This window comes from Nuphar pumila, chromosome 5 (genome assembly GCF_984573655.1).
Source record: "Nuphar pumila chromosome 5, dmNupPumi1.hap1.1, whole genome shotgun sequence".
Lineage (NCBI taxonomy): Eukaryota > Viridiplantae > Streptophyta > Magnoliopsida > Nymphaeales > Nymphaeaceae > Nuphar > Nuphar pumila.
This window is the reverse complement of record NC_143253.1, coordinates 36094888-36166976: the sequence shown is the minus strand read 5'-3', so window position 1 is coordinate 36166976 and position 72089 is coordinate 36094888. Positions and strand designations below refer to the sequence as shown.

The following is a 72089-nucleotide window of genomic DNA, read 5'->3' as shown; positions in this document are numbered from 1 at the left end:
TCTTTCTTCCTCTCCTTTCCTTCTTCTTCTTTCTTTTCTTTCCTTTCTTTTTTTTTCTTCTTTCTTCCTTTTCTTCCTTTCTTTCTTTCCTTTCTTCTTTTCTTTTCTTTTTTTTTCTTTCTTTTTTCTTTTTTCTCTTCTTCTTTTCTTCCTTCTCCCCTTGGTCGACCAGCTCCCCCTCTCCTTTCTCTTCTTTCGCCTTTCTCTTCTCCTTCTTCTTTCCTTTTTCCTTTTACTTTCCTTTCTTCTCTTCCTTTTCTTTCCTTCTTTCTTTCCCTCCTTTCTTTCTTTCCCCTTTCTTTGTTCCAGCCACCATAAGGCCTATTCCACTTACCTATTCCCCCATCTATCTCACGCCAGCCCCCCTTTGAGCCTCTCTCTCCCTCTCTTTTCTCTATCTCACTTCCCTCTACACCAAATCCTTGGCAACCCCTTGGTCCAGCTACTCTCACATTGGTGGCAACATAGAGTCTTCAACTATCCCTTGCAACCCTCCATTGCAGCCACATCTTCAGCCTCTTGGATGTTGAAGGCATCTTCCTCTTCTAAGGCATCTCATTCCCCAGCTGAAAGCCTCCAATACCACCCTCTCCACTACCCCAGCCGGTTCACAAGGTGCAGCCGCCAACCTCCTTGCTACCGCCATCTCCAGCCGCTCCTTCGAAGCAGCAAGCTTACCTCCAATTCCAGCAAGAGCATCACTCCAACATCCCCAAGGCAGCCTTGATTCTCCGTTGTTGGTACAATCCAACTGGTGGCAGCCGAACTCCCAAGGTGAGCCCCTATCTTTCTCATTTCACGATTTTCACAGAATCGTTGTTAAAACCCCTATGATATTTATCCTTGTCATCCATTGACTAGGGGTTTTAAGCTTCGTTTTCATAGGGCTGATATGAGATCAACTCAAGATCTGGGTCTACGGTTGCATGGATGTCATTTTGTGGGTTTTAAATCAAGACAATATGATAAAACGTGCATTTTATTCATTAAAGCTATATGGAATACGGGATTCATCCACCAGTTGGATTGGATTTTCTGTTTCGTAAGCTAACAACAAGAATAGGTTGTACCCCCATTGATTTGCATTTTGATTTTATACTTCATGATATTTTCTGTTAGAAATGCGTTTAGATTAGTTCATTTTTTTATTTTCATTCATCTTATGTAAGATTCATTGCTATTTAATCTAGAACCTATAAAATCTTTGTTTTAGGCAAAGTCGAGTTATCATTTTATGAACATGTCTTCGTTCAAAAATCCAAAAAAAAATTATGATATCTTTAGTTGCATGTCTTTATTTTTCTGTCAAAAATTTGATTCAATTTAGGTTTTGAAACCCTCTCAAACAAATCAAATCCCAAACTGGGATTTCACATTTCTAGAAATTCCAATTTCTATTTTAGCAGACAAGAGCATCAGAGATATCCCAGATGGACTATCCAAATTTCTTTCAAAAAAATACAGTGAGTCCCTATTAGAGTCTATTGTTTCCTAGTAAATTTTTATATTTTTTCAGTAAGATTTAGGTTCTGCTAAACATTGATTTTCCCAAACCTCTAAGAAAATCTCACTTTTTCCTTGTCAGGGTCTAGACCGACCCTAACCAGCTATGATGCCTCAACCTGTAGTCCTAATGCCAAAACTTTCAACATAGAAGTTGTTCATAATCTTTTTCTCTCTCGTTTCCCAAAATTTAAGAATTTTTAGAACAGACCAACTATTTTTCCCGAATTTAAATTATTTGTCTGACAGATTCCCATGTCTGAGAGTTTCAGAGATCCAAGTCTCTGATAACCCTCTGCTCTCTCCCAAACCATAACCCAAATCCCAATGATGTTAAAAGAAGAAATCTTCTGTTTGTCAGAAACATTTTCCCAGAATTTAAGCCATTTTCTCATCTTTCTTTTATTTTCCCCAAAAAAAATTCTGAAACTTGTTTGTCTGCTCTAAGTCCTAGAGTCACTGGATTTTGATTCAACTTGCCGGAGCTGTCCAGCTCCGGCCATAGATCAAAACCAGAACTTGTAAAAGTTTTTCTAACCGTCCTCTGTCACCCCATAAAATTTGAGAAATTTTTATGGAAGTTTAGTACCCTAAATCCATAATTTAGAACTAGCATTTTATGCAAAATCTAGATTTTTTAGGATTTTTAGTTATTTTCTACATTAAAAAAATAACAAAAAAATAGATTTTCAATCTTCATTATGTTTTTTGGGTTAGTCTAGGTGTTCATGCCAAATTTGGTTTAATTCTAAGTTCATTTGCTTTGTATGTTATTTTATTTTTAAATTCAGAAGCGAAAAGCAGACGAAAATCAAATTAAATTCGATAATTTGTGATATTTTTGCCATTTTAAGGTTTTTATCATGTAAATAAGCATGTCATGTCATATTAGGGTTAATTTCAATGTCATTTGCATTTCAATTTCCCATTTTTGCAAAATTTATTTCAGAAAACCCTGGTTTCAAGGCCATAGTCTTGTTATCACTGGCATTTTGGTCATTTTGACCTCAATTTTGAAATTCCAAACTTCAATTTTCCAAATTTTCATGCATATCATCATATTGCATCATCTTATGTTTAATCTTATTTCATTTGATTTTCAAATTTCCAAATTTTATTAAAGTTCTTTCAGAAAACCTTGATTTCAAGGTCATTAGGGGTATTTTGGTCATTTTTACTCTAATTTCGAATTTCCAAGCTTATTTTTGAATTTCATTACTTATTTCTCATGTTTATATCAAAGGGGGTATGAATTTGGGTTTATATCTGAATAATATTTGATAATTTTTAATATTTTCAGATAAATTCAGATAAACCTACATTTCTATGCTAACATATTTTCTAGTTTTGCAGGAATATCCAGGAAGAAGACTTTTATTTTCTTTTACTTCAATTCAATGTAATATCAGATATAATAATTTGGAATAAGAGTTACATTTCCTGCATAGAATAGGATTGCATTGCATATAGTTTAATTTCTACAATTTTCAATATCTGATGTATGATGCATATGCACATTTTCCAAAATCACTATGGTTGACACGAATGGCACGTGCACAAGTTCTTAGGGAGTTCACAAATTTGGTGAGATTCGTATTTATGGCCATAGTCAGAATACAAAGAAAACCAAGATTTGTGATCTTCGTATTAGCCGCATTTAACCTACACTTAGGCTAACTTCAAAGATGCACTGCATTTCTCAAAATTCAAAAAGATTTTCTCAATTCCTCAATGAAATATCTTTTAAATCCATGTTTATTCATTTAGTTTACATCATTTTCAAACTCATTTCCCAATCCCATTTCAGAAAAACCGATTTTCTCAAAAATTTCCAAGTCTTTCTCAGGATTTGATTTTCTCAAAACTCTGAATTTTCAAATGAGATTTCAAAGTATTTTCCAAGTTCAAAATCATGATTTTCCAAGATTTTCACATTCTCAATTTCATTTTCAAATCCCAAAATCGATTTTATCAAAAAATTTGAATTACTTCTAAAATTGATTTTCCCAAAGTTCTCAAATCCTATTCAGAAATCGATTTTCTTAGAAAAAGCAATTCTAATCTCAAAAATCAATTTTCTCAGAGTTCCCATTTTCCTGAGAATCCATTTTCTATTTCAAAAATTATTTTTCAATGAACTTCTTGATTTCCTTAGAATTCTCAAGTCTATTTCCTCAGAAAAGCAATCCAAGTCTCAAAATCGATTTTCTCAAAGTTCAAGTTTTCCCTAAGAAATCATTTTCCAATACAATTTCTGATTTCCAATGAAAATTCAATGATTTTCCCAGGAATTTCATTTTCAAGCACTTTTCCAATCATTTTTTAAACATATCTCAACTTTCCAAGGCAAACATCATATTTCTCAAACTTGCATCTTTTTAGAATTCCATACCACATGCCTAATTCTCTGTGCATTCTAGGAAAATAGAGCATAATTTAGATAATTTAACTTATTCAAAGCACGCATTTGATCCTTGGTTCAATTACCCCTGGTAAAGGCACCAGGAATGGTTGAACCTCGTACCGACAGACGGATCCCATTCCACAGAATTTTTTCACAAATTTTTAAAACGGAGGCGAGTAATTTTCAAATCTTTGGTCGAGTTTGACTCACATAATCGTTTCTCTCACTCTCGCAGAGGAAGGGGGGAAATTTTTCGATGATAACATGTCGACTTCTCCATCTTCGCAAAAGTTGCATTGTTCTGATATCAACGTAGTTCTGTCTATCTTGGAAGAAGGGTAGTCCTACTGTGCACAAAATCATGGCATATTGGATCCTTTCTTGCACTGTTGGGGATAAGGAGTCGACTTCTTCAAAAGTTCCATACTTTCGGTATAGCTTAAACAAGTCGACACACTGAGTCTCATATACTTCTATCAATGGTCAAGATCTGCGTTCAGTCATTCAGGCTAAAGCGTCTCGGGGGTCGAGTCTCTTGACATTGATAAAAAACTACTGCTCTAATGGATCTTCTGATTGGCCAGCTGGCTCAGGTAAACTCATAATCTCTGAAAATTTGTCCAATAGTAGAGCCATCTCTACCCATGGGAACCATAAGGTGCAAGTGCGCGGATTTCACTGCTCTGCCATTGCTTGAATCAAATTTCCATTGACGATTTGCTTTCCCACTAATGAAGGCAGCTCCAATTTGTAGTTGCTCAGATGGTCCAGAAACATGCGAGAAAAGTTCTTGAGCCAAGAATAGCATCGGAGAATGAAAGGTCCAGTGTTTTAGATCTAATGATCAGAGAGACCTTGTTGTACCTCATAAGAGATATGGCCTTCAGGAAAGACGGGATCAAGCTGACTGGATGCCATTAGGATAGACTGAAAAAATAGAAAAGGCATCAAGGCAAAACTTGGAAAACCACACGATTTTTTAAAGCTACAGGCAGGATTAAAACAAGGCTAGAAATTCGAGATCGAGATGAAAGGAAGGATGGAAATTGCCTGGAGTATTGAAAAAAATAGACGATTTGCAAAAATCGTCGAGGCTTTTGTGAAATCCTTGTAAAGAGAATGTAAGAAAATACATGGAAAATAAGGGTTTTAAAAATCATCCAAGATTTTCCAAAAAAAAATATGGAAAAATATAAGAAAACAAAAGGAATAAAGGAAAATAACTTAAGTACATTCAATCACATCTTGTACAAACAAGTGTGCACATACAACATTCCCTAAAAGGCTGACTCTAAATGCACAAGTTTGAAATAGCTGTAGGACCCTAACCCTAACTCTAAAGCTTAGATCAACTGTGTCCAATCATGTTATGCCGATATACTCGAGCCAAGGCTCAAAGTACGTGGCATAAAAAGAATTTTCTTTGGTTCTAGGCTCATGTTTGTTACGACAATGAAGCCATACATGATACTTCAAGTACAAGGTTTTGATGATGAACAAGTGAATCAACTGCATTTCAGCTAAGGCAATGAAGAAAGATGACAAGAATTAAAGAATTCGATGAAGAATCTTTGAAGACTAGTGTGCAAATGTTAAATTCATTAAAAGTCTTAGATTCTTGTAAGAGCCTTACTTAGAATGCATATTTTGGTTGCATTTCACCTAAAAAGTCTTTAGAAAAACTTTTCTAAAAGAACTTTTCATGAAAATCTTTTAGAAAACTCTTTATTTAATTTTTTGTGTTTATTAGTCAACCAATAGACTCACCAGTCGACTAATCCTTTCACGCTAAATTTTCTAAACAAAATTTCATTTTTGACAAATTAGTCGACCGAAGGTTTTATTAGTCGACCGGACAAAATGTCTGTTTTCTGGAAATTTAGCAGCAGTCGACTAATGATTTTAGTAGTCGAACGGACAGAACATGTATTTTCAGAAAAATTTAGCAGCAGTCGACTTAAAGATTTTTCAGTCTACTGATGATATTATCAATCGACTAATTTTTTCTCTAGTCGACTAAGTTTCAAAAGTTCAGATTTTCAAACGGCTTGATAAACACATTAGTCGACCGACGATAATTGTCAGTCTACTAATAGTTAACTATCAATCGACTAACTATTGTTCCAGTCGACTAATTTTGTCGTTTTTCCTAAAAACTTTTAAAAGGCGTGTCTTTTCATTTTTTAAATGTTTTGATCTTTCAAAATGGACTGTTTTGATACTCTTTCATACTCTCAACATATGGAATCTTTCAACTATAAATATGAGTGCATTCCACACTCAAAAGCAATGCAATCCAATCGAATTACATTGAATTACTCTTTGCTTTTCACTCGTATTCATTTTTTTACTCACTTGATATTTTTCACTCAAACTCATTTGAGAGATAGTGAATTCGTGAGTTGAGTATTTCAACAACCTCAAAAGCCAATTGCATCTCATTTGCATTTATAAGAAGGGCTCGTAGGTTGTTTGTAAGTTGTTACTTATTTCAATTTTCTGTAAAAGGAAAGGACTCCTTGGTTTAAAGGAGTTGTTTGCTTTCAGTAGGTGTGTTACTAAAAGTGGGACCGGATTTGGTCTGTATGATCTTGTAGTTACACAAGGTTGATAGTGGAAATCTCAAGTGGGTTTTGCTTGGGGACTGGATGTAGGTCGGAAAAGACCGAACCAGGATAAATTCTTGTGTTTTTTGTGTGATTGCTTTGTGAATTTCAAAATCCGTCAAAATTCCAAAGACGCTATTTAAAAGCACTATTCACCCCCCCCCCCTCCAGTGCTCGTTGCCTCGATCCTATAGCACTTTCATTTGGTATCAGAGTAGGTTAGCTATATTTTTGATCTTACTATCATCTAGCATGGCAACAACATCATCTCAGCACAAAGAAGGATGCTCCTATGTTCGTCCTCCTCTCTTTGACGAAACAAACTATGGATATTGGAAAGTGAGAACGACAATATTCTTTCAATCCATGGATCTCGAAATTTGGAGAGTTGTTTCAGAAAAGTACTAAATGTCATCAACTGATTTCAGTCAATTGACCGATGAAGAAAAGAAGACTGCTTCACTTAATGCCAAAACTATAAATGCATTATATTGTGTTGTTGACAAGGTAGAGTTCAATCGCATCTCTCAATGCTCTACAGCAAATGAAATCTGGCATACTCTTCTCGTGACTCACGAAAGTACGTCAAAGGTAAAGGAATCTAAAATTGCTTCTTTAGTTCATAAATTTGAATTGTTTAAAATGAAACAAAATGAATCTATATCGAACATGGTAACTAGAATGACTGATATTACTAACACTCTAAAATCCCATGGAAAAGAATATTCACAAGTGGATTTAGTCAGAAAAATCCTAAGGTGTTTAACTTCTGAATGGGAAAAAAAAACCACAGCTATTGAGGAAGCAAATGATTTAAACACTCTCACTCTTGAAGATTTGGTTGGTAACTTAATGGCATATGAAGTCCAACTTCAAGACAGACAAGAAGAAGAACCCAAGAAGAAATCTCTTACTTTTAAGGCTACTTCTGACTCTGAAAATTCAAAAGAAGATGAAGATATTGCTCTCATTACAAGGCAATTCAACAAATTCATCAAAAATGGAAGATTTCAAAGAAAGGTAAAGAAAGTGGATTCTTCCAATCCTAATGAAGTCAAGTGCTTTAACTGCAAAAAGGTAGGACACATCAAGAAAGATTGTCCTCTTCTCAAAATCAAGACCAAGGACCAATTCAAGAAGAAAAAGGCATTTCAAGCATGTTGGGATGATAGCGACTCCTCTTCCGATGAAGAATCAAATGAAGAAGTCGCCAACATGTGCTTTGTATCACAAGAAGACTCGGTAAGTCAATTTGAGTATGATGATTTATTAGAAGCATTTAATGATTTATATGCTAAATTTAAGAGTCTAAGTTATAAAAACAAAGAGTTAAAAACTGAAAATTCAACTCTTGACTCTCAAAACAAAGTGTTACTTCAAGAGATAGAAGATCTCAAGAAGGAAAACTCTTGTCAAGCATTTGAGATAAAAGAAATTGGAATTAAAACCAATCTCTTACAAAAAGAAATAAGTAGTCTAAAAGAAAAATCAGATGATCTTCTTTCTATAGTGACGAAATTCACAAATGGACAAGAGAATCTAGAAAGACTTCTTGGTTCTCAAAGATGCTTAGTTAATAAAACCGGATTGGGATATAACTTCTTTGATACTCAAAATAGACCAAACTATGTGGTGAAGAATCAAAGACAATATTCTCAATCATTTATTCAAAGAACTAAATTTTCTAGTTATAATAGAAATGCATTTAATCATAGAACTTATAATGCTTATAAGCCTAGACATGATTACTCTAGAAATGCTAAATCTTTTTATCAAAGAAAACCAAAATCCAAATGGATATGGGTTCCTAAGACTAACTCTCATGGACCCAAAAATAGAAAGGGGTCAAATGCTTTGTCTTCTAATTTTGTTGTAGGTACACAAAATAAGGAGCAAATGGATATTGGACAATGGTTGTTCCAAACATATGACTAGAAGGCCGAAGTTATTTTTCACCCTTCAAAGTAAGGATGGAGGAACTGTCACCTTTGGTGACAATAACAAGGGAAAAGTAATCGGTATCGGTAACATTGGTAATCCAAAATTTTCCTTGATAGAAAATGTTCTTTTAGTAGATGGTTTAATGCATAATTTATTATCCATTAGTCAATTATGTGATAAAGGTTTTCTTGTTTCTTTTGAACATGATTTATGCTTAATTTCTGATTTTCAATCTAAAAAGATCATTTTTAAAGGTAAAAGAAGGAACAATGTGTTTGAACTTTATCTAGATGAGTTACCCACTTTTAATGAAAAATGTCTTATTGTTTCAAATGAAATTCAATGGTTATGGCAGAAGAGACTTGGACATGTTAACTTTAAAATTATTTCCAAGTTATCCAAGAATGATCTTGTTAGAGGCCTACCTAGAATACCATATAAGAAGGATCACTTATGTGATGCTTGCCAAATGGGTAAACAAATCAAGAGTTCTTTTAAAGAAAAAGATATAGTTTCAACAAAACGTCCTCTTGAACTTTTACATTTAGATTTATTTGGACCATCTAGAATTCAAAGTTTGAATGGTAGCAAGTATGCTTTTGTTATAGTAGATGATTATTCTCGATTTACATGGGTGATTTTTCTAAAAAACAAAATGATGTTTTTTCTGAATTTTTCAAACTTTGTAGAAGAATTACAAATAAAAAATCTACATCTATTATTAAAATTCGTAGTGATCATGGTAGTGAATTTGAAAATGAATCTTTTCTAAAGTATTGTGATTTACATGGTATATCTCACAACTTTGTTTTTCCTAGAGTGGCTCCACAAAATGGAGTTGTTGAAAGAAAGAATAGAACTTTGCAAGAATGTGCTAGAACCATGCTTCAAGATAAAAATTTACCAAAATACTTTTGGGCTAAAGCAATAAATACAGCATGTTATATTTTAAACCGTGTTCTTATTCGACCAATCTTACATAAAACATGTTTTGAATTGTATTATAATTGTATACGAAAGATCTCATATTTCAAAAAATTTGGTAGTAAATGCTTCTTGTTAAATACCAAAGATAATCTTGATAAGTTTGATTCAAAATCAGATGAATCAATATTTCTTGGATATTCTTCTAGAAGTAAAGCTTATCGTGTATTTAATAAAAGAATATCTTGCATTGAAGAATCTTTACATGTTGCATTTGATGAGAATTGTGAGCAGGTTATACCGCTAAGCGAAGGAGAAGAAATCATACTTCAAGAAGAACCTTTGATAGAAAGTACTTCTCGAGAAAATGTTCCTCTTCAACCGGTTTGAAAAGAAGTTCTCAATCATCCACATGAATAAGTTATTGGAGAAATAAAGAGTGGTGTCCAAACTAGAAGGCAATTGCAATATATTGCAATATTGCTTTCATATCTAAAATAGAATCAAGGAATATCAATGAGGCTTGTGATGATGAATTTTAGCTTTTGGCCATGTCTGAAGAACTTAACCAATTTACTAGGAATGATGTATGGGATCTAGTTGATAGACCAAAGGATCATCCAGTAATTGGAACAAGATGGGTCTTTCGAAATAAGCTGGACGAAAATGGTGAAGTCATTCGAAACAAAGCAAGACTAGTAGCACAAGGCTATAATCAAGAAGAAGGCATAGATTTTGATGAAACCTATGCACCAGTGGCTCGATTGGAGTCAATTCAAATGATGCTTGCTTTTGCTAATTACATGAATTTTAAGTTATACCAAATTGATGTTAAGAGTGCATTCTTAAATGGACACATCAATGAAGAAATTTATGTAGAGCAACCTCCAGGCTTTGAAAATGAGAAATATCCAGAAAAAGTCTACAAATTGAAAAGAGCTTTGTATGGACTCAAACAAGCACCAAGAGCGTGGTATGAAAGACTACGAAATTTTCTAGAACAATCTGGTTTTTCCATTGGTCGGGTAGACTCTACTTTATTTATTAAAAATCTTAATTCAGATATTCTTATTGTATAAATTTATGTTGATGACATAATATTTGGTTCTACTAATGATTCTCTCTGTAAAGAATTTGCTAAGGCTATGCAGGAAGAGTTTGAAATGAGCTTGATGGGCGAATTAAACTACTTCCTTGGACTTCAAATAAAGCAAACTGAAGAAGGAATCTTCATCAATCAGGCTAAGTATACAAAAGAACTTCTCAAGAGATTTGGGATGGACTCATCGAAATCAAGAAGAAATCCTATGAGTACAACTACTTCTCTTGATAAAGATGAAAATGGTAAAAATGTAGATATTAAGCCCTATAGAGGTATGATCGGATCTCTATTATACTTAACTGCTAGTCGACCTGATATAATGTTTAGTGTTTATATGTGTGCTAGATTTCAAGCTAATCCAAAGGAATCTCATTTAACTGCAGTAAAACAAATTCTTCGTTACTTGAAAGATACTTCAAATTTTGGTTTAATTTACCCAAAATCATCTTCCTTTTTTTTAGTTTCATATAGTGATGCAGATTTTGCTGGAAGCAAATCTGATCACAAGAGTACTAGCGGAACGTATCATTTCTTAGGGCATTCCTTAGTCTCTTGGTTTAGTAAAAAAACAAAATTCAGTCTCACTCTCAACAAGTAAAGCAGAATACATAGCGGCTAGTTTAGCGTGTTCACAAGTACTATGGATGAAACAGACCTTAAAAGATTTTAGTTTGAATTACTCCATAACAACTATTTATTGTGATAACACTAGTGTTATAAATCTTTCGAAAAATCTTGTTCAGCACTCAAGAACTAAGCATATTGAAGTTAAACATCATTTCTTAAGAGATCATGTGTTAAAAGGAGATATTTCGTTAAATTTTATATCCACTAATGAACAACATGCCGATATCTTCACTAAACCACTTAAAAATGAAGATTTTATGAGAATTAGGAGAGAACTAGGCATTTGCTCATTTTTAGATTTATAAAATTTGTTTTTAAAATGCTAATTTTTGAACAAAATCTCAAAATCGCACCTTATTAGTCGACCGATAAACTTCTAGTCGACTGATGTTTTAAAAAAAATTACTGAAGGAATCACACCTTATTAGTCGATCGATAAAATTCTAGTCGATTGATATTTTTTTTTAAATTTCAACTGAAGGGACCCGATACCCCTTGGATTTTTTTATCATTTTTTAACACCCATTTTTTTTACAAACCTTTTCATTTTTATGCCCGTATATTTTTCCCTTTTCATAAAAAAAACCCTCTCGCTCTCTCCTCTGTCTCTTCCGAAAACCCCTCGGAGTGTCGGATGAACTCCTCCTCGTCGGAATCCTCTTGCCGTGACAGGGTGCCTCTTCAGCCAACGACGTTTACGTCAGCCTCTTCTCACATGCCGACATTCACCGCATTATCTCCTGTTTTTGTAGCAGACAAACTCCTTCTCACTGAAACCCTCCTGTCATAACTAAGGAGTTTCTACTGCAACGCCTAACGACACCCATGGCAGCGTTGAAAAGCCAAACGACATCTATTGTGTCTCAGCCTGCTCTTCTCTGAGACTCATCATTTTCTGTAGCAGCCAACTCCTCTATAGCATCTCCACTTGTTCCTCTCAAAGATTTTGTTGATCAATCACTCCCACCAGATGTCATTTGAAAGCCGACATCAATTGCGATTCTTCTTTGACAGGTGAATTTGTTTTGTTCCTTATCAACCATGCCTTGTCAGAAGACTGCATCCGCACAAGGTTCTCCTCCAACTACACCACAAGCACGTCATGGATTTTCTCTCAGACTACTCAGAAATCCTCTTTTATATGATACTTTTGGATCAATTTCTGCACTTCCTATTTTACCAGACCGAAATATCCTGTTTCATTTATTTTCTCGTTACAAAATCAGAGAATTATTCCCAGGCATTTCTCACCTTTTTGATGCTGGTGCAGACCCCCTTCGTTATCCTTTACTGATCCACTTGTTTTACATAAATTTATAAATTGATCATGAAACTGGATTTCTTTCCTCTCTTGTTCGCGATGTTGAAATTGAGTTTGATTCTAAACTGCTTGGACAAATCCTAGATATTCCTCCTTCAGAAACTCTTTTCAATACTATTGAACTTAATGATGAAGAATTTTTGAACAAATTCTTCTTCCCGGTGCACCTCATTGTCCTCCTTTCAAAAATACCAATCTTCAAACCCGCGCACGCATTGCTGGATGAATTCTTGCCCACAATGTTCTACCTAAAACTGGATCTTTTGATTACTATTCCACAGATCTCTCTACGGCTCTTTATGTCTTATTTGGAAATATTTGGGTAAATTGGGCCAACATGTATTTTACTAATTTGTGGAAACAAAAACCTTTTCTTCCGTATGGATGTCTTCTTACTCGTATTTTCAGATATTTCAAAGTACCCTTAATGAATGAAAAATATATTGAACAAAAGGAGTTCTTTAATTAAACTATTTTTAAATGTATGAAAATCAAATATCTACCTCCTTTAAACTTTGATCAAACTGAACCATCACTCTTTGAACCCTCACCATCTTCTGTGACACCTTCATCTCAAGCAAAACAAAAGAAATTCTCTACTAGTCAAGACAATGATGAAATTTTGCAGCGAATGGAAGCTTTAGAGCTGCATCAACACACTTTTTGTAAAGATGTGACTCAACAACTTTCTTTAATTCAGAAAGATATTGCTGAACTCAAGGAGATGATCAAGCAACACTTCTCTTGATCTTTGTTTATTGTCCTTACTGAACTTTGATACTTTATGGGTTGTAATATTTTGAACTTGAATTTGCATTTTGCTTATGCTATGTCTGCCCTTACTCTTTTTGCTTATGACAAAAGGGGGAGAAAAAGATAGAACCTGCATGAGACAAAGACACATGCATGGAAATTTGGAGAAAATGACAAACATGGAAATTGCATTATGTGAAAGCATTAAAAATTGCATTCATGAAAAAGTTTTAAAAACGCATGAAGTAATGATGGAAATGCAAACCAATCAATATGTGATATATATGCTTTAAATGTACTAACTTTTAATGTTTTGCGGCATATTGATAGGGGGAGTAAAATCTCCATCTATGCATCTAAATGCTCCATCTTTGATTAGTTTGTCATCATCAAAAAGGGGGAGATTGTTACGACAATGAAGCCATACACGATACTTCGAGTACAAGGTTTTGATGATGAACAAGTGAATCAACTGCATTTCAGCTAAGGCAATGAAGAAAGATGACAAGAATTGAAGAATTCGATGAAGAATCTTTGAAGACTAGTGTGCAAATGTTAAATTCATTAAAAGCCTTAGATTCTTGTAAGAGCCTTACTTAGAGTGCATATTTCGGTTGCATTTCACCTAAAAAGTCTTTAGAAAAACTTTTCTAAAAGAACCCTTCATGAAAATCGTTTTAGAAAACTCTTTATTTAATTTTTCGTGTTTATTAGTCAATCAATAGACTCACCAGTCGACTAACTCTTTCGCGCCAAATTTTCTAAACAAAATATCATTTTTGTCAAATTAGTCAACCGAAGGTTTTATCAGTCGACCGGAAAAAATGTCTGTTTTTTGAAAATTTAGCAGCAGTTGACTAATGATTTTATCAGTCAACCGGACAGAACATGTATTTTCAGAAAAATTTAGCAGCAGTCGACTTAAAGATTTTTCAGTCTACTGATGATATTATCAGTCGACTAATTTTTTCTCTAGTCGACTAAGTTTCAAAACTTCAGATTTTCAAACGGCTTGCTAAACACATTAGTCGGCTGACGATAACTGTCAGTCTACTAATAGTTAACTATCAATCGACTAACTATTGTTCCAGTCGACTAATTTTGTCGTTTTTCCTGAAAACTTTTAAAAGGCGTGTTTTTTCATTTTTCAAACGTTTTGATCATTCAAAATGAACTGTTTTGACACCCTTTCATACTCTCAACGTATGGAATCTTTCAACTATAAATATGAGTGCATTCCACACTCAAAAACAATGCAATCCAATCAAATTACATTGAATTACTCTTTGCTTTTCACTCATATTCATTTTCTCACTCACTTGATATTTTTCACTTCAGGTTTTCACTCAAATTCCTTTGAGAGACAGTGAATTCGTGAGTTGAGTATTTCAACAACCTCAAAAGCCAATTGCATCTCATTTGCATTTATAAGAAGGGCTCGTAGGTTGTTTGTAAGTTGTTACTTATTTCAATTTTCTATAAAAGGAAAGGACTCCTTGGTTTAAAGGAGTTGTTTGCTATCAGTAGGTGTGTTACTGAAAGTGGGACCGTATTTGGTTTGTATGATCTTGTAGTTACATAAGGTTGATAGTGGAAATCTCAAGCGGGTTTTGCTTGGGGACTGGATATAGGTCGGGAAAGACCGAACCAAGATAAATTCTTGTGTTCTTTGTGTGATTGCTTTGTGAATTTCAAAATCCGTCAAAATTCCAAAGACGTTATTTAGAAGCACTATTCACCCCCTCTAGTGCTCGTTGCCTTGATCCTATAGCACTTTCAATGTTTTCCAACATTCTTGAGTGCTTGCCGATATACTTTAGATTATGTTCCTCGGTACGTGATAGGGGGGATCAACCCAAATAGGTGGCTCAGTTGTGAGGCTTTGTCCTGAACTATGGTTCTGGAAGAAAGCCCAGCAATGTGGTGGCCAGGTAAATGTAGGTGAGGTTATTTTTGAAATATGATCAACATGCAAGAAAACAGAAGGCTCTAATGACCTAAAGAAGTATAATTTTGAAAATTTTTAAGAAGCAAACAATGTTTTCAATCAGATCCTATATTGAGGAGGATTGTATTTGACCTAGGTCTAAGTGATCATGAATAATGCCCCCTCAATCGGTCCTACCAAACCATGCCTAAGTCTACATGCTTTCCACGTCAGCTGAGTTTGATTCTAGGCTCCTAGGTTCGCATGAAATAGAGCTGACATTATAGAACACGATTTTGACAAACTGAATAGAGTAAAGCACAAGATTGATCAAGCGAAGACAGGTCCCATCACGATCGTCAAACCTGTTATCGTTGCAAAATTTTACTTTTGCAAGTCAAACTGACCTTTGAAAAAGTTTTAAAAATAACTCGCCTCCGTTTTCAAAATGAGAAAAAGTTCTAAGGAATGGGACTCGGATGTCGGTACGAGGTTCAACCATTCTTGGTGTCATAACCAGGGGTAATCGAACCAATGATCAATCATGTGTTTTGTTTTGCTCAACTATCTAAATCGACGTTCTATTTCCTAAATGCACAAAGAATCATGCATGTGCTATAAACTTTGCAAAAATTTGACTGAAAATATGATGCATGCTTCGAATATTGGAAAATATTTAGAAAAATAGATACTTTGAAAATCGTGAATCACATTGGAAAAATATTTTTGAAGAAAAGGAAAATCGATTTTTGAAGAAATCCTGAGGTTTTGAGAAAATCAATTTTGAAGAAAATTCAAACAACTTTGAGAATGTTGATTTCTCTAAATTTGAACTCTAAAATTAGGAAATATTAAAGCTTGGAAAATCATGGATTGGACTTAGAGAAAGTATTCAAAAAGGGAAACTATTATGCAAAAAATCAATTTTTGAGGAAAACTTGGGTAATTTTGAGAAAATTGATTTTAAGGAAAAACCAGAATGACTTTGAGAAAATCATTTTTTTTAAATGGATTTGTGAAATAACTCAACAGGGATGGGCATGTGGCCCTATGAAATCTTTTCATGATGCAATCTAACCTAGATGATGCATGGATACAATTTTGCAAAAATATTTTTTGAAAAATTTAAGGAAATCATTGATAAAAGGATTTTTGTGCCTTATAAAATTCAGATGAAATAAATTTTCCACATATCCTTGTCTATGGCCACGAATATGTTTTGAATATAGTTCATTTGATTCTAAAAAGGGAAATACTTAGAAAAGTTTTGAGAATATGCAATGGTTTTTTAAAATAGCCTAAGAGTGTAGGTTGTTTGTGCTTTAAAAAAAGATGATAAATCTGATATTGTTCATATTCTGACTATGGACACAAATACGAACTCAATCGAGTTTATTAACTCCTCAGAAGCGAGTGCATGTGTCATTCATGTTGACCATTGTGATTTGAAATTTGCATGATCATCATACATCACATGAATCATATTATTAAAAATAAACTATATGCAATGCAGCCCTAATCTAAGCAGAAAATTAAATTCTTATTCCAAAGTTTACAATTTATATCAATAATAAATTAAAAAAAAGAAAAGAAAAATAAAGAAAAATATAATCTTGGATGTCTCTGCAAAATTAGAAAACTTGTTAGTGGAAATATGTCAATTTTTTGGGATTTATCTGAATTTGAGGGATTTATCCAGATATAAGCTTTTTTTCATACTTTCTTGAAATAAACATAAAATGGATGATACAGAATTGAATAAATAATAAAAATAAACAACTTTAAAATTCAGAATTTGGAGAAAAATATCCAAAATACTCTTAAAATTGACCTTTATTACAAAATAGTGTTTTTCAAAAAATATTTTTGTAAAAAGCTTCGGGGATCAAACAAATTCAAAACAATGTGAAATCGGGTGGAGTACACCCTAATATGACTATGAACATGATCAAACCCTAAAAATATAAAAAATTTCATGAAAAAATCAAAATATTAGGAAAAAAACAAATTTTGCTCATATTTCAATTAAATCAAGACTCCGCGGGTATCCTGTTTTTATGAAATAAGTAAATAATGTATCAAATGAATTTAAAAATTCATAAAATTTGACATGGACACTTCTAATAACTCTAAAATTAAAATGAAATCGAAAAAATATGTTTTTGGTATTATTTAAATATGAAAATTAAAGAAAGAAATAAAAATATGCGATTTTGTTTGCGGGCATGTACCTATCATAGTGTTAGACCCAAATCAGGTATCAAACAGCAATAAAAGTTTATGAATTTTTACAGGGAGAAAATAGACAGATGAACCAAAATATCTCCTTTTAAAGATCAAAAAAATCATTTGTGGTTAGGGAGATATGATTTCGGCAATACATACCTGATTCTGGCTTATATGTAACGATGTGAAACAGACATATCTGATTTCGAGTGCAGGAAAATATAGCAGACAGTCTTCAAAATTTATAAAATTTTACAGAGACATACTAGAGGTTCTTACAGAAACAACTCTTTTACAGATCATCTATCGGAACTCAGATGAGGGAGATACGACCTCAGAAAAGTACTCTTGAATTTCCATAGCATTTTCTCGATTTAGAAAACAGGTTCCGACTTTGATTTTTCAACACAGGGTTACAGACCTCTAAAAATCTTGATTTTTTTATTGAAAATTATAGACACGTGCATGATTTTACCATAAAAAATTCAGATTTTATTGATAAATATAATCTAGCAAAATAAATACATTAACAGACAGACATAATCATAAATAACGAATCTAAAACCCTAGAATGAAATAACATGGATTATTTATTCTAAAAATATAAAAAAATGTGTAAATAATGCAATGAATCATGATTTGATGCTTGAACAACTAAAATAAACATGAATATAATGAAATAAATAAAAAATTTCAGGGAAGCACGGTTAGAAATTTGATTTAGCCATTAAAAGATGGATTCGACCTATAAAAAGGTCGAATCTCGATCTTTTTTGGGCATTTAACATAATAAACTATTTTTCAATGATTTCAACGGATCAAAAACATTAAAATAATCATGGATGATCAGTGGATCATCATCTTGAATCATGGAGCATGGGTTTTGAATGAAAAAAATAAAAAAAGAAGCAACACATAGGGGGCGACAATGGCTATTTTAATGAAAAATAAAATAAAAAATAATAAAAGAAAGGAAGAAATTACCTTGGATAGCAATGGAGGAGGGGATGAAACTTGGAGGAGAGAGAGATCCACAAATTTGAGACAGAAAGAGGATGAGACAACATAGCTTGGTCGACCCCCATAGCCCATATTTATAGGCTTTCATTAGGTTTAATTAGTGTTTAAGTTTTTTGAGATTCTCCTTAATTAATCCAATTAAGAGGGGTGGTTTTGTTAAAGACTTCTAACCTTTTAGGACTCTAATTAGTCAACCCTAATTAAGACTCCTAATTAGCTTTGAAAACCCCCAAATGTGGTGCCACTTATGTGGCCCACATTTGGTTTTTTTTTAACCTCTAATTACAAGGTTTAAAAACAAGGTTTTAAAAATATCAAAATAAATGTTGAGTCTTAAAATCAATTTTGGCTTTTTCAAACTCCTAATCTAACTTGAACACTACTAAACTAATCTAAATATCCTTAAATGTGGCGCCACTTATTGTGGGCCCCACATTCGAGTTTTAAAAGATTAAAATAAAGATTTAAAAAAAAAAATTGAAACAAGGTTAAAATCACCGGATGAAAATCGAAAGTTTAAACAGAGTCTTGAATCAACTAAAAAACCAGACTAGAGCCCTAATCCGACTGAAACTCTGGGATAAAGTCCTAAAACTTTAAATTTTGGTTTTTTGAAAGACAAATGAAGAAATTTTTTTTTTGAAAGATTTTATCATAAATGAAGTCAGGGTTAGAGTTCTAATCCAACTGAAACTCTAGAACAGAGTCTTGATCTGACTAAAACTCTAGAATTTTGATTTCTTTTGAAAGATTTTGCAAGATTTTCTTGAAAATAGGTAAAAATAGAAATGAATGGTAGAGTCCTAATCTGACTGAAACTTCGGGATAGAGTCGTAGCCTGACTGAAACTCTAAAGTTTTGGCCAAAATGAAAGAAATGGGCAATGGGTAAGGCTACCTCCGATTAAAAACCAAAATAAAATTTTAAAAAGGATTTAAAAGGTAAAAAGATAGGGTCCTAAATCAACTAAAACTCTGAAATAACTAAAATTTCAAGAAATCTAAATGAATGAAGTGATCCAGAAGCGACGCCACCTAGATGGGTCCCATCCAAGAATTGAGATTAGTTAAAAATTGAGTTTAAAATGAATCCAGATTATTTTTCTGAAGAAAATGTTTTTTAAATAAGGAATATAAAGCTCTAGAGGTTGGTCAAATGAAAAATGTTGATTTAAAACCCAGGTTTTTTAATTTGATTTCAAAGTAAAGATTTTAAAATCAAATATGGACTTGAGATTTTGAAAAATAAGAGTGTTGGATCTCGAAAATGACATATAAAGACATGAAATGCAATAAAATGATATGAAATAACAAGAAATGACATGAAGTTGAAAGTGCACTAGGATCGAGGCAACGAGCACTAGAGGGGGGTGAATAGTGCTTTTAAAAATTTATGCGGAATATTGAATGATTTTGCAAATCTCAAAGCAAACACACAAAGAACACAAGATTTTATCCTGGTTCGGTCTATCCCGACCTACATCCAGTCCCCAAGCAAAACCCGCTTGAGATTATCCACTATCAACCTTGTTAACTACAAGATCACACAGACCATAATCGGTCCCACTTTCAGTAACAATCCTACTGAAAGCAAACAACTCCTTTACACCAAGGAGTCCTTTTTACAGAAAAGAAATAACAACTTACAATACAACCTATGAGCCTTCCTTTTGAATGCAAATGAGATGCAATTGGCTTTTGAGGTTGTTGAAACACTCTACTCACGAATTCACTATCTCTTAAAGTGATTTGAGTGAAAAACTGAAGTGAAAATATCACGTGAGTGAAAAAACAAATACTTGAATAAATAGGAGTGAAAAGCAAGAAGTAATTCAATATAATTCTATTGAATTTGATTGTTTCTCTGTGTTTTTTAGTGTAAAATGCACTCATATTTATAGTTAAAAGATTCCATACGTTGAGAGTATGAAAGGGTGTCAAAACAGTCCATTTCGAACGATCAAAACGTTTGAAAAATGAAAAGACATGCCTTTTTAAAGTTTCAGGAAAACGGCAAAATTAGTCGACTGAAACATCAATTAGTCGACTAATAGTTAGTTATTAGTAGACTGACAGTTATCGTCGGTCGACTGATCTGTTAATCGAGCCGTTTGAAAATCTGAACTTTTGAAACTTAGTCGACTTGAGAAAAGTTAGTCGACTGATAATATCATCAGTAGACTGAAAAACCTTTTAGTCGACTGCTGCTAAAAACTTTTGAAAAACAAACATCATGTTCGGTCGACTGATAAAAAGCATTAGTCGACTGCTGCTAAATTTTCAGAAAACACATGTTTTGTTCAGTCGACTGATAAAACCATTAGTCGACTGCAGCTAATTTTCCAGAAAACAGACATTCTGTCGAGTCGACTGATAAAAACTTCGATCGACTAATTTGACAAGAATGACTTTTTAGAAAATATGGCGTGAAAGGATTAGTCAACTGGTAAGTCTATTGGTCGACTAATAAACATGGAAATTTAAGAAAAGAGTTTTCTAAAAAGATTTTCATGAGGGTTCTTTTTAGAAAATTTTTTCTAAAGACTTTTAAGGTGAAATGCAACCTAAATATGCACTCTAAGTAAGGCTCTTACAAGAATCTAAGACTTTTAATGAATTAAACATTTTCACACTAGTCTTCAAAGATTCTTCATCGAATTCTTCAATTTTTTCATAGCCTTAGCTGAAATGCAGTTGATTCCACTTGCTCATCATCAAAACCTTGTACTTGAAGTATCATGTATGGCTTCATTGTCGTAACAATCTCCCCCTTTTTGATGATGACAAACTTAATCAAAGATGAAGCATTTAGATGCATAGATGGAGATTTTACTCCCCCTATCAATATGCTGCAAAACATTAAAAGTTAGCACATTTAAAGCACATATATCACATATTGATTGGTTTGCATTTCCATTCATCATTTCTTCATGCATTTAGAAATACATTCATTCAAAGCTTTCTTTTTCTCTTAATTTTGCATTTCTCATGCAAGATCTCCTGCAATGTAATTGCTATTCTCAAGATCTCCTACAATTTCAATGTAAAGCTATCTTTATCTTTTTCTCCCCCTTTGTCAGAATCAAAAAGAGTAAGGGCAAAAAAAAAATAGCATAAGCAAAATAGAGATACAAGTTTAAAAATATCACAACCCATTTGCAGATGCAGACTTCGTACGAGGCATGGTTAACAAAATAGAGTTACCAAAAACAATGACGAATTCCAAATGATTTCCGGCAAGGGGAAAAAGCTTTCCGGCGATCAAAAAATGAAGGACGATGTGGTGGCTAACGGCGAGGAGAAGTCGGCCACAAGGGGATTCCAGCAAAGCACTGTCACGGCAAGAGAGTTCCGGCGTGTTTTGAAGATGCGTCAGTCACTGCAAGAGGATTCTGGCGTTTCAAGATCACGTCCAGAAGATTCCGGTGTCTCCCTGTTACGGTAAGAAAATCCCGGCGAAGATGGAGTCGAATGGCACTCCGAGGGTTTTTCGGAAGAGAGAGAGGCAAGAGAGAAAGAGGGGTTTTCATTTTTTAAGGGTTTCGTTTTTAAGAAAAACGAAAAGGTACAAAGTGAAACGATGCCTCTTTTAAAAAAAACGGGTTTTAAAACAAATCCAAGGGGTATCGGGTCCCTTCATTTAAAAATTTTTTAAAAAAATTTAGTCGACTAAAATTTTATCGGTCGACTAAAAAGTGCGACTTATTCTAAAAATATCATCAGTCGACTAGAAATATATCGGTCGACTAATATGATGCGATACATTCCAAAATATAAAACACCAGTCGACTATAATTTTATCGGTCGACTAATATAGTGCGATTTTGAGATTTTGTTCAAAAATCAGCATTTTTATAAATCCAAAAACGAGCAAATACCTAGTTCTCTCCTAATTCTCATAAAATCTTCATTTTTAAGAGGTTTAGTGAAGATATCGGCATGTTGTTCTTTAGTGGAAATAAAATTTAACGAAATATCTCCTTTTAACACATGATCTCTTAAAAAATGATGTCTAACTTCAATATGCTTAGTTCTTGAGTGCTGAATAGGATTTTTCAAAAGATTTATAACACTAGTGTTATCACAATAAATAATTGTTGTGGAGTAATTCAAACCAAAATCTTTTAAGGTTTGTTTCATCCATAGAACTTGTGAACATGCCAAACTAGCCGCTATATATTCTGCTTCAGTTGTTGAGAGTGATACTGAATTTTGCTTTTTGCTAAACCAAGAGACTAAGGAATTTCCTAAGAAATGACAAGTTCCACTAGTACTCTTGCGATCAGATTTACTTCCTGCAAAATCTGCATCACTATATGAAACTAAATCAAAGGAAGATGATTTTGGGTAAAACAAACCGAAATCTGAAGTATCTTTCAAATAACGAAGAATTTGTTTTACTGCAGTTAAATGAGATTCTTTTGGATTAGCTTGAAATCTTGCACACATACAAACACTAAACATAATATCAGGTCGACTAGCAGTTAAGTATAATAGAGATCCGATCATACCTCTCTAGAGCTTAGTATCTACACTTTTACCATTTTCATCTTTATCAAGAGAAGTAGTTGTACTCATAGGATTTCTTCTTGATTTCGATGAGTCCATCCCAAATCTCTTGAGAAGTTCTTTTGTATACTTAGCCTGATTGATGAATATTCCTTCTTCAGTTTGCTTTATTTGAAGTCCAAGGAAGTAGTTTAATTCGCCCATCAAGCTCATTTCAAACTCTTCCTGCATAGCCTTAGCAAATTCTTTACAGAGAGAATCATTAGTAGAACCAAATATTATGTCATCAACATAAATTTGTACAATAAGAATATCTGAATTAAGATTTTTAATAAATAAAGTAGAGTCTACCCGACCAATGGAAAAACCAGATTGTTCTAGAAAATTTCGTAGTCTTTCATACCACGCTCTTGGTGCTTGTTTGAGTCCATACAAAGCTCTTTTCAATTTGTAGACTTTTTCTGGATATTTCTCATTTTCAAAGCCTGGAGGTTGCTCTACATAAACTTCTTCATTGATGTGTCCATTTAAGAATGCACTCTTAACATCAATTTGATATAACTTGAAGTTCATGTAACAAAAGCAAGCATCATTCGAATTGACTCTAATCGAGCCACTGGTGCATAGGTTTCATCAAAATCTATGCCTTCTTCTTGATTATAACCTTGTGCCACTAGCCTTGCTTTGTTACGAATGACTTCACCATTTTCATCTAGCTTATTTCGGAAGACCCATCTTGTTCCAATTACTGGATGATCCTTTGGTCTATCAACTAGATCTCAAACATCATTCCTAGTAAATTGGTTAAGTTCTTCAGACATGGCTAAAAGCCAAAATTCATCATCACATGCCTCATTGATATTCTTTGGTTCTAATTTAGATATGAAAGCAACATTTGCAATATATTTTTCTAGTTGCCTTCTAGTTTGGACACCACTCTTTATTTCACCAATAACTTGTTCATGTGGATGATTAAGAACTTCTTTCCAAACCGGTTGAAGAGGAATATTTTCTTAAGAAGTACTTTCTATCAAGTGTTCTTCTTGAAGTATTGCTTCTTCTTCTTCGCTTAGAGGTATAACCTGCTCACAATTCTCATCAAATGCAACATGTAAATATTCTTCAATACAAGATGTTCTTTTATTGAAAATACGATATGCTTTACTTCTAGAAGAATATCCAAGAAATATTGATTCATCTGATTTTGAATCAAACTTATCAAGATTATCTTTGGTATTTAACAAGAAACATTTACTACCAAAAATTTTGAAATATGAGATCTTTGGTATATGATCATAATATAATTCAAAACATGTTTTATGTAAAATTGGTCGAATAAGAACACGATTTAAGACATAACATGCTGTATTAATTGCTTCAGCCCCAAAATATTTTGGTAAATTTTTATCTTGAAGCATGGTTCTAGCACATTCTTGCAAAGTTCTATTCTTTCTTTCAACAACTCCATTTTGTGGAGCCGCTCTAGGAAAAGCAAAGTTGTGAGATATACCATGTAAATCACAAAACTTTAGAAAAGATTCATTTTCAAATTCACCACCACGATCACTACGAATTTTAATAATAGATGTAGATTTTTCATTTGTAATTCTTCTACAAAGTTTAGAAAATTCTGAAAAAGCATCATTTTTGCTTTTTAGAAAAATCACCCATGTAAACCGAGAATAATCATCTACTATAACAAAAGCATACTTGCTACCATTCAAACTTTGAATTCTAGATGGTCCAAATAGATCTAAATGTAAAAGTTCAAGAGGACGTTTTGTTGAAACTATATCTTTTGCTTTAAAAGAACTCTTGATTTGTTTACCCCTTTGACAAGCATCACATAAGTGATCCTTTTTATATGGTATTCTAGGTAGGCCTCTTACAAGATCATTCTTGGATAATTTTGAAATAATTTTAAAGTTAACATGTCCAAGTCTCTTGTGCCATAACCATTGAATTTCATTTGAAACAATAAGACAGTTTTCATTAAAAGAGGGTAATTCATCTAGATATAGTTCATACACATTGTTTCTTCTTTTACCTTTAAAAATGATCCTTTTAGATTGAAAATCAGAAATTAAGCATAAATCATTTTCAAAAGAAACATGAAAACCTTTATCACATAATTGACTGATAGATATTAAATTATGCATTAAACTATCTACTAAAAGAACATTTTCTATCAAGGGAAATATTACCAATACCTATCACTTTTCCCTTGTTATTGTCACCAAAGGTGACGGTTCCTCCATCCTTATTTTGGAGGGTGGAAAATAACTCCGGCCTTCCAATCATATGTTTGGAACAGCCGCTGTCCAATATCCATTTGCTTCTTATGTTGTGTACCTACAACAAAATCAGAAAACAGAGCATTTGACCCCTTTTTATTTTCGGGTCCATGAGAGTTAGTCTTAGGAACCCATATCCATTTGGATTTTGGTTTCCTTTGATAATAAATATTCTTTCTATAAAAGGATTTAGAATAAACATTTCTAGAATAATCAATTCTAGATGCATTTCTATTAGAACTAGAAAATTTAGTTTTATGAACAAAAGGTTGAGAATAATGTCTTTGATTTTTCACCACAAGGTTTGGTCTATTTTGAGTATCAAAGAAGCTATATCCCAATCCGGTTTTATTAACCGAGCATCTTTGAGAACCAAGAAGTTTTTCTAGATTCTCTTGACTATTTGTGAATTTGGTCACTATAGAAAGAAGATCTTTTGACTTTTCTTTAAGACTAAATATTTTATTTTGTAAGAGATTGGTTCTAACTCCAATTTCTTTTATCTCAAGTGCTTGGCAAGAATTTTCCTTCTTGAGATCTTCTATTTCTTGAAGTAACACTTTATTTTGAGAGTCAAGAGTTAAATTTTCAGTTTTTAACTCTTTATTTTTAGAACTAAGACTCTTAAATTTAGCATATAAATCATTAAATGCTTCTAATAAATCATCATACTCAAATTGACTTACCGAGTCTTCTTGTGATACAAAGCACATGTTGGCGACTTCTTCATTTGATTCTTCATCGGAAGAGGAGTCGCTATCATCCCAACATACTTGAAATGCCTTTTTCTTCTTGAATTGGTCCTTGGTCTTAATTTTGAGAAGAGGACAATCTTTCTTGATATGTTCTGCCTTTTTGCAGTTAAAGCACTTTACTTCATTGGGAATGAAAGAATCTGCTTTCTTTACCTTTCTTTGAAATCTTCCCTTTTTGATGAATCTTCTGAATTGCCTTGTGATGAGGGCAATATCTTCATCTTCATCTTCTTCAGAATTTTCTGAGTCAGAAGTAGCCTTAAAAGCAAGAGATTTCTTTTTAGGCTCTTCTTCTTGTCTGTCTTGAAGTTGGACCTCATATGCCATTAGGTTACCAACTAAATCTTCAAAAGTGAGAGTATTGAGATCATTTGCATCTTCAATAGCAGTTGTTTTCTCTCCCATTCAGGAGTTAAACACCTTAGAATCTTTCTAACTAAATCCACTTGTGAATATTCTTTTCCAAGGGATTTCAAAGTGTTAGTTATATCGGTCATTCTAGTTACCATGTCCGATATAGATTCATTTTGCTTCATTTTGAACAATTCAAATTTATGAACTAAAGAAGCAATTTTAGATTCATTTACCTTTGACGTACCTTCGTGTGTCACAAGAAGAGTATGCCATATTTTATTAGCTGTATAGCATTGAGAGATGCGATTGAATTCTACCTTGTCAACGTCACAATATAATGCATTCATTGCCTTGGCATTAAGTGAAGCAGTTTTCTTTTCTTCATCGGTCCATCGGTTGAAATCAATTGATGGAGTTTGGTACTTTTCTGAAACAACTCTCCAGATATCGAGATCCATGGATTGCAAGAATATTGTCATTCTTACTTTCCAGTATCCATAGTTTGTTCCGTCGAAGAGAGGAGGAAGAACAGAGGAGCTTCCTTCTTTGTGCTGAGATGTTGTAGTTGCCATGCTAGATGATGGTCAAATCAAAGCAATAGCAAACATGTGCTCTGATACCAAATGAAAGTGCACTAGGATCGAGGCAACGAGCACTAGAGGGGGGGTGAATAGTGCTTTTAAAAATTTCTGCAGAATATTGAATGATTTTGCAAATCTCAAAGCAAACACACAAAGAACACAAGATTTTATCTTGGTTCGATCTATCCCGACCTACATCCAGTCCCCAAGCAAAACCCGCTTGAGATTATCCACTATCAACCTTGTTAACTACAAGATCACACAGACCATAATCGGTCCCACTTTCAGTAACAATCCTACTGAAAGCAAACAACTCCTTTACACCAAGGAGTCCTTTTTACAGAAAAGAAATAACAACTTACAATACAACCTATGAGCCTTCCTTTTGAATGCAAATGAGATGCAATTGGCTTTTGAGGTTGTTGAAACACTCTACTCACGAATTCACTATCTCTCAAAGTGATTTGAGTGAAAAACTGAAGTGAAAATATCACGTGAGTGAGAAAACAAATACTTGAATGAATAGGAGTGAAAAGCAAGAAGTAATTCAATATAATTCTATTGAATTTGATTGTTTCTCTGTGTTTTTTAGTGTAAAATGCACTCATATTTATAGTTAAAAGATTCCATACGTTGAGAGTATGAAAGGGTGTCAAAACAGTCCATTTCGAACGATCAAAATGTTTGAAAAATGAAAAGATACGCCTTTTTGAAGTTTCAGGAAAACGGCAAAATTAGTCGACTGAAACATCAGTTAGTCGACTAATAGTTAGTTATTAGTAGACTGACAGTTATCGTCGGTCGACTGATCTGTTAATCGAGCCGTTTGAAAATCTGAACTTTTGAAACTTAGTCGACTGATAATATCATCAGTAGACTGAAAAACCCTTTAGTCGACTGCTGCTAAAAACTTCTAAAAAACAAACATTCTGTTCGGTCGACTGATAAAAAGCATTAGTCGACTGCTGCTAAATTTTCAGAAAACACATGTTCTGTTCAGTCGACTGATAAAACCATTAGTCGACTGCTGCTAATTTTCCAGAAAACAGACATTCTGTCCAGTCGACTGATAAAAACTTTGGTCGACTAATTTGACAAGAATGACTTTTTAGAAAATATGGTGCGAAAGGATTAGTCGACTGGTAAGTCTATTGGTCGACTAATAAACATGGAAATTTAAGAAAAGAGTTTTCTAAAAAGATTTTCATGAGGGTTCTTTTTTGAAAAGTTTTTCTAAAGACTTTTAAGGTGAAATGCAACCTAAATATGCACTCTAAGTAAGGCTCTTACAAGAATCTAAGACTTTTAATGAATTAAACATTTGCACACTAGTCTTCAAAAATTCTTCATCGAATTCTTCAATTTCTTCATAGCCTTAGCTGAAATGCAGTTGATTCCACTTGCTCATCATCAAAACCTTGTACTTAAAGTATTATGTATGGCTTCATTGTCGTAACAGAAGTGATATGAAATGAGATGCAAAATGCAAACCCAGGATGAGGGATTTAAAGTCCTGGACCTCTGGCAGAGATAAAGAATTGGAAATTTCTTGTCCAATTATGAGAATTGGTGATTGGATATCAGATCCAGTATTGGATCTGATCCAAATGTGAATGGGTCTCAAATATATCTAAATTTTTTAGGAAAGGAACTGATCTGAGCTTCGATTATTGGTAGTACCAGTTGGAGGAATGATAAACTGAAGTTTCGGACAACATGGTCTGAGAAATTATTTTGCCCCTGTAGGACACGGAGTGACACTGAAAGACAAGGTTTGAACTGGTCTTGAATGGTTTAAACTGAATTCTAGGGTTTCTGAACTCAGAAGAACTAAAAAGATGTTGACTCAACTAAACTCCTAGACTGATTGATCGAGAAATGGTACAATTCTTAGAGAAATAGTGATAAATGACCACTAGAGTGAAATGGGTAACCAGACTGCACTAAGTTTGAGCTGAAATAAAGTTCAGTAATTTTGAGATGAACTAATTCTAGAGCTCAAATACTAGCTCAATTGACAAGGGTTAGCTCAATTTCAACTGAAATGGGCTAAAGTGGACTCTGACACTATAGAAAATGGACTTGAACTGAATCTAAGCCAATTGAACTCCTGGTGAGCTCAAGTTAGACTCAGAGGAATACGGTCGACTGAAATTGACAGACTTGGGAACAATTGATTGGGATTTGAGCTAGAAATGAGCTCATTTCTCATAAAATGAACCAATTTTAGCTGAAATGAATATGATTTGTTCATCATGAGCTCAAGTGAGCTAGAAATGATAGACATTCTAATTGTTCGGTCGACTCTAACTGACAGGGAGCTGAGGTAACCTAAGAGTAATATGGGAATTTTACTGAAAAAAACTAACGAAATGACACCTAAACTAGGATCGACCTAGGGCTAGACTCCTAAGGAGATTGGCATCTGCTAAAAGGGGATGTTCAAAATGAACAAGGAAAATTTGAGGTGTCTACACCTTTACGCTTTCATCTTGCTTGTGTAACTGTTAAATGGTAAGGCCATCGTAGCATATTATGATATCAATGATGGATGCTTTGGTATGGTTCATTATCTATGATTGTGGTTTATCTTACCTGCTCGAAAGAGTCTGACCACATTTCATGGGGACACAGATGATGTTTAAGAAGCAGTGTGATGGTGCAATGTGGCGACGAGGCTGGGAACCATATTTTTATTTGTCTTGTCGATTTTAGAACTTTTGTGTATCTTAGTTAGACTGAGATGTTTGTATTTAATTCTGCAAACTTGTTCAAATTGTGAACAAATGATATGATTTTGGAATGGATATGTTTTTTCTTATAATGTGAGTGAGGGTGGATCTGGTTTCAAGTTCTAATAAGAACTGGATCCAGTCTAGTTCAGCTTTTTCATCTCTGTAACCTAGCCAAGATTGTCCAACCTTTAAACCCAAACTATTTTTGTTGTATCACTTATTTTAAAAAAAAAACTGGGTTAAAATTTTTACATATCCTAAGTTGGAAATTTTGGGGCATTACAGTGGGAAAATGAATATTCTGAAAGTTTCAAAAAAAATTGGTTCACTCACGGAAAATGAACTTACCAAAAGAACTCAAAAGATTGGCTGAAATAGTCAGCAATGATGTACCTTCGATGTGTGTTTTGCCAAAATATTGTCCAAAAATGGTCACCGAAAATACTCACCAGAGATTTTGCATTGGAAGAAGAGCTTTGGGGACCACAAGAACTCTAGGTTATGCAAAAATTTCCCTAGGTTGCACAGAAAAGGTTTTAATAAATAAAATGATGCATTTAGTGCTTGCAAAATTCTCATGCTGAAAAAGAATTTTGCATCACCTAATGCAAAACTTCATGATTTTTGCAAACCTTTCAGGAATTTCGCAAACATTTCAAAATTTTTGCAACCACCAACATGAAACTCTTGACAAAACTTGTACTCTAATCGCCTATATATACACATAAATTTGCACGCTAAAACAAAAATTTGCATGCGAAAGTCCATAAATTTTGTATTGATGTGCAGACTTTCACAATCACCAATGCAAAACTCTTGACAAAATTCGCAAATGATTTAAGAAGTATTATGATTTTCGTACTATTTGTATGAAATACATGATTTATGCGAAAATATCATGCAAATTCTGTTTTTAGTGAGATTTAGCAAGATCGAGAGAGCGTTGTGATGTAATGCATGAAAATCAAGAGTTCCATGAGTGATAAAGGTAAAAAGGTCCTACAAAAATTAGGAACCTACGAAATTGGTCATTGGATAAATTTTGTTAACTTGTGAGGTTTTTTTATAAATGCATCAAATTTTTTATACAGTTTTGTTTTTTAACCCATTCCTACCCATCTCCATAGCTCTCCCTCCACATCTTGAGAAGGAAGTCTCCACCAACCAAATTAAAAACAAACTTTCTTCCATATTTCTTTGCTAATTGAGCAAGAAAAAAATGTGAGGAGATTTCTCATACCCTTTGCAGAAAGAGCACTTGTTGATAATGTTGAACCCTATATGCCTTGATGCAACTTTTTCTTAAAAGTATTTTTCAAAAGGTATTTTCAATAAAAATGGTCAGTATAAACCGTGCATCAAATTATAAATAACTGGTTCACACTAGCGGTGAAGTTCGGGTCGAACTCATGGAACGGGTTAAAACCTCGTACTCCAAACAAAACATTCTTTATTGCCTTAAAAGTAAACAAAGCACAATTAGACCTATTACAGGTGTCTGAGTGAAAATAAATTATTACAACCCAGATTAATTAAATGGCCTAATGCCCTAAAAAAATAAGAAAATGAAAATTGCAGGTCCTCATTTGCTCGTGATCTAGCTCTTGTTATCCGCGCCTGTACGGCCCTGGTATGCTTATCGCTATCGCCTCCCACTAGAAATCAAGAAGTTCACGCCGACTTGCAAAACTCAAAACCACACAAGAATAAAAGCAACTAGACTATCTATTCTATCTATTCTAGTTATGGTTAGTTGCAATAAACTGACACTGAATTGAATCTAAAAATAAATAAAAATCTATATACTTCTAAATCTAAAGAAAGGAAAAGTCTAAACTAAAGAATTTATTTACCACACAATTTGCCCAATCACTATTTCCAAAACCATATTTTTTTATTTATAACTCAATCTGCAGCAAAACCGTGAGCTACTATACCAATCTAATATTGAAAAAGTAATAAACTACTAATATGTCACTAACTAACAAAAATGAATAATGAAAAATTTGAAGCACGCAATCCAATTCAATTATTGCCCTGCTAGAATCTGATCAGCAGATCGATCGACAAATCATAATAGGCAATCGAGCTACAGATCAATTGACTACAAATCGAGGCAATTGATCTGATTAGCCTGATATGGTCAACAGGCCTAGTCTGTTGGACGGTTGGCTCACCTGATCAGGTTGGCCTGGTTGGCTGACCAGATTCGGTTGGCAAAACTACTTACAGATCAGCTGACCTGGTCTGGTCTGTTGATCGATCTGAGCTGGCCTGATCTAATTGACCGATCTGATCAACAGATTTGGTCAGCAGATCTAATAAAAAAGGAACTTTTTTTATTATTTTCTATTTAAATAGGTAAAAAAACTAAACTATAATATGGAAATAAACTAATCAGAAAAACTAATTTATGCAGCAAACTAACAAAAAATATGAACTAATCTATATGCGTGCAAAAATTAGGAAAAGTTATTCTATATGCAGCAGAATAAAAAAAGTAAAAATATAAAGAAAAGGGGGAGAGGAGGCTCACCTTGTAGTTCGCCTCCGACGGACTAGGGAGAGAAAGAGCGGCCTTTCCTCTTCATTATGGCTTGTCATGCGCCTCCGATGGTGAGTTTCGATCCAAGAGAGAAGGAAGAAGAGAAAGAAGAATGAGAAAAATTAGAAAGAGGAGAGGAAGGAAGAGGAAATAGAAGAGAGAGAGAGAGAAGTGGGAGGGGCATGAATTCCTAAGAGGAAAAGACGCCCTCCTCTTTCCTAACAATTCTTTTTATAATATGGGTTAAGGTTAAGAGGGATTTTATTAGAAAATTTCTAAAAAAGGATTCTAATTTCAAAGATTTTCAAAATACCTCACTTTAAAATATTATTTCTAAAAATATATTAAAAACTAGGATATTTCTAAAACACAAGTGGGTCAAATCTAGAGTTTTTAAAATTTTGCTCAATCCATTTATCAGGCTCGATCCAAAGGCCTTCCATTCACTCTAAATTGCTTCTTTTCACTCTAATTTCGATGAAATGTGACACAAAGCTCTCCTATAAGACAATGCATCAAAATCGACTAAATGCGAGCTTTTAACATTGAATATGCACAATATCATGCATAAAAATATATAAAAAAATATGCATGATCATGCCTCAAACGATCATGGGAAAGTAAACAGCCTTCAATGGCAAACTGTAAAGTTAGAGCTGCTCTAGGGATGTGATTAGAGAACTAAATAAACTTAGCACACCTTAACAATTCTCCTTTCACTTTTAACTGCTTGGATCCTCTGATTGATTAGCTAATGCAGCTGAAACTACTTGACTAAGCATCTCATGATCTTGGTTCAAGATGCAAGCAAATCCGGATCCAAATACGACTAGTCGGATTCAATAGCCAAATCCGGATAAAAAAACAATTGGATTCAGATTCAGTATTAACTTTTTATTGAAATCCGAATCAGATTAAAACTCAAATCCGATTAAATGTAAATATCAGATTTTTGGACTAGTCAAATCCAGATTCGGTTCTATCTTTTTTCATCTGACTCCTAATCCAAATTCAAATCCAATTTGATCAGATCCAATTAAGTCTGTCTGATTCGATAATGCTTAGATCCCACCCAAACCTGACCCATTGACATCCCTACACACTTTCCATCTCAAATGAGTAAACTGCCATCCCAGATACTAGTTTCCTAACATCCACCACTAAGGTAGTTTGTCCATGTTTTTGCCAAATTCATTAACTCCCATCGCAGCTACCAATTTCCACAGAGCATAAGAAACATCAGCAAAATGCTATCTATCATTGGTGTTTTACATTTCCTTTCCCTCGGCCGAGGACCATAAATGGATTGGATACAGGTTAGGCAAATAATCAAACAAGATCACTGGTGACCAGGATAAACCATTGATTACTGAAATTTTAGAATATGTATATGACGCAAATCATCAACTGGACCTGGATGGGAATGTATTTGGTCCAGTTTCAGGTGTAATCTGGATCAACATCCACCCAGATAAACCCATATTTGATTCATAAGCATGCCAAAAACATGACGTACCCATTGTAGAAGGCAACTGCACTGGTTCCTGATCCAGATAGGAACTCTGATATTTGTACAAGTATCTACATCTATATCTGCCCACATCCAGCTCATTTGACAGCCATATGAGCATTATACAGCTTATAACAAAAAACAAGAATGGAGGCTGTGAAACTCTCTTGCAAAAGTTGTTGAATTAAAATGGATCTTCAAAATCAAGAAAACAACTGAAGCATTTAATGTATGAATAGTTATGCAATATTTTCATTATCAGCTCGCTTGCACTTGCTGCAAAGATGAAATCAGTAAAAACGAAAAACACAATCAGCCAGATGAATACAAAGGCTTGGCACGTGTGGATGCGCTCTCCTTGGCTTCTACCATTATCATAAATAAATATCCCAGTATCCACAGAAGTATGTATTGGAAAGGGATCCAACACAGAGCTGCAACAAGGGAAAGTATGCTTCCCACATATTGAGGATCCTTGATGTAACCATAAGGGAAATCTGTTACCCATGGTATGTTCTTCCCGAAACGTACAGCATAGTAAGTACCAGATTCACCAAGCAACTGATAGACCCTGCAAGAACAATTTCACCATTTGATGTGAATGACACTAACTAGAGAATTACACTTGGAAAAGATAGGCTTTAAATGTATTCCAAGATGTAGCTGTATCTTCCCTTTTCTTTTTATGAAATAACCAATATATAAAATAGCAGTAAAACATCACTAATGGACAAATAGATCAAGAGATTACAAGAGAAACCAGTGTATTCAACTTTCTCAACTTCAATCATAAAAGGAAGTACACTAAAAGCCCACAAATACAAATCAAGATACACAAATTAATTTGAGAAGCACATTAAACATATATCCAGTGTTGGGGGAAGAGCCTGTTTTCTCTAATTATGTGGGAAGGATGGGTTGGAAAGGGGACGAAGCTGCCATGGATGATCATTAGTAGGGGAGTACCATCACAAATGACAAATATGGAAGACTTCTGCCAGTTGCCAGATTCAAGAAGGAAAATGTGTCTAGAATAATGATATGAATGGCAGCAGGGTAGCAACAATAATACATGTGAACTCAGATGTTCAACAGTGGATCTAATCATCATAATTTGACTACTTTCAGTAACATTATTTTGCAAGATTTGTATGATCACACCACAAAAGCACCTTACAGCAATATAGACTAATGATCTGAAAGGATACATGTCAAAAGCCAGATGATGACAAGGTCAAGAAGGCTTTAAGGGCATGTTTACTTTGGTCACAGGTAGGATGAGCAATCACAGCAGAGAATCCAAAAGCTGACTGTTGGCCACAAGTTGTGACCAGCTTTGACAGGATTCAAGAGAGAACTCAAGTGAGAATCACAATAAGAACTTGCACCTTTTCATGTGTTTCACCAAACTTGAGAAAGTGCAGTGATTGTGATTTGCAATCACAGAAAGCGGAGAAAATCCAAGAATCACAGGCGGTTGCAAACGAGCCCTAAGAGTGTGGAAACTTAAGTGAGATAATATAGCAAAATTTAAGGAACTATTATTGAACAATGGGAGGGGAACCAAAATGCAATTTTAAATATTTGAGATGCAGATGAAAAGTTGCATTAAGCTGGCAATGTTTTGAGTCAGACGAAAAGAGTGATGTGTATAAAGAAACATGGTAGTGGAGTTATAAATTTTGAAAGTCTATCAAGGACAAACATGGACAAAAACTTCTCTCCTTCAATGCAATGAAAGAACAAAGGTGGGGGATAGTGGCAAGTGTATACGCATGTGTCATACTGCATGTGCCCTCCCAACTAACTGATCCTGTAAGAAAATCCATAAATGAACAGTCTAGTGAGTATTTACTGCAATGTAGTGTGGTATCAAGAAAGTAAAGTAAGTGAAGGAAGAAATAGATTTTGCGTTGGACACTGCTTCGGTATGCTTCACTAAAAAAGTTGTAATTTGGATGTTTTTATAGTGTATCTCATCTCTTAATGTGTCATTCATAATTACTGACTCTCGCATTATGATATGATAGCTTGGATTTCACTTTGCCTGTATACTATGAAGCTCTCTGGCTTCATTCATTGATACCCATCTTAGATAAGGTGTTGCATCCCATAATACGAAAGTGAAGGTAAGAGTTACTATAATTGTTTTTTATTATGCTTAAAAATTGACAATCTATTTACATGTAAAAATTTGTTCTTTTATTGTTATTTCTAACACAACTTTTCAAAAACTAGCTCTATGAATATCAGTCCTTAAAAATTGATTACCATGTGTCTACTGAGAAACCTAATGCCAAAATAACCATTACCATTTGATCACCAACTTTTACTTTGTGCCTCCAAAGAAACTGCCAAATAAATGAAAAAACCTAGAAAATCTCAGAATAATGTTTAGACTTTCAACAACTTTGACAAAAATATTGGGCAGAATATCGACCACATGAAAATCACTATATAAAGCCCACAAGAGGACCGCTCATCTGGTAGGGGGAACTAGTGAATGTCACCAAGTTACGGGATGTCATGATGCAGACGAAATTCTTGAAAACCCCGCTTTGAATCCATTGCCCGAGTCCTTGATGCGGACCTAGTGGTGGAAGAGTCCAGATCATGCTTCAAGGATCCAAATCTTATGAATGGATCTAAGTATGGCCGATCTGGACCCAAGATCCAAGCTCCATATGATGCAAGCCACCTCAGCCAAGTGGGACCCAAGCCAAGTGTCGCCACATCAGACATACAAGCCACATCAGCCAACAGCCACATCAGCAATGTGGGACCCAGCCTTGGGCACCCCCTCCTGGAACATTAATGCAAGTGGGACCCATATGGGTGTCCCTTCTAGAAAGGCTTGGAAGGACGTGTGCACCCCAGCCATGGTAAATGGCCTAAGAGCTCATGGAGCCCTCTTGAAGGCATCCCCATGGAACCGTGTAACACTTTGGGTTCCTTCCTTAATGGAATTTGGAAGCTCAAATGGATCTTGTGAATTGGGGTCTTCATTGATGAGCCAAGGGATATTCCATCTAAGAGTAGGTATATCTATTTTAGGTGTTTTCCCAATTAATTTACCTTGTATTATGGGTAGCCATTATGATGCGCATTCTAAACTATATATAGGGGCTCATTTTAGTATACGAATCAGAATATAGAACAATGAAATGAGAATTGATCTTACCTCATTCTTAAACTCATCTCTCTCTCTCTTTGGACGCCCCCCCCCCCTCTCTTGGATGTTTCTCCCTCTCTTTCTTTTGTTACACCTGTAAGTCCCTACCTCCTGACTCGTTCACCCTTTCTAAGGGCTCTTCAGTATCAACTGAAGGTGTTTAGACTAGGTCGTGAAGCTCAAGGACTTGGGCGACATCAATCCAAGTAGCAACATGTGGGAGAACTCCCTATCTGGTGGCTAAGCTAGCTTGCCCTAGTAAACTTAATGCCCTGCAAACCCTCAACCCCCGCCCAAGTTGTGGATTAAGCCTAAACACCCCAAGTCAGACCAATACTTTCCTTAAGTTCAGACCACTCCTTGACCTCTGCCAAACCGTTGAACCTAATTCTAAGCCTAGATTTTATTTGTTGTAAATTGTTGAATCTGAACCAACTTGCCTGAGTCATATCTCCCAAACTAAAGCTAATCTAAGCTTGAAATTTTAACCCTAGGTTCTCCTACATGTCCCCAGCCTACCCTCCAAAAATCAGTATTTTACCCCAACGTAGTTGTGAGATTCAGATTTTATACCCAAACATGGCTGAGATTAGTTGATCTTTTTGCAATGATATTTTTAAAAGATATTTTTCACTAAAAACTTTGAAAAATCGTCAACCAAAAATATAGAAACCGACTATACACTTTCGTGGCGAGTACGGGTCGAATCCTCAGAGAACGGGACAATATTTTGAATTATCTCTAAAAATTTCACTTTATTAATATAGCAAATGTTTACAATTAATCCAAACAACTACAATTAAGTTACACACTAATGAACAATTGAAAATTAACTAAAACACTCTAAATTCGGTTGTTAAAGCCTTCTCCCGATCGCAAGGCCATTTTCATCTTTTCACGCATCTGCATTCGCACTTTCAGAATGAATATACCTTTTGACCTACCGTAAGCTTATCAACCTAAAACAACAGAGAATAAAAAGTCAGTAATGGAAATAACTATAAATAATGTCAAAATTACAATTAATTTTGATTCTAAAATTAATTGCTAAACTAAATTACAATTAAAATAAAAATTAACTAAAATGCAAGATCTAATTAAACTAACTAATTATATTAAATCTAACTAAGTTAATTACTATACTTACACTACTATTATGTAGAAAAATACGGAAAATAACAAAAACTAACTATATCAGTGAAATGTCTGCTTTGCCTTAATAAAATGCAAAATCAAATTTCTGACAGGTTTTTGAAAACAGAGAGTTTGAAAGCTCAAGCGGAGTCCGGATTGAATGATTTTTATTTTGTTGGGAAGGAATCTGTCAAATTTTACGGATCTCAAAAATCCATCCGGGAACTCCGGATATAAGTGTTTCAATGTCGATAAAAATTTGAAAACAGACTTGTCCCGAAATTTAAAATCCCGAAAAACCTATTTTTGAAAAACACTTTAAACCTTGACCAATCAACTCTAATAGAGCTAATTATTGGTTTGCAGACAGTCAACACATGAACGAAGAGAACAAAACTGATTTTACATAAAAACTCTAAAAATTCGCACATAAAATGATGAGTGCAATAGGTGGTAATTTCTGGTTTGAAAATTCAATTCACTTTAAGCAAGCGTAAAGTAATTCATGCATTATAGCATTATGTGTTTGCAACATCAGACAATTCAATATTAGTTTACTGCTAAAACACTAAATAAACAGAATACGAATTGCAATTTAATCTAAAGCAATTAATGAAAGCAATTAAGAACTAATTAACGATGTATTAGAAACTAAATATATACTACTCTAATTACCTCAAGCATATATCATTAAAGCCTATCACTAACTAACATTACCCATGACTTAAAACACATCAAGATCTTGCAAGCAACTAATGATATCAATTCAATGCAAAGATTACATCTAAACTAGGCTACTTACTTAAAGGCATATAAAACTAAGACTAAAACTACGTTAGACATAGAGTGACAATTTTAAATGGAACTTGGGATTAGAAACTCACGCCCCTAGGTAAACCTACTTAGCAATTAAGTAAACAAGCAATGTATTAAAATACATATTACGAGCATCTAATAACCTAGCTATCATGTAAAAATCAATTAATAAATGATATGCACTACCTAAGACGTCATCAACCTTGACTAAATAAGTAATGAAATATGAAATAACTATACTATACTAAGTTAAGATGCTAAATGCTAAATGCTAAATACTAAATGAAAGATAGTAATGCATAAAGGGCTGGCTGGACATTAAGTGGACCCCATATACTATTACCTTATGAGAAGGGCTTGCCTTACAAAGCCAAAAACGTCAGCCCAAATGGGCCCACACGTTTTGGCTAATCTTTGCATGCAAAGAATCTAACTCTCTTCTAAAAGCAAGTGAATTCACACCTTAAGTAAGATGATTAGATTTTTGAATCACTTTACTTAAATAATGCAGTAAAGGCTCTCTCTATGCTGATCTCCTCAATAAATCCTCAGCCTTTCCTTTTTGACTCACACAAGGAAATATGAAACCTTTTAAATGCACAAAAGGTCTATGGTTCCAATTTCCAAGAATGCCCCCTATAACCCTTTGAATGCCTAAAACTAAGATAAGATAAACTACTATTTATATACCAAATTCTATATGTTATCTAAATAAAATGCAATGGCTATAACTGAATAAGCAAAAGAGTAAAACGTGAATGCTGATAATGACTAAAAAAACAACTATACTAACTTGACTAATTGCTACTCCATAAAAATATATGTCTTAAGTAGCAAATTAAGAAATACTAAACCTAATTAAAACTTACTAAAACATCCAGACTTTGACCGCCCTAACAATGGCTGCCTTCTTCCTTGAGGAAGATGATGTTGAGAAACTATGTTTTGATGATACATGATAAATATGATATGCTTTCATGATGCATATAAATGATACATGCTAAATACATGATATGCTTTCATGAGATATGATAAATATGATATGCTTTCATATGTGAAACTGAATATGTTATATTATGACCGGATATGATGTGCTATGTATTTAACGAGTATTTGATGCAACTTTTCTGGTCAAGAAATCCAAACGAAAATCTTTGTTTGGTTAAAGAAAGGATGCTAGATATGTTTCAGATTAAGTAAAATTGTGAAACAGATCTGAAATAGAAGTAAAGAAGGAAGACGTTAAAGAAAAAATGACTGATTCTGAGAGAATCGGGTCTAAGAAAAGAGAAGAGAAGACGCTGAAAAAGAAAGGGGGAAGGGGAAGACACTGACGTCTAATCAAATGGGAACCAGATCTGAAGTAGAAGAAAGAAAGGAGACGTTAACGTCCTTACCTAGACTGAAACCGAGATTGAAGGACACGCTCAGAAACCGAGATTGAAGAATCGATATTTTCTTGACTTGGAAACCTCAGATCATCTCTTTAGATAATCCTTCTGGAAAGGAAGCTCAGGCCCAGCTTTAACACTGCTCTGATACCATGTTAAATTATGAATATCCTCACGTTCACCTGTACAGGAAAGAAGAAACGAAAATTGGGAGAAGAGGCCACAGAGAAAACACGTTAAGAAGAGCTCAGCGCAAACTCATTGTATTATGTTTTGAGTATATAACAATTAGATAATTTTAGGTTACAAAAATACTCTTTTACAACAAGCATATTTACAATACTTCCAATGTTTGGATCTTGATCGGATCCAATACAGTAGTTGGGTCTGGTCCTGCAGAGACCCAACTTGGGTCCAAGATCCAATAATGACTTTTTTTCACTAAGAAGTGAGGGATTTACGAAGTTGGGTCTGAGCATGATTTGCAAATCAAAGTGGATCAGTTGACAGGAAAATAGATCAATTAATGGTCAACCCAGCTTCAATAAATTCAGTAGAAAAAGTGTGTGAGCTATGCGCTAGCCCTGCACACTTTGTTTTTTAGTGTCGGGCAGCACCACTCTATCATGAATTCATTCAGGAGCACATGAATGTTGCACAAGGTTTCGCCAGCCCGGTGCACGATCCATACGCACCCACCTATAATCCGAGATGGCGAAATTATCCCAACTTTGCGTGGAGAAATCCAGAAGAGTCACCCCATCTACTGCCCCAAACACAACACAGACAGGGTAACCTCCCACAAGGTTACTCGTGTCCCACATTTCCCCAGGCCCACCCTCAGTTTAGTTTGCCTTCTCTTTATGAGCCCACATTGAACCCAGCTTTTTAGGAGAAGCTTCTTGAGACCTTCTCTGACATCAAGGTCACTCTCAGCTCTCATACGCAGTCGATAACGAAGCTAGAGATTCAGATTGGACAATTGGATAAAGCCTTAAGCAGGCGAAGCGAGGGAAGCCTCCTGAGTCAAGTTGTCGTCAACCCGAAAGGTAAGGAACACATCTATCACGGCATGCACCTCACAGAATCCCACCATGAGCAGGTCAACTCTATTATGATCCTTTGGAGTGGGAAGGCATTTCACCCTACTCATGAGTCGATTGGCGAATCCACCACCACACCCATTGCTCAGTCGATCTCCTCTACCAGCCCCACGGAGAATGGGCAGAGCCCACGGCCTATGCCTTCTTCGTATATTCCCGCAGCCCCTTTTCCTCAGGCCTTGGCCAAACCGCATGATTTTGGCAAATAGGAGGCATGCATACACGAAATGCTTGATATATTTAAGCAGGATCACATCAATCCCCCTTGCCTGACACTGCTTATATTGATAGATGTTCGGTTCTTGGCTCTCCACCATTTGAGAATAGTCTCCACGTGAAGACTATCCAGTCTAGAGAGTCATCGTAGGGTGCATAGGGGTAGAGTTGGAGGAAACATAATGCGCAGTGTCACAGATAACACCATTTTTCTTAGAACCCCTGATTGAGCATGACTTCACGTCCATTGATCTCATGGACGATGAAGGGTCTCCAGAGATTCGTCATGTGAGATTCTTCTTCCCAAGGTTCACTAAGGCATTTCTTATTTATTTATAATTTTAGATAAGTTTTACAGTTTTTTTAAATAAAAAAAAAATTTAGGCGTACGCTTTGCGCCTCGAGGCTTATGCCTCGCCTCAGATTTTGGTGGAGCGCATTTTCACAACACTGCCCACGAAAAAAAAATTCTGACACTGATCTAGAAAAACGTGGTTGTTTATGTGGATTTCAAAGAAATGATGATAGATACATGTTAGAGTTTAGTTTGAATCATAGTAGTTTGAGTCAAATAGATTTTTTCCTACTTAGAAAGAGAGATAGGGGTTGTTGCATCGATTGTAAGGTTATACCGGGAGAAAGTATAGCTACATAACATAGAGTCTTAATTTTAGATCTTAGAATTAGACAATGCCGCAAAAGGGATAGACATAGGATAGATCCTAGAATTAAGTGGTGGGTACTGAAAGGAGCTAAACAAGGAATGTTTGTAGAGCAGGTAGTTAAGGAAGCTGATTGGTGTTTCGAGGAGGATTCAGAATCAATGTGGAATAAGATAGCGGATGGCATGAAAAAGGTGGCTAAGGAGGTATTGGGTGAGTCTAAAGGTGGTGCACCACTAGGTAAGGATACATCATAGTGGAACAAGGATGTCAAATTAGCTATTAAGGTTAAAAGAGAGTGTTATAGAAATCTAAGTAAGAGTCGTGATAATAAGAATTTGGAGAAGTATATGATAGCAAAGAAGGAAGCTAAAAAAGTAGTTTGAAACGCGAGGGATAATTTATATAAGGAGGTTTATGACAAGTTGGATATCAAAGAGGGCGAAAAGGATACTTATAGGATTGCAAAGATGAGAGATAGAAAATCGAGGGATCTAGGTATGGTTAGATGTATCAAAGATGAAACGCAAAGGATTTTAGTCAAAGAGGAGGAGATTAAGGAGAGATGGAAAGATTATTTTGATAAGCTATTTAATGGAAGTCATGCTCAGGATCTTGGAGACTTATACATTCCTTTTCATGAGATGAATCATGACTTCATGCGCAAGATTCAAAAGAAAGAAATTGCAGAGGCTTTGAAGAAAATGAAATCAAGAAGGGCAGTTGGCCCAGATGGTATACCTATCGAGGCTTGGAAATGCTTGGGAGAGAAAGGTTTAGAATGGTTGACAAATCTTTTTAACAAGATTTGGCGAACAAATAAGATGCCTAATGAGTGGAGGAAGAGTACTTTGGTGCCTCTATATAAGAATAAGGGTGATATACAAGATTGCACAAACTATGGTGGTATAAAACTCATAAGTCATACTATGAAACTTTGGGAGAGGGTGATTGAGACTAGGTTGAGGAAGGTTGTCATGATATCGTAGAATCAATTTGGTTTTATGCCTGAAAGATTAACTATGGAAGCTATACATCTTCTTAGACAACTTATTGAGAGAAATAGAGAGAGGAACAAAGATTTACATATGGTTTTTATTGATTTGGAGAAGGCATACGATAGAGTACCTAAGGACGTTCTCTAGTGGACAATGATGAAGAAAGGTGTTTCTCTCAAGTACATTAGTATAATTAAAGATATGTATGAAGGAGTAGTAACCAATGTCCGCACTTGTGGAGGGGTGACAATCAATTTTCCTATAACGGTTGGGTTACATCAAGGATCTGCTTTAAGCCCTTTCCCATTTGCTATAGTGATGGATGAACTTACAAGATCAATTCAAGAAAATGTGTCGTGGTGTATGTTGTTTGCTGATGATATTGTTTTGATTGATGAGTCTAGAGTTGGGGTTAATGCTAAGTTAGAATTATGGAGACAAACATTGGAAGCAAGAGGTTTTAAGTTGAGTAAGAGTAAGACAGAATATATGGAATGTCGGTTTAGTAAGCAACGAAGTAGTGATGGGAGTGTAGTGAAGCTTGGTGAGCAAGAAATACTGGTGGATGATTGTTTCAAATATTTGGGATCTATCATTCAAAAGTATGGAGAAATTGATGGAGATGTAAATCATAGGATAAAGGTTGGGTGGATAAAATGAAAAAGTGCAATTGGAGTGTTGTGCAATCGTAGAATGTCATTGCGGTTGAAGGGAAAGTTTTATAGGACGACTATTAAGCATGCTTTACTATATGGTACGGAATATTGGGCTGCCAAGAGACATCATATTCAAAAAATGAGTGTAGCTGAGATGCATATGCTTAGATGGATGTGTGGAAATACAATAAAAAATAAGATTCGGAACGAGGAGATACGTAAGAAGATAGGCGTTGCACCCATTGAAAATAGATGAGAGAGAATCGTTTACGATGGTTTGGACATATTCGGCGAAGGCCTAATGATGCTCCAGTTAGAAGGATGGAGAAATGGGAAAATATATTAGTTAAAAGAGGTCGGGGTAGGCCTAGGAAGACATGGATGGAGATGATAGGAAAGGGTATGAATGCTTTGAACCTCACCGAGGACATGGCATTGGATAGAAATGATTGGAGGAGAAGGATTCATGTGGAAGACCCATAATGATTTTTTTTTAGTTCATATGGCAGACCCCAATTGTTTTGGGATGAAGGCGTAGTTGTTGTTGTTGTTGTTGTATAAACTTCAAAACATAAAAATTTACAAGTTATCAAATATGAAAGTGTTTATAAAGCTTTTAAGTTAATGAAAATCTAACATAATATACATAAAAATGGAATATGCATATGCATGTATGTGGGTGTGGGAGTCCGTGCGTGTGAGTGTGCATATCTGTATTAAACTATTTATTTATATCAATTGAAGAAAACAGGCAACATGTGTTGCCATCCATGTTTGCATTCTCAATATTTCCTGGTTCATGCAGCTTTAACTTAGGCCATGGTTGAGTTTTTCTTCAAATATTTTGAAAAAATGGGTTTCTCATACAAATTGTGGCACTTAACAATTTTAAAAATATCAGAATATTTTCCAGTTCTTTTCATGTACTTTCAGTTTGAAAAGCCTTTTAAAGCACAATATTTGTAAAATATCAGCAATATTGATGAATATGTCTTAGGCACCAAAATACTTTCACTTCCTGAATTAGTAGAACTAAGGAAGAAACAGAACTTCAACACAGAAAAAAACAGATCAGGGTATTTGAAGCTATCTATGATGATACTGTGGTACCCTTCAAATATCCAAAGTTATTGATATCACTCTAAGGGTTAGTTTGGTTGTATTTTATAAAAATGAAAAAAAAAATCACATGAGATTTGGAATCTCATGAGATTCAAAATCACATGATTTGAAAACTCATGTGATTCCAATTCCCATGTTTGTTTAGCATGAGGAAAGGAAAAAAAAATAGCAAGGGCTTGCCGGAGGAGCTCCACCTCAACTCAACCCATTCTCAAGGGTTGCAGCAACCCCAACCTAAAAAATAGAAAAGAGAGTTTGAAACAGGGGTGCAGGAACCACTATTTGGATCAAATGGGGGTTAATGGAGCTTGCCAGAAGATCATTTCCGGCAAGCTCCTGCTCAACCTAGGAAGATGGTTGCAGAAATCAAAAGAAAAAGGAGGTTGAAATAGGGGCTCGCTAGTAGGAGGCCCGGTATGGGTTGAATGGTGGGTAGTGGAACACACTGGAGGAGCCCTTCCGGAAAGCTCCACCTGCTCAATCCCTTCCAGGCGATTGCAGCAACCCCAACCGAAAAGCAGAAAAACTAAACTCTGGCGACCTCTCTTCTTCTATGGCACTTCTCCGGTTGATGTCACCACTTCTGGCGAGCTGGAGGAAGGTGGTGGTGGACTGCTGCATTGCCCCCCAACCCACCACCACCTACATGAGACAAACAAGAATCTATCCCAATTGATTGGACCATAGGTGCGAAAGAAAAAGAAGAAGAACGTTGGGGTTTTCTACCCCAACGTTCACATTTTTTCAAAAAACAAGGGCCCGTACATCACAGGTGTGAGGTGATAGTGTAATTTTGAATCATTTGATTCAAAAACACAACTAGGCCCTGTGAGATTCAAAATCTCACAGGCTCAATTTTCTCATGTTTGGTTGGCTATGAGAAATGGGGCCATATGAGAATCACTTTCCCATACAAACGAGAGTGAGTCTCATGAGGCTGAACCAAACATGCCCCAAATGCATTCACTATATTGATATGCATTTAGGTTCCTTATGCACTGATGGATGCTATCAGAATTAAGAATCTTCTAAAACCGGTACAAAAGCATGCGAATGAAGGAGATATGCAGGGATACTTTGACACATTTGGGAGAAAAGATAACCAGAATTAACCGTCACAGTCAAAATGATCAACCTTGCATATTCTTCCCTCTACCAATAGCTTTTCCCTTTCAATCTCCAATATTGATGTATTGCATCACTCATGAAAAGCCGTGCTTCTTATAACCATCCTCTATACACTACCAGTAAGTCTTCTTGTTTAAGAATCTGATGGATATGTTAGCAACAAAATGTCCAACTAGATTTACAGAAACTCTAACTTATAAGAATAAGTTTGCACTATTTTAACTATCATGTGAACAGCAACCTACAGAGCAAAAACCACAATGTTATAGACTATCATTATTGCTTTCACAGACTTATGTATTTCAAGCCGACATTTTCTTCACTTTCCTTAAATATCCAAAGGCTCCATAACAAACAATATGTTCAAACATATAACACATGTTAAGCAGCGCAATATCTTCTTGTTTGGATTACTAATCAGTTACAAACATGTGTTTTATAACCAACACGTTCAACAATGTCATGATCATGTATACAACACTTACAAGGCTTACAAGCACATGTTCTATAAACAACATATGCAACATGCTCTTGAAAACGTACACAAGAAACATGAATCTCATACAAACATTGGTCCCATAGAATGCTAGCAACTCACAACTAACAGGCACTATATGGACAACCAGTCAGGCAACAACCCATAAAAGAAGGTAGAAGAATTGATTATTAAAACTATTCAGCATCTAGGAGTAGCAACAGTAAACCATGCCCCTTTGGGAGATATCTGGATGCACCCACTTATCTAGAAAAGTGAGATAAGTTGGTAAATTGTATTGCGCACCGAAACGCCACATACCATATTATCCTAGTTATCCGGATAAGTGGGGCATATCCAAGATCCCTACAAATGCCGCATCATTCTTCAGCAATTTTCATTAGATTCTCCGCCGAAAACATGAAAAGCACAAAGGAAAGAGCCAACTTTCCAACGCAATGACAAGGACAACCATCTAAGACACTCAACAGTATTGTCAAAGAAGAGAGTGAAAATGACAAGGATAAAAAACAAGAATGTGAATGACATACTTGAAGTTTAGGAATTGGCCAAAAACGAAGAGCACCCAGCAGTACCAAGGGGGCCATGAGAGGCGGGCAACCGAGAAGAGGGCGATAAACTGCACCAACTTGAGGATGTGAGAGATTTGGGCCATCCTGTGAGACGGGTCGGTGTCCTTCCCGCAGAAGTCCACCCACAACTGAGGGTAAGTCCACAGCACATAGTAGAAAGGGAAGGGGAGAAGCAACGCTACAGAAACAAGGGCGTTCATTTTTCTTGGGGCAGTGTCGGTCAGAGAGGGATGGGAAATTCTACTTGATGGTAGGGATGGAAACGGTTCGGGTACGATCCAGACTATGAAGGATCCGTATCCGATCCGAATATTAAACAACCACTCCGGACCCGCACCAAGTGGGCTGGTAAACGAGCCAAACGGACCGACCAAAGAGTGTTCAAGTTGTCTCGTTTGTGGTGGTGAGCCCAGCTGAGTTGAAGTTCATGGCAAACCCAAGTTAAATGGATTGAGCTCAAGCTGGCTTATTTATAAATAAATTATATTTTTTAAAATGTAAATAATATAATTTATACGCTGGGTTCAGTTTTTTAAGGTTTAGGTAGGCTTGGGTTAGGTTTGGTCTTGTCAAAGGTCAAGGTTATTAAACAAATTTGGCTAGGGTTCAAAGAAAAATCAGGTTCTCTCAAAATACAACACAATAAATGTTGAAAAATTATGAGATGGCTTAAAACACGTCAGGGAAACTTGAGTTAAAATTTTAGATCCAGAGGAGTCGAGGTTGCAGAGATAAAATTACCTAAAATTATGGGTTTATTTAGGAACTGGATTTTGTTTGGTTTTTATAGACCCTAAGAAAGTAAATAATTTATCTTCAAATAAAAATAAAAATAAATTACAAAAATTAAGGTTAAGATAGGGACAGGGTGGAGAAGGTCCGGGTAAAATGTGACGGTCTTGGTCGGTTTAGTTTAGGAATTGAAATTCAGCAAAGTGAGTACACATGTTTAGATCAAGACTTTCTAAAATGGGTTTTAGGCAAGATAGGTTTCAGTGTCGGATTTAATTATTCTTAATTGGAAAGAATTAGGAATTTATTTTTTGTGAGTTGGTTAAAAACATGTATGAGTTTTTGGGGTTAATTTTGCAGGTCGGAATTAAGTACGGATTAGGAGATACGTTATTTTTAAGTTACGTGATTTTCTAAAGATCACAACAATAAAATATTGTTTCCATATTTAAGTTAAGGACAGGTTTAGGCTTAGAGAGTGTTAGGAAAATGAGTTCTAAAGACTTACACGATTAGAATATAGTGTCCTAAGGTTGGGAATCAGTCTGGTTCATTCGAAGAAGCTCAAAAACTACATACACGGCATGAGTGGATGGAGTCCTTAGTGAAGGTTGGTACCGTCTGTGCAATCTGCACACATACTAAGTATTGTGAATCAACTTAGCTCTTAGGTAAGTTACAGACCTTGGTACTACCTTACATGAACCAGATATGTCCTGAGACATGGTGAATAAGTTAAAAGGGTAGAGACTCATAAGGGTAAGGAAGGATAAAAGAGACGGAACGGAAGGCGACGTTCTTGCCCGTGTCATTGATGGCTCGCCATGCTTTAATGGACTTAAGCAGACCGGTGCTGCGAATATTGGAAGGCATTCGAGGCACTTATGTTGGACATTAAGGATATGTCCTAGGAGGACAAGCTCTTCCACTTCCTAAGAGGGCTTCCATCCACCCTGAGCTTTGCCTTCCGCAAAGACGTCAGAATGTTCAGGACTTGGGCACGGCGCTCACGGCTAGGGGATAGAAGAGAGAGAGAGGGTCATCCTTCAAAGGGGAAATTTCTTGAGAGGGAGAGAGTGTTAGACAATCTTAATTCAATTTCATATATATCATCTACATCAAAATGAGCCTCTGTATATAGGTAAAAAATATAATAAAAGTAATAACAAAATCCCAAGTACGCACACATCTAATAAAAAATATTAACTACTAATTCCCTACTTAGTAAAACTCTCCCTCAAGTCACCTTAAAGAGGGCCCAACTCACTATGGACTACTTGGGGTTCCACAAAATCCTTTAAAGAAAAACTCCAAGAGCCTACATGATTTCCTTGGAAGAGCCTTCAAAGCTCTTGAGTGATGCCAATGGGTGGAGCCCACTCTTATTCTCTTCCTTTTAAAGAGGATACCCCGTGTGGGTCTCACTTGCCAATAAATGAGAGGAACGTCCAAGGGGGTTCCACATGCTAAGGTGACTACTTTGATGAGGTGGCTGCATGACTGAGGTAGCATGACTTGCAATAAGTAGAGGTAGGATAACATATCTGGATTATCCTGCAGAAGATCTATTTGCACTTTCTAGACCTTAGGAATTGGACCTAGGTTTCTGGAATTTAGGATCGTATCATCTCCTCCCCCGTGAGTTTTAACTAGTTTCTTAGGAAAAAATCTTGAATATCTCCTTCAAAGATCATAGTCAAACTTCCAAGTGTGTGTTTCTTCTTTGGTTTATTTGATGAGATGTTTCTTAACTTATCAGTCGAATGCCTTTCAGGTTTTTAGAATCTAGCTCGATCTATGATGTTCATCTACATTGGGAGAGGCACCTCTAATGTTCTTAGAGCATTTTTAAGCCCCCAAAAAAAATTTTTTTGACACTGATCTAGAAAAACACGTGTATTTATGTGGATTTCAAAGAAATGACGATAGATGCATGTTAGAGTTTATTTTGAACCACAAGTATGAATATGCATAATTTTATTTTTAAAAACTAAGCAAATGAACAGCATTGCATTCAAGAGCTCAAAAAGTGAAAAGAGCATACCTTTAGTTGCTTGGTGTCTTCGTATTCCCCAGTAGCTGGGCTTAGACATAAGTTGAAGTGTTTGAGTTTCTTGTCAAAAAGGATAATGAAGAAAATCCTTTTTTTGCCTTAGTTAATATATGTAGTAATATATGTAGCCTATTTTGTTCGATCAAGTAGAGCCTGAGGGGTGTTTACACCTGTGTGATCATTGCAAAAAAAATCTTCTTTTTAAGAAGAAAACTCTCGCAAGGTCCACTTGACCTTTTGAAAAAGATTTTTAAAAATAACTCGCCTCCATTTCTTTTAAAATATGGGAAAATTGAGAGACAGGGCTCACTCGTCGGTATAAGGTTCAACTGTTTCTGGTGCCTTTACCAGAGGTAATTGAACCAATGATCAAATTTATGCCTTTGCCTTGCCTGAATTTGCCTAAGAAATTATTTTGAATCCTAAATGCATAAAGAATTATGCTTGTGCTATGATTTTTGAAGTTATTTTTGAGATATGATGCATGCTTTGAAATTTTGCTTTGATTTGGAAGTGTTTGGAAAATATTTCAGAATTGAAGATCCAAGTGATTTCGAGATTGATTTGAAATATGCTTTTGAAAGATAGTTTAAAAAACATCTTGAAATCGACCTGAAATGATTTTGAAAATCATTCAAAATTAAAACTTGAGATTGTTTTGAATCTGAAATCGAAATTGAAAGTGAAACTTGGAATTGAGATTGAAATTAAAAATTGAAATTGAAAATTGAAAATTGAAAATTGAAAATTGAAATTTAAAATTAAAATGAAGAATTGAAATTGAAATTTGAATTTGAACTTTGAAATTGAAATTGAAATCAGAATTGAAATTGGATTTTGAAATTAAATTTTGAATTTTGGAATTAAAATGGAAATTGAAATTTGAAATTGAACTTTGAAATTGGAATTTGAAATTATTTTGAAAATGTTTGAAAATTTCATTTAGAATAATCTTGAAAATGACTTTGAAATTATCTTGAAAATATTTAGAGAAATAATTTAAAATTATTTTGAAAATAACTTGGAAAATGCTTTTGAAATATTTTAAAAAATAACTTGGAAATTGCTTTGAAAATATTTAGAAAATACCTTTGAAAATATCTCAAAAATGACTTGAAATAAAATTAAAAATGATTTGAAATAAACTTGAAAATGATTTGAAAATGGTTTGAACTAAAATAAAAGATATTTTAAAAATAAATTGGAATAAACTTGAAAATATTATGAAAATCACTTGGAAAATGTTTTGAAATAGAAAACATTTTGAAAAATCAGGTTTTTGAAAAATAAAATAATGCAATTCTATCCTAAATGATGAATTCATTATTTTATAAAAGTTTTGAAGAAATTTTATTAAAAAATATTAAAACTTTTACTTTAAAAGAGAATTTTTTGCCTTTATAGAATTTAAACAAAATTAATTCTTTATATATTCATGACTATGGCCACAAATATACTTTGAATTAATTTTTATTTGAATTCTAATAAAGAAAGAAAAAGAATAAATTTTGAAATATGATATTTTTTGAAATTGACCTAAGAGTGTAGGTCAATTTTTTCTTTAATAAAGAATAATAATTCTAAGTATTATTCCTATTCTGACTGTGGCCACAAATACAAACTTTACTTAGTTTTATTATCCTATATTAAAGTGGTGCACATGACATTCATGATTCACCATGGTGTAATTGAAATAAGAATAAAAAATGAAACAAATTAATCATGAAAATTGAAATTAAATTATATGCTCATTCATTCCTAAACTAAACATAAAGTAAAATTCTCATTAATTGTTCAATTGGAACCCTTGAATTAATACAATAATTGAGGAAATAAAAAAACTCAAAAAATTGCTGTAAAATTAGCAAAATTGTTAGAAATAAATATAGGCTTTATGAAATTTTCTTCAATTATTTAAAAATTGAAGAAAAATAGCCAAAACTAGCCTTTTATGCCCCATAAAATAAAGAAAAATTAAACAAAATAAATGCAAATGATACATGACTTTACAAAAGCATTTGAAAAGATGTTTTTGAGTTCCAATTTTTGAAATTAAGTTTTGAAATATATGAATTTACTTTAAAATTTGAATTTAAAATGAATTTAACCTTGAAATTGAAGTTTTTATGAGAAAATCATTGAAAATAAAGGCAAATGGACTCCAAAACTTGTTAAAATGAAGCTAAGGCATTCTAATTTAATGAAAAATATTTTTAATTTATGAGATATATGAATTAGATTTGAAAATTGAATTTTAAAATGTTAAAATACCCAATTTAACTTAATTTTAACCAAAAAAATGTTTTTTTATAAAACTAGTTTTGAAAAATGCAATATATGAAGAGTCAAATGACCATAGAAATTTATGAAAATTAATATGGAGACCCCTAACAACCCTAGGAACACTCTAGAATTGAAAATTTTAAGAAAAAATTGAATAAAAACCCAAATTAGGATTTTTTTATCTAATTAAAACAAGATTTTATAGAATTAAGATTGACAAGAGAACCTATCAGAGCATTTTGGGTGAATAATGATCTAAAACAACTCAAATCATGTTCAAAATGAATCCATGGATTCATAACACATCAAAAAAACATCTACTTTTTACATATCTTTAAAATCATTTTTGAAACTTGAGATATGAATAAAACATCAAAACATTAATTTTAGAAGCAGGAAATTAGATTTTAGCAAACAAGCTTTTGTAATTTAGTTTTTTCAGAGGCTAAACAGACTCGATTTCTCCCAAATTTATGGGATAAGTTGCTCAACACAAATATAAAACAACTCCAATTTACTGATATAAAAAATCAATCCTCGTTTGAAAATGGTGACTTCGGGAAGTCACTGTTTCATCTTATAAAATGAACCTGTTACAGAACTTGAAGTTTTGTAACCAGTCCTGATTTTTAGCAGAATTTAGATAACAAATGAGTATAAAAATTTATGAAAATTTACTGAGATAAACTAGACACAAAATAGAAGAAAACCCTTTTTTCACAGTTTAAAAATAATATTTCATTAGAGAGATCTAATCTAAACAAGTGAGATAAAATCTAAGCAATGCTTAATGATACAAGATGATAGGGTTTTGATTTTTTATCTAAATAAGATATGAAATATCTATAAAAATGGTTAAAAATTTGTATAAGTAAAATAGACATGCAAAAAAAAAAATCTATTTTATAGATCTAAAAAATGATCTTCCATTAGGGAGATCTGATACAATCAAGTTGGCTCAAAACCTGTGCAAAGTCTGTCAAAGAAAATTGACAGGTTTCTGATTTTTTATACAAATGGTATATGAAATGAAAATGAAAAATTATGAAAATTGGCATGCATAAACTAGTTATTTTAAGTAAGAAATTCTTTTTTATAGATCTAGAAAATGATCTCTCATTGAGAAGATATGACTATAACAAGTTGACCATAGGTCTAAACAACGCCTGAGATTGCATACAGACAGGGTCTCAGTTTTAAATGTAAAAGAAATAAAAATTGTTGAAAATTTGTAAAGCTGAACTAGCATATAGATGAGAAAAAACTTTTTTACAGATCTAGAAAATGATCTCCCATTAGGAAGATATGACTTTGACAAAATGAATTAAAATCTTAGTCATTAAAATGACATAGGGTGACAGGGTTGTGGTTTCTGATCAAAATTAGGTATAAAATAACATAGAAATTGATAAAAATTGGCATAAACAAACTAAATTTAATGAAAAAGACACCACTTTTTACAGATTAGAGAGATCATCTTTGATTAGGGAGAAATCACTCCGGCAAGTCAGGCCTGATTTATGGACAATCCGAATGGTGCAAAATAACATGTCCCGAATCCTGATTTTTTAAGTGGGTCAAACGACCGTAGAATGCAATGAATTTTGGTGGAGATTCCAAAAACACATGAAGGAAGATTCAATAAAAAAATCAGATTAAAATGTCATCTAATTATATGCGAATTGATGAATCTAAAATCAGACCAGAATTAAAAATGTCATCTAAACATGATTGAATAGAATAGAACCCCATTAATGAATTGATCCAATGATCAAGAATGAGATCTATTATTTTAGATCATATATGAGGATGAAAATGATGCAAAATTAGAATTAAAAAATCTAAAAACAAAATTGAAAGCATTGGAACATAAATTGAAATTGATTTGGCCAATTGAATATAAGATTTGATGTATAGAAGATCAAATCTCATAATTCTAATGGCTAAAATAAAATTACATGAATCAAGTAGCTAATTCAATGGATTAAAAAGCATAAAATCCAAACTAATACAGAAATAAAGTAGATCTACCTAGCTACTTATTGAAAGAAGAAAGAAAAAGAAAAGAGATCAAGGAAATCGAAAATTGCAAAAAGGAAAAGAAATAAAAGAAAAGAAGAAGAAAAGAAAATTTTGAATTTAGAGAAGAGAGGAGACTTACCTTGGATGAAGAAGGATAAAGAGGAACTCCAAGAATGGTACCAATCCCAAGGAGAGGGGAGAGAGAGAAGGAGAGAGAGTGAGGTTCTCAAAATTTTAAGTTGTGTCAAATAGACCCCCCTAAGGGGTCTATTTATAGTTGAGCTTGGGGGCAATTTGTGCATGCCCAAAGTTCAAAGTTAGTTAGAATAGGGCCGAGGTGGCAAGCAAAGAGATCCCATGGGGGGCACCAACCCCATGTGGGTCTTTTCCAATTTTTGTAAATGGGTAATGTTGGTATTTTGTTAAAACATTGACACATGGCATCACTTTGCAAGTGATGCCCATGTGTGTTTTTAAAAACAAAGGGAATTATAAAAGTGGGTTTTAAAAATAAAGGTTTTTAACAAAGGAAAAAGGTTTTTAAAATAAAAATTGATTTTAAATTGAAAATGCCAAGTGGCGCCCCATTTATAAAAGAGATTTTTTTTTCTTTTTTTTAAAAATCTAAAATGAAAGATTTAAAAGTAAAAAGGGAAATAAAATGGTGAAAAATAAAGGGGATTTTAAAATTAAAAATAATGGATCTCAATTGGATTTAAGATCCATTTTGATTTTCGAAATCCAAATTGAATTAAAACTGGATCCAGATTAAATTTTGAAAGATTTTGCAAAAACATTGACTTTGAATTTGAAATTCAAGGATCATTTTTTAAATTGAGATAAAAATGGGATTTTGGATTTGAATTTAAAATCCAAGAATTTATTTTGAATTTAGGATAAAAAATTGGATTTTGAATTTGGATCTGAATCCATTTTGATATTTCGAAATCCAGTTTGAATTATAAATTTGATCTAGGATATTTTTTAAAAGATTTCTCAAAAATGCTAGATTTGAATTTGAAATCCAAGAATTAATTTTGAAATTAGGATAAAAATTGGATTTTGAAAAGGATCTGTATCTAAGGTTTTGAATAAAACTTGGATCTGGATCTCGATTGTAAGAAAAAAATGAAGGAAATTGGTTCGAATTGGCAATCATACCCTGAAAATGAATTAAAATGGAAAATCCAGGCTTATGATAAAATTTGGATTTGGATCTTGGATTTGGATATTGGATCAAGCCTAAAAATAAAATTGGATCTTGGACCTGGATAAGAATCCAAGAAATGAAACTGGATCTCAGATGAACTTGAGTTCAAAATAAAAAACTGATTCAATTATCCTTTTGAATGGATCAGAAGGTGGATCCAGATAGAAATGGATCTGAAATGGTTAATTAGATCCTGGATATCCAATGATATATTTCAGGTTCAGAAAGGGAATTGGACTCTGGATATGGATTATAGAATGAATTAGATAAAAAATCCAGGCCTAGGATGAAAAATGGACATCAGATCCAACATTGGATCCAGTATCTGATTTGAAATATGAATTGGATCTCGGATATTGATAAGATATCAGGTAAAGGAATTGATCCGAGTCTGAATTGGGACTTGTCCCAATTTGCAAACTTGATAGAAACGATGTTTTGAAGATTTTTTTTTATTTTTGCCCTGCAAGGGTAGAAACACAGTATTGGACTGGTTTGAACTAATTTGAACTATATAGGATTAAAATGAACTGAATTAGAAGTCAGTTATACTAAAGTGAACTAAATTCAGAGCTAAAACACTAGCTCAACCAACTGAGGTTAGCCCAATTTGGACTGAATTGAGCTCAAACGAGCTAAAATAAAGGTTCAGGAATGCAGAAAGTGACTTAGCACTGAAACCAGACCATTCGAACTCTTGATGAACTCAGATTAGACTCATGGGGATGGGATCTACTAGGTTTAACAGACTCGAGGATAGTTTGGTTAAAGTTTGAGCTAAAATGAGTTCATTTCACCCAAAATGAATTGGATTTAGCTCGAGTGAACTAACATAACTCATCATGAGCTCCGTGGAGCTAAAAATGACTAATATTCTAACTTCTCTGAACGTAAGATGAGTTTTGGCTAAGTCTAGCTGACGAAAAAGGCCTAAGAATGACTAGGGGTAAAATGATAATTTTATTACCGAAATAGGAGTAAACTGACCTCTAGACTGGGGTAAACCTAGGTGTGAGACTCTACACTGCTCTACAGGAGAGTTGGCATCTGTGAAAGGAGATGTTCGAAATGGAGCTGAAAAATTTGAGGTGTTTACAACCTAGTGCCCTAAAGCCATCTAGTTTATGAGCCACCGACCCAAAATCCCATTACATGGACTTTATAAAGAGCCTAATAGATGTTGACATTGCACACGATAAGAAGCAAGCTATACATAAAACTATAAAAATTGAAGGTCTAGTGACTCGAGCAATTAAGTCTGAGGGATACTTTGTATCTGGTGCCCTAAGGTTGTCTGGCTTGAGAGTCACTGACCAAAAGCTCGTTACATGGGTCATGAAAACTGAAAATTTGATATAGTGCTCAACAAAAATAAAGAAAAAGGGTGAAAAAATGAAAATCTGGGAAAAAGAAAAAGAAAGAGCATAAAAAAAGTTCACTGCTTAGGAATAATTCTTGAGAAACCTATGCAGAAAGCATGAGTGAGGATAGGTAAATAATGGCATGTATATATTTGATTTTCTAAGAATAAAGCATAAGCGATTATGGTTTTCTTAGAAAAGTAAAAGAAACAGTTTTACTCTGTGGTGGCATGTAAAAGGCTCTAATTATGTTTTGAAAGTGCAATGTCATAAAATATTTGCGAAAACAAACTCCTTAGTTGCCTAATGCTTTTTGGAATTTAAATATTTATGCATACATGACAGAGATGTTTGTGGGTAGCATCACTGCAAACCCTCACGAGACCTTACTCGTCCATTGGGGTAACCCAGGGGTTTAAAGGGCTTGTTGTATATGCTAAATACAACCATGATTCCTATGAAAGTGAGTTAGGTTTTTGTTTTCTTTAGTTTGTTTTTGTTTTGTTAGCTCAGTTTGCTCAAGAACTAGCAAACAATATGCATGAGGGAATTTGATCATGCATAAATTTATACATTTTTATGCATGATCATGTACGATAATTGATTAAAAATGCTTGTCTGCGAAGGTTTTCACATTTTTATCAAAATTGAAATTAGAGCAAATTTGAGCTTTGTTGGAGTAATTAGGGGAGAATAATTAAGTTTTTAGAAATTACTTTTTAAAATAGAGGCCTTTTAGAAATATTAAAAATTTATTGAACTCTTTTTGAAATAATTTCTCAAAACCTAATTAGAAGACTATAAATAGTCTTATTTGAGGAAGAGAAAATGTTTTCCCTTTCTGTAGCCTGCGCTCCTCTCTGTCTCTCTCCTCTCTACATCTCTTTCCATTTTGCACCTTGTTCGATCGATCGGTTGCCTACCTCTTTCTTCTTGCTCCTTATGCTTTTCACTCTTTTTTCTAAACCTCATCGTTGCCGGTTCCTCACATCCCCTCTGTCAGAGAGAGAGCGAAGTTCGTTCGGTTGCACAGGTAAAAACCAAAATTTTCTTCTTCGCCTTTCTCCACAGTATAGTTTCATAGCATGCATTGTAGTTAGATTTTCATTATTTTCATGGCATATTACAAGATTTAATTTCAACATATCATATCATTCATTGTTTCTTGTTTTCAAAAAGGAAAAAAATAGAAAATAATAAAATAATCATTTTCTTGGATTGTGTGTAAGTAGATAATCATAGGTTTAGTTTAATCTCTGATTTTGACTCACATTATTTGCTATTTTTTTAATTAGTTTAATTTAGGAACTAGTTTAATTAGAAATAACTTAATAGAATCACTTTTATTGAATAATGTTTTCCATAGTCTGCATTTTTTTTATATTTTTTACTTTTTTAGATTAATTAAAGCTGGCATTTTCTGGTTGATAATAACAAATTAGTTAGTTGTGTATCTCTTAATTAGTTGTTTTAACATGTTAATTTAGTTTCATTGATTGATGCTTGTTAGTTTTCTTGACCGTAGAATAAATAGATTGCTTGTGTGATAAAGTAGAGTAGATGGTTAATCATTTTCTTTATTATTTATTTTTTTCTTCTTTCAGCAAATTAGAATAAAATTATTTCTTGTGTTCAGCAAATAGGTTAGTTCATTTAAATTTCCAAAATTTATATTCCCAGCACTTAGATTTTAAATTTAGTTATTGATTATCATTTTTCTTTAGAAATTACATTAGCCGATTGAGGTAGATTTAAATTCCAGCAATTAGTTAGTTTTACTTTCATGTTAAACCTATTTTTTTTACATCAATTAAATTTAATTAAGTTTAGTTTATGTCAGTAGATTAATTAGAAATTAATTAGTTAATTTAACTTATTTGAATTACATTAGCCAATTTTCATTATTGTATTAAATTATTGATTTTTGCTAATTAGTTAATTTGTTGATTGCTTACTTAATTAGTTGATTAAATTCTTTTTTAGAATTCAGTTAGTATAGCATGTAAGTTAAATTAATTTAGTTTATTTTATAGTTCACGCTTTCTTTTATTAGTTAATTAGTTTAATTTATTTCTTGCTATTTGCATTAGTTAATTTCATAACATATTTTTTGTTTCTTGTTAGTTAGTTAATTAGTTATGCTAATTTGTCTTTTAGTTAGTTGATTCATATTAGTTCTTAGTTAGTTATAGAATGAGTTATGTTATTTTGTCTTTTAGTGTAGTGTTATTTCATAGTTTATTTAGTGTTTTTGTATTTTTTCATAAAACTAACCCATAATATTTTTGTAATTTTTCATCGTATCTTTGTGTTTTATTTGTTTATTTTTACACATAAGTGTTTAGACGTGCGGTGATCCCTCAAAAGTAACCCCGAAGAGCCCTCTAAGGTCCCCTCAAAAGGCCCTTAGGGAGACCTCAACAACAAGAAAAATAGAACTCAACAAAGAAGGGACTAGAAGCTCAAAGCACTAAAGACCTTTTTTTTAGATTAGGCTTTTATTTAATTTAATTTGGGTTTGTAATAAGGCACTTTATTTATTTGTTTAAGCCCTCCGCAGGGGGGCATACTCTTATTTAGTTAATTAATTAATTTTTATTTTCAAGGCAATAAAGAGTAGTTAACTGTTTGCTTGAATACAAAGTATTTTTTCGTTCCCTGAGATCGACTCAGACTCCACCACCCATGTGAGCTAGTTTTTATTATTTGATGCATGGTTTGCACAAGCGTTTTTATTAAAAATATTATTTAAAAATGCTTTATTGAAAAAGTTGTATCAAATAGTGAGGAGTAAGCTTGCAGACTTCTCGTTCTTACTTGAGTACTTGCTTTTTGGATCTCCGTTTGAGTTGCACCCAATCTCCAATATGAAATTCCTGATCCTTTCGGTTCTTATCATAGAGTTTTCATATTTGGTTTTGGGCTCTCGCCAAATTTTCCTTCAAGAGATGAAGGAGTTCATCTCTCGTTCTAAATTGTCGATCTACCTCATGGGATTTGGCACTTTCTTCCTCATATACAATCTTAGTGGAGGCTCACCATAGAAGACTTCATAGAGAGTCATACAAGTAGAGGAGTAGAAAAAGATATTATAGGATCATTCGACTCAAGGTAGGTAATTTGTAACACCCAAATTTTTCATAACTTGAAAAATGGTAGATTTTTTTTAAATACCTTTAAATATTTTAGCAAATAATAGCAAAAAAAATAAAAAACTCATCAGGTCTAAAAGTTGGCATGCTACTTCTTTTATTCATACATAACCATACGATTATGAGGAATCAAAAGAAATAGATTTCAAATTGCACAAAATAAATCAATGTCCACAATCATTCAAAAAAATTAATTACTTTAGTCCATTGACAATAAATCAGAGTTCAAAAATCTTGTAAATGCAAAGGAAAGATAGCCTCAATCCTCATCGCAACCTCCTACCTTCACATGTAAGCTACTCCTCATTACCTAAAAAATATTAAACCGTATAGGGTCAGACAACACATGTCTCAGTAGAGTGAGATATACTAAACTCGTAAGACAAAAATACAAAGCAGGAATTTTAACAACAGTTTCATAGTTTAGCATTTAAAATTTACTAAAATAATTATGTCACTAGTCATGCATATTGAATCTTCTAAATTAAACAAGAGAGCATCAATTCATATATTCAAGAAGTAAAATGCATGAGCAGTTAACATGCATAACTTATCATATGCATAAACCCTTCGATGCATGCATATATTCTTTTCTTTAATTACATTCTCTTTCTAAAATGATGCATGCAATGCCTAACTAATATACATACATCTTAAGTTATCACTTCTTAGCACTGCTGATACGTCACAAACTTGACTCCCAGATCAGAACCATGGCTCAGACAATGTTTTACATACAGGGGTAGCTTTAGCCTGACCGGGCTCTTTCTCCAAGACGAGGTGCGAGATGATAATACGAGAAAAATTTCCAACACCTTTCAGCCTGATGCATTAGATTTTCTCATGAGTACCTTGTCCTCTACGCTGTAGTTTTCTCATAAAATCATGTGAGAGGAGGAGCAACCTTCTATGCTCGAAACATACTTTCCCCATGAAGTTTTGTACCACCTACCACTCTCCCAATAGTTATCTTGATTTTAATGTCACATGTTTACTTGATTGTATTTATATTTTTCATGCAACATCAAAACCTTTGGCCTCCTTATGGGCAATGAATGCATTCTTATAAAACATTGAAATATTTATTCAATCATGCTTTTAACATAAACTTGAGCATATGTAAAAATAAAAATTTCATTTATATTCATGCTTTAGTTAGCACATATGCATGTACATGGCCAGTGTAATAAAAAACATGAATTAAAGCATCCATATCGTTGCAACATCAATATCATCATCATTGTTATAGCATGGGCATACATGCAACCAATACAATATTTAAAATTAAACCATAAACTTGTATTTATTGGACCCTTCGATCCTTTATCTTTATGTGTAGGCTTTCTTAGGCCTCGTGCATAACCATCTCATTAGCAATTCATGTCTTAAGCTAGACATATAAACTTTTGCATAAAATTAGATCTGCATACTCATTCACATGTTGCATGCTATTCAATATGAAGAAATTTATACGACATATATACAAACTATGCAAAGGTTGACCCTCAGTCCAAGGACCGATCTCGCTTAGCGAAATCTTTAACTCTGACTGACTATTACAGAGTTAACAAAAAAATTTAAAGTCAGTGAACAAAGCTGATATTTTCATAATATGAAGCAAATTTCATCAGCTTTTTGTAGCCACAAACCGTTCATGAAAATTTCTCAGTATGAGGGAGTTATGAACATTTTACTATAGATATATCATATTATGTTTCGACTATCACAGAGTCGTACTCAGTCCATGAACAGAGCTTAAAATTTCACAATAGATGCAAAATTTTGTTATCTTTCTAACATAATAAACTATTCATTAAAACTCCTCCGAACGAGAGAGATACAAACATTTTACTGGTCGTATATATGTGAACACCCAAATTTTTTTAAAAATCCAAAAAAAATCCCTTTTGCCCTAGCATTCACCTTCTGAGATATTCAGAAGAGCAATTGTGTAAATTTCTGTCCATTTCTTGGATTCACCATTTGAAGATCCAAAATCCAATTCAATTTTTAATCTCGGATCCAGATCTGATATCTGAATCCAATTCTGAGTCTGGATCTTCCATTTTTCAAAAAAATTTAAAAAATCAATTCTTTGTATTTTCTCAGATATTCTATTTGGATCCGGTCTTAATTCAAGATCCAAACTTGAATGTCTTCTCAAAATCCTAGATCCAGATCCATTTTGAAACCCAATTTCCAAAATTAACCCTATATTTTCACAAAAACCTCATTTCGAAAAATCCTTATATTTCAAAACAAATATTTTATAAAAGCCTTTCAAAATCCTCGTCTGGATCCTACCTTTTAAAATCCTCGTATTTTCTTAAATTTCTCTTTCAAAATATATAAAAGAAAAGGAATTTCAGAAAATGGTCTAAGCCCCCTTTTCTTGAAAAACCTTGTAAAAAGAACCATCCTTCTGATTTTTTTTTTGAAAAAAAGGGATCACTTTCAAAAATTTCCCTAATGGTTTCTTGTTATAAAAGAAGTCGTAGGGGAGAGCTCTCCGATCATCGTCTTCACCCCTCCCTCTTCTGCGCATGATCATCTCTTCACCCCACCAAGCTTCACGTATCCCTCTCCTTCCCCCTTCCTCACAGCTTTTTCTTTCTTCTTTCCCCTCTTCGTTCTCCCCTTCTCTCTGATCGATTGAAAGAGTCTCAGGCCAACGACATGAACTACGGTAAGTAACCATTTCCCTTCCTTTTCTTTTTACTTTTTTGTAAAATTTTCATCTACAACAACTCTTGGTTTTGGTTTAGTATCGTTTATCTTCCTTCTTCTTTCATTTTTTTTACTGCTCATCATAAGCATCGTACGTAGTGTCGATCTGCATCTAGCAGTATCGATCTAGGTATTGCAATATTATTAGGAATACTTGTATTCCTACATGTTAGTTTTGCAATCTATTGCCGAATTTCTCTTATTTTCATATATTTTGAATATTTGTCTTGATATAGTTTGGTAATTCATCATCGTATCCCCTTCACGATGCTTCTTCCATCTGCATTTTTTGTTGTTGTTAATTCATTATTTAGGCATTTTATTCTGTGCATTGATTTGTTTTATCATTGATCTATCTACTGCACTTGTTTCAATCTCGTTTTATCAGTGTTTTTCCCTTTTTTTACCTGTATATAAGTCTGATATCATCTCTGCATCGTATCCGGTTGATTATTTATTTGTATTTGATCTCTTATTTTGATGATATTTGATCACCCCTCTGATAGCATTTTGATTATTTCGTTCATTATACTCTGTGTATCTTGATCGCGTTCTTGTTTTACTGAGTTTAAATTGTTCACAACATTAATTCTGTACATTCAGCACATAACTCATTTATGCGTTACCTTCATTTTCCCACAAGCATGACACCTTTGCCCCTTTGATCCCCTATGCAATGCTGCGGCAGTGATTTGGTTGCAGAATCCTTGCCCTATTAAACTGGCGAGGTCTCATAGAAATGATTGGTTGGGGACTGTTGTGATTTCCTGATGTCTGGCTCCCCTCTGATTGGAATGTCCACATTCTGAATACATTAAATAGATTATTGGCCCTTCAGAAGGCAATCTACACCTTCCCCATAGGATTAATCCAATGAACCACCAAATACCAGCACCCATGTTCCATTAGCCGCATATCCTCAGGCCTAGTTAGCATATCATACCAGATTAGCAATAAGCCCAAAACCAACAAATACTATTGATAAGCCAACAACAGTGTAAAAGTTTAAGAAAGGTGGCAATATTTCATCAAGTGTTAAAAAAAAAGTGGAAAACAAAGGGAAAAAGAGGCTCTAAGAGTATCATTGTGAAGGATGGACAAAACATGTCTTCAACCATGAAGATCGGTTCCTCTGTAAGTGAATAGAAGGAAAATAACGACAGTGACTTGACCACTGGTTTTGGTAATATGGATGCAATGCTGATCAAGGTTAATGGGTTTGCTTCTGGTTCTTATTCTTCCGCCGTGAAAGGTAATGGACCTAATGATATATCTGATGTGTCGACTCTTAGGACTATCATAATTGATTCCAAGGCTCTAAAAAGAGCAGGTTTATGTTCTGTTTCTCTATATTTTTTTTACTGAATTTAGATGAGATGGGTGGCACAATATTGTTGTATTCTTCTTCATTTACTACCAAGCACACTTGCATTTACCTATTGTGGCATCTTCCCCTGCTGTGGCTCCCAACTCATACCTATGCATTCACTAGAACAACCACTGCTGCACTTACCTACAACACCATCCTCCACTCCTTCCACTTCACTGGCTATACATCACCTCCCTACACCTCACTAACAGCACATAGCACCCTGTGCTTCACGCCCAGCTACACCTGTGGGTTGCACACTGCCACCAACACTCTGCACCATTCACTGTATACCTGCTCCACAACACTTCATTGGTGCCCCTTATTTCATATTTTATTAAGTTTATATAAGGGAATCATATGGACAATAGCGTATATCTAGCAAAATCCAGTAATTTCTAGATATTACTGGATAAATCTAGAAAAGCCAACATATCTTCACTAACCAGTTTTCTAGTTTTACAGAGACATTGAAGACTTTAATTTTCAGTCATTTAAATTCAATTAGTGATGTAAATTGTAATTAAATTTGGAATAAGAATTTCAATTTCTGCTTAGATTAGGATTTGCATTGCACATAGTTTTGAACTTTGATATATAACTGTTATGTTTGTCATTCATGCACATATTTCAAATCAACTATGGTCTACACGAATGACACGTGCACTAGCTCTTATGGAGTTGACAAACTTGGTGGAATTTGTATTTATGGCCATAGTCAGAATACGAATGATACCTAGATTTGTAATCTTCGTATTAGCCACATTCAACCTACACTATTAGGCTAACTTCAAAATGCACTGCATTTCTCAAAAATACAAAAAGGATTTTCTCAATTCCTTAAAATCAAGTCTTTCAAATCCATATTCATTCATTTCATTCATTTGCATGTTCAAATTCTAAATCAGAAAATCAGTTTTTTCAAATTTTTCTAAGTCTTATTTAAAAATCAATTTTCTCAAAATATGGATTTGCCAATGACATTTCAAGCATTTTCCAAGTTCCAAATTCGATTTTCTAAGTTATATTTTCAATTTCAAAGTTTGAATTCAAAGAAATCAAATTTTTCCAAAGTCATTTCACATTTCTCAAAATCGATTTTCACAAAAACCTCTGGATTCTTCATAAATCAATTTTCACTTTCTTCAGAAGTGTTCTTTCAATATGATTCACGATTTTCCAAGTGACATATTTTCCAAGAATTTCCAATTGTTTTCAATCCTTGAAGCAAACATCAAGTTTTCAAATATCCATTTTCAGAAATTCATAGCACATGCCTGATTCTTTGTGCATTTAGGAAATAGAACATGATTTAGACAAGTTGAGCAAAGTTAAGCATACAATTGATCCTTGGTTCAATTACCCTTGGTAAAGGCGCCAGGAACGGTTGAACCTCGTACCGACAGGCGAGTCTCATTCTTCGAAATTATCCCGCATTTTAAAATGGAGGCGAGTTATTTTCAAAATCTTTTTCAAACATCAGTTTGACTTGCAAAAAGTAAAAAATTTTGCGATGATAACATTATCAAAACCGTAGATTGTGATTGGATCAAGCACGTATTCTTTCTCTTTTAATCCCAAGGCTTTCGCTGTCATCTCTGGGCAGATATTGAGGTTGTTGCCTCCATCGACAAGCACATGTGGGACGTTCATGCCCCTGGTTTTCACCACGATATACAATGCATTGTTATTAAAAGAATGAGGTTTTGGCAAGTCCTCATCGAAAAAGGTGATAGGTGCATTAGTCATCACCTGATTCACTATCTGTGCCATATCTTCTGGCGTGGTGCCTGGCTTTACCTTGATCATTCTTAATAGATCATCTAACACCTCTTGATGCTTTGGAGAATCATGAGTCAGCTCCAAGATTGAGACATTGGAGAGTGCTGTCACTAACTTTTTCAGCAGATTAGCTCGCTCTTCAGCTGCCTTAGAGGTTTCTGCTTCTTCTGCAGGGACTTGCTTTTTAATGAATTTCTTGGGGAATCCAGGGACCCTTTTGTCCTTAGCTGACGAGTTCCTCTGACTCAGGATGAAGATGATGTTCATCTTTTTGTGCGCAAGCTGGTCTTGATGAAGGACCATGACCTGATGCTGGAGACTTATGTCCTCATTGGAGCATGGACATATATGGCCTTGTGGTAAAAATGAGCATTCTGAGATGGCTGCTGCAGAATGATTTGAGAATGGAGCTGACAAGATTTCCATCTTTCCTTCCTCTTCATCTTCTATGAGGATGTTCTTGTCAATACAATCTTGGACCAAGTGCTTAAGGACGAAGCAATATTCTGTATCATACCCCATTGCCCTGTGGAACTTGCAGAATCACTCTTTGAATCTTCCCATGATCACTGGTGGATCTGCGATTTTAGGGAGCTTAACCATCCCTTGGGACAACAGATATTCTAGGACTTTCTCTAGAGGCTGATCCAAAGGAGTGAATTCACGATCCCTACTCCAATTGATGTGCTTGTTTTTTTCTTGTAGATCCCCTTTTTGTTGGGAACTACTTGTAAGAGGCTTGTCACTGTTCTTGAAGAACTTTCCTTTCCGTCCTCAGTTCTGATCAAGCTTTGTGCCACTGTTATTGTTGTTCTTGTTGCCAATGCCATGACTGTTACCTGGAGTATCGGCTGAGCAAGCGACATGCGCCTTTTTCTTTTGATCCTGAGCATTCTTGACCAGAGTAATGCCCTCATACACCCCATTCTCCATTCCCATTTCGAGTCATTCTGCTCGCTCTGTTAATTCAATAAATGACTTGAATGGGTATATGGAAATGAGGCTTCTCAAAGGTAGCGAGAAGTTATTGAGGATAATCTGGAGGGCATGTTTCTCGGAGATGGGATTCCTCATTTTATTGCAAATACTTCTCCATTTACGGATGAAATCTCTGGCCTTCTCATTGCCTTCTTGTTTGAGGTTGTACAAATGATTGAGCGTGGGCAGAGCTTCTGTGTTGAACAAAAATCGCTCAATGAACATGTTAACAACCTTGTCGAAATCTTGCAACTCAATGGGGTTGACATGCTTTGCATACCATTTAGCAGCTATACCTTCCAAACTGCGAGGGAAGCAGAGGAAAAGAGCACGGTTATCTTCGTTGAACCTGGCACATTCTGCGAAAAACATTGCAAGATGGGCCTTGGGATCACCGGATCCATCAAACTTAATGAACTTCCTGGGGAGGTTCTCTAGATTATTATCCCCTTCCAATCCGAGGTAGAAGTCTTTCCTGGGATATAATTTCTTTCCTTTGTCTCGGATTTGCAGATCCTTGACTATCTTGGTCAGCGCTTGGATTAGATCTTCTATGGGGGGGCCGTACTTAGGTCTGTTCACTGATACGGGCTCTTCAACCGCCCTCTTAGACTACCACAGATGTTTCAGAATGAACATCAACTGCTCTTCTTCTTCAGAACCCTCCTCTGCTGATTCCGAGTCCTCAGAGGTGCTGTCACGCTGGATTTTCTGTTTACTGATCCTGACATGCCTTTTTATGGGTTTTCTCTTTATTCTGCTCTTGGATGACGCTTTCTTTGGACCAACACTAGCCTGCTCAGACATCATTTTTGACATCATTTTTTGAAATACTCCATATATGGCAGGATCAACATCATCTTCCCTTTCCGAGCCATGTCCCTTGGACAATCTGGGAGAGTTCATTTCTTCTATCTCATTGTCACTGTGCTGCTAAACAGTTTGCTTGCCAGTTCTTGTCTGAACCATTTTTGAGATGCCAAAGTTTTCCCGCGGAAGAAAGGAGTGGTTAGAGTGCAGAAGAAACTCTTTTGAAAACAAAAATTTTTGAGAAAAGCAAGAATGAAGAGCTTTGGTAGACAATTTTAAGAGGTTATCCCATTACCCGGGATCGAGTCATTATAAGACTTGTGATAATTGTGTCACCATTTTCATGATGACGGAAAGATGTGCCTTGTTACCTAGGCAAGGTCATCAACCATGATAAAAGATATTGAAGAGAAATAGGAGAAATGTCCCATTTACCAGGGATGAGGTCGTCACCAGAATCATGACCATTTATGCTAAAAAACGAATAAAAGAATAAAATTTGGCCCAAAAAGCTTTTCAGTAGAACAAAAGTGAACTTTTATTGATGATAAATTCAAAGACAAAGAGAGAGCGGGCAGACAGTTTGCCACCACTCTCGATATTCAGAGGATACATTGGGTCCTGAAAATATAGACAGAGAAATGAAAGAGTCCCAAGTGTATTTGGCCGCATGGTATGCTCCAGACCATTGATTCGACTGTAGATTGAATTCTGGCACGTTACCTGCCGAGAAACGGGTGCTGGCTTGAATCTACCGCTGCGAAAACTGTCTGAGGCACCTTTCAGGCTAATAGTCGACACAGAAGAATGGCCCCAGCAATATGTACCGCTTGAGTCGCGCATAAGTGTAGCAAGGAACTGACTCTTGCTGGTTAAAGTAATCCCAAACAATCTCTTCCTGATGCAATTTCTCGATCAAGGCTCGACACTGAATAACTCTCTTTGGCTTCTTACTGTTGAACCTGAAGGAACTGGCCTTTGATGACACATGTCGCAAGAACCACGACTGCAGAGCATAGGTGCATCCTTCTACCAGAATGGTCTCTTCGAGAGCGAAACAAGCCAAGCCTCAGTAAAGAAAAGCTAAGGCGGCCATAGAAACTGAAAGCTGACGGGTCTGTTCGCTTCCCTATCTTTGAAAGAGTTGGGCAACTTTGATATCAACGAAATTCTGGCCATCTTAAAAGAACGCTAGTCCCGCTGTGCATAGGACCATGGCATTCTAAATTCTATCTTTGGCTGCTCGAGACAAAGTATCAACCTCCTTGTATGCTCCATACTTGCGATGGAGTTCAAACAGGTCAATGAACTTATCTCCGCTGATCTCAACGAGAGACCAAGATCTGCTCTCTGTTGTTTTGGCCAAAGCTTCTCGAACATCTACTCCTTTGATGTTGATGAGAAACTGCTGCTCGACAGGATCATCTGGCTGACCAGCTGGTTCTGGCAATCCCATGATGTCATTGAACTCATACATCAGTAGAGTCATTTCTCCCCATGGAAACCAAAATGTGCAGGTACGTGGATTCCACCGCTCTGCCATAGCTTGAATCAGACTTCCATTGATGGTTTGCTTGCCTACTGCCGATGCCATCTCCAATCCACAGTCATCCAAGTGGTTTGGGAATATACGCGAGAATATGGCGAACCAAGAATAATACCATCGGGAAAAGAAGGAATGACTCTAGATAACCCGATGATCTGGGAGTCCATCTCTTATCCGACGGGAGACATGATCTCAAGGAAAGATAGTATCAAGGGAGTTGAACGCCATGGGAATAATACTGAGGCAAAGAAAAATGAAGAGAATCAGATAGAATGCAGGACTTATGGACATACTCTTAAAGCAATGAGAATAGATACAAACCTCGAAACTTTGAAAGACCGAGGAATTTTGGAAAATGATTTCCAGGGTTTTGGAGAAATTTGATATCTGAAGAAAAAAATCATACATCTGGGTTTGAAAAATAAGGAGGAAAAATTTGAATGATATACCCAGGTTTTTGAAAAAAAAGATTAATATATAAGGAAATACGAGAATCGCATAATCACAACTGCACAAACAAGGATGCACAAGCAGTCATTCCCTAAAAGCTGACTCTAAATGCAATATTTGAAATGGCTTGTAGGACCTTAATCCTAACTCTAAGGTTCAGATCATCTGATTCCAATCAAGGTACGTCGATATACTCAAGCCGAAGCTCGAAGCACGTGGCATAGAAATATTTCTATGGTTCTAAGGTAATGGCTTCCCAACATCCTTGAGCGCCTACCGATATACCTCGGACTAAGGCCCTTAGGTACATGGTAGGGGGCGCTAACCCAAATAGGTGGTCCAGTTGTGAGGCTCTCTCCCGAACTATGGTTCAGTGAGACCGCCCAGCAACGTGAAGACCGGGACAGTATAGGTAGGGATGTTTTGAAAACATGTTCAACATGCAGTAAATCAGATGTTTCTAATGCAAGTCTTAAAGAGATAAAATTTAAATGAAGAGAAGAATACACTTGCATACATTGTTTGCATTCAATCCCTAAAATTGAGGAGAGTTGTATTTCAGACCTAAGTCTAAGTGAGCATGGAATAATCTCCTCAATATGGTCCTACCAAACCATACTTAGATCCTATATGCATTATGCCAGCTAGGACATAGTCTAGGCTCCTAAGGTTTGCATGGAAATGAAGCTGACATTTGTAGAATAAAGACTTAGATAATATCAAAGCAAAGCAAAGGCACAAATTCGACCAGACAAAGACGTGTCCCATCTCGGTCGCCACTCCTGTGATCATTGCAAAATTTTTTCTCTCGTTCCTTTACTACTCTTTTTTGAAGGAAAGAGAGAGAAGAAGAGAGAGACTCTTTTGCAAGATCTCACTTGACCAAAGAAATGTTTTTGAAAAATCACTCGCCTCCGTTTTGAAAATTTGTGAGAAAAGATGGAGAGACGGGATTCGCTCGTCGGTACGAGGTTCGACCATTCCTGGCGCCTTTACCAGGGGTAATCGAACCAAAAATCGAACTTATGCCTTTTGCTTTTGCCTAAATATTATTTAAGAATTTATTCTAAGTCCTAAATGCACAAAGAATCATGCTTGTGCAATGCAAAAATGTATGCTTTTGAGAAAACAGTTTAAAAATTTGGGGTTTTCCAAGTGATTTTGAAATAAATTTGATAACGAAGTAAAGAAATGATTCAAAGGCTTGAAATTGGTTTGAAAAAGTTAGGTTTTTGAATCTAACATAGAATTTGAAGTAGACTTGGAAGAAGAGACTTGAAGTTTTAAGTCTTGGAGTAATCAGAATTTGGAAAAATAAATTTTTAAATGAAGAGAAAAGAAGAATTGGATTCTTGAATTTTGATTTTTTTGAAATAAGAATGAAGTTTCAAAGTCAAGATGGACTTCAATTTTGAGTTTGAATCTAGGATCTGAATTTGAGATAAAACTTTAAAATGAGATTGGATTTCAGATTTAACATGAACGTGAGATTTGGAAATGGAATTAAGGTTGGATTTGGAAATCAAGTTGGAAAATTGGATTTGAGAATCTGAATCCTAGATGGGATTTGGATTTGAAATCTAAAGTCCTAGATAGAATTTGGGTTTGAAATCAGGAGTACGAAAATGGAATCAGATCCAAAATCCGAGATCCAATATGGGATTGGATCCAGAATCCAGAATTTAAGATGAAACTTTGGAAAGTTGGAATTTGGATTCAAGAAATCAAGACAAATCTTGAAGATGAATTTGGATTTGAGAATCCAAATTGAATTTTGATTTTTGAATTTGATTTTAAATTTTCAGAGAAATTGATTTTATAACAAACCTCAATAACTTTGATTCTTGATTTCAAAGTGAAATTGCCTCATTTTAAAATTTAGAAGATTCCCTGATTTGGAGATTTTGAAATTTGAAGTAAAGAATAGATTTGATTTAAAACTTTAAATCAAGAGATGAATTTGAAATTTTGAAATACGATATGGGATATTGAATTGAATTTAAAGTTGAATCTTGAGAATGAATTTGGAATTTCAAAGTTGAATTAAACTTTGAAATTTGAATTAGAAATTGACTTTTGAATGTAAAAATGAACTTGAATTTTCAAAGTTAAATTGAACTTTGAATTTGGATTTTTTAATTTAAAATTGAATTTGAGATATAGAAACAAATTCGGATTTTCAAAGTCAAATTGGACTCTGAAATTGAATTTTGATTTTTGAATTTTGAAATGAGACAACATTGAGAAGATGAGTTTGAATTTAGGAATTGATCTGAGAAATGAGGAAGGTATTTGAAGAATTGTCTCAAAATCACTTGGGTTTTTCAAGAAAATTTGAATTGATTTGAAAAATATGATGTAATTCTATCCTAAATGATGAATGAATTTAAAGAACTTTTGAATTTTGGATGTCGAAAAGCATATTTCATTCTTTAGGTGAATTTGAAATAAGATTGAAAATATAATACATTTCTGACTAAGGCCATAAAATGTATTATATAATAACCATATT

The 72089-nt window shown here is 34.5% G+C and overlaps 1 protein-coding gene across 1 annotated transcript; it reads right to left on the bottom strand.

The window, feature by feature from the left end:
- Positions 1-33787: 33787 nt before the first annotated feature.
- PLMT (phospholipid N-methyltransferase) lies at positions 33788-47314 on the bottom strand. The gene is made up of 2 exons (XM_090007353.1): positions 47061-47314; positions 33788-34207 (listed from the first exon to the last, which is right to left on the bottom strand). The coding sequence occupies exons 1-2, from the start codon at positions 47300-47302 to the stop codon at positions 33949-33951; spliced, it is 501 nt and encodes a 166-aa protein (XP_089863479.1). The 5' UTR covers positions 47303-47314; the 3' UTR covers positions 33788-33948.
- Positions 47315-72089: the final 24775 nt, after the last annotated feature.

Coding starts and splice junctions, on each gene's coding strand:
- PLMT (XM_090007353.1), bottom strand. CDS start 47,302: ATGAACGCCCTTGTTTCTGTAGCGTTGCTTCTCCCCTTCCCTTTCTAC. Junction 34,208..47,060: donor GGCCAATTCCTAAACTTCAA/GTATGTCATTCA, acceptor TTGTTCTTGCAG/GGTCTATCAGTTGCTTGGTG.